The sequence below is a fragment of the Cynocephalus volans genome, chromosome 16, assembly GCF_027409185.1.
Source record: "Cynocephalus volans isolate mCynVol1 chromosome 16, mCynVol1.pri, whole genome shotgun sequence".
NCBI lineage: Eukaryota > Metazoa > Chordata > Mammalia > Dermoptera > Cynocephalidae > Cynocephalus > Cynocephalus volans.
Genome location: NC_084475.1, coordinates 14,881,176 through 14,945,491, shown reverse-complemented (window position 1 = coordinate 14,945,491; position 64,316 = coordinate 14,881,176). Strand labels below are relative to the sequence as shown.

Sequence of the window (64,316 nt, the reverse complement as noted above, 5' to 3'; positions counted from 1 at the left end):
GTGCATTTGTTGGTGTGGACACACACACACACACGCACACACACGTGTGCACACACACCCCAGACCTCCCCTCCTTGCTTCCCCAACACCACGCTCTCTGGTGTTCCTCCTGCCTTTTTGTCTTTTCTAGTTCTTTCTTCCACCTGCTCCTCAAATGCTGGGGTCCCATATTGGACCTTTCCCACTCTTTCTGCCCTTCTCTGCCTCTCTCCATGGCATTAGTGACTGCATTTCTGTCTGGTGTCTCCCAGATCCAGGTCTCCAGACCTCTTCATCAACACTAGTCCAGACTTTGAGTGGCTCTCCTGACACTCCCCTTCAGATGTTGCAAACACCCTCTCAAACCTACCCTATCAGGAATGAGGTCCTCAGCCCCCATTTGCTCCTCCCCAAGGATTCCACTGGCACCTCTATGTGCCCACCTGATCACCTAGGACTTAATGACCAGCTCTTGACTGATTCCTATGAAACAGAGTGACAAATGTGTGTATAACTACCATGACCATGGCACCAACTTTCATTTATCTCTCTCAAGAGACATTTGTTGATGGCCAGCCGAAAAAAAAAAAAAAAAAAAAAAAAGACATTCGTTGAGTGCTTTTTTTGTGTGTGTGAGACTCAGGGAGGCTTTTGTGTTGTGTTCCAAGAAGACATCCATCAGAGTTGGCAAATCAACATATCGCTGCCCAGCAGGAAGACCGTGCTTTTCCTCCATGGAGTTCTGGTGTCTAACAGTCTCCACTCTCCTCTAAACTCATGAGTCAGTAGTTTGAAAGGGAAGCAAATTTGCAAGAATGATGGGACAATGTCCAAGAGATAGTGTTAAGTGGAAAAAGCAATTGCAGAAAAATATGTATAGTTTTTTTTTTTCTTTTTTTTTTAGTGTGATTATATTTCTACAAGTACTTAAGAACAAAACCTGGAGAAAATATACACCAGACTGTTCATGGTATTTTTGTTCTGGGTTGTTAGGTTAATGGGGAATTTTCACTTTCTCACACATTTTTGCAAAGTTTGAAATGTTTGTGCCATGCACTTTTTTGGTAACAGGAAAAACGATGAGTAAAACAAGCCAAAACAAGATGCACAGGATTCAAGGAGTCTTCACCAAATGTCCACATAAGACTCTAAACTCGTATCTGAGATAATCGGTGTTGATTATGTCACTTGCCTTCCTTGCTAATTTGTAAACTCCATAAAATCAGGACCCTGATTGCCTTAGATACTTCTGTAGCCCCAGAATTCAGAGAAAGTGATGTGCTAGGCCAGGGATCAGCAAACTATAAAAGATAGTAAATATTTTAGGCTTCGGAGTTCAAGATGCATAATCAAAGATATGTAGGTATTTACATGACAAGAGAAAACCAATTTCCACACATTTTTGATTAATGAAACTTAGAATATTATAATGGAGAATTTTTTTTTGGTAGTACAGGTCTATTCATGAGAAGAATGAAATTCTTTGGGTGGGGGGGATAACATTTTGCTTAATTGAGGTTCAAAGATAGTGTTCTATACCATCAGAACTAGTTGCAACTGTCTGATTTTTTTTTTAACCATTTAAAAATGTAAAAGCTATTTTATGCCCACATCCCATATGAGGCAGCAGATCAGGCTGGGCTCACAGGTACAGTTCGCTGGTCCCTCTGCTAGGCAACCAGTACATCTTTAGTTAAATGAATGAAAGGCGGAAGAAAGGAAGGTAAATTCTCCCTATCTGGGTATATCTGTCGATGGACACACCTCTTGAGTGTTAGATGAGCAACTTTTTGGAGTTAAGAGGCAGTAATAACAACCTGCATAACATTGGGGGAGGGACAAAGCACATCTGGAGATAAATTAGCTTTGGAGAAGGAACCTCTCTGTTGGTCACTCCATGTGGGTGAATTGCTGTGAATGACAGCATGAAACACACACGTTCCTGGCAGAGCTCCACTTACAGAGGGGCCTGAAGGAGTTCACTTTCTCTCAGGAGCAGGTTAAACACTGTCCCTCTTTCTACAGCTGGCTGTTCCTGGGTCTGCAGTCAGGGTGCTGTTCCGAGGATGTGCCGGGGTGGTAAGGGTGAGCTGGGCAGGCCAACAGTTAGAACAACAGCCCTGTGACCACTCCTCCCCACCCCACCCCTTCCCTTGGGTGACAGATCAGTAAGGCTAGGGCAGGAAAAGGTGATCAAACCATCCTTGGGCTCCTGCATTCCCACTCAAGGCCTATTTCACATAGGACCTGCCTGAAACTCAGGTCGCACTCCAGATCCCAGAGAAAATTAAAGCCCCAGAGCCAATCTCTTTTGGGTATGGAACTGCAGTTACCTTCAGAGGATCAGATGAGTCATAGGGAAGTGATTCCCCACTGCTCTTGGTTCTCTGAGACCAGGGGAGGGTGGGAGGAATATTTCCATTTCAGGGAGGCCCTAGGTCTGGCTCACTTCTGAGCCTGGCATGGCCAGCTGCACAGGGTGCTCTGCCTCTCGCTGAGGTGCTCCCAAAGGATGCAGAAGCTCTCACGTCAGCAAGCTCCTTGAAATGCAGTTAATTTTGAGAGCGTGGCTGCCACCTAGAAGAGTCAATAGGAGCACAGCAAGGGCCAGCTGCAGAGCTGCTGGAGGCCTGCAGCCTGGCATGACTCCTCTGGGAGAGGCGGCCGCTGTGTGACCACCCCCAACCCCAGTGCACGGCCCACAGGCGCCCAGCGGTGGGGGCCAGGGCTTGGACTCTGGCTCTGCCACTTGCTCCAAACAGGTCCTCTGTGCCTCTGTTGACTTATTTGCAAAAACAAATGACCTCGCAGGGTTATTGTGAGGTTTAATTAAAAATTAATATAATTACTTGGGACAGTCGCTGAGCATAGTGTGAATATTCACTAAATGCTACTTACTAGCAGCATTAAGAGCAGTGACCTTTAGGGGGAACTTTGGAGAAAGACTAGGGCTAATTAAGGTCTGTCCTTGGTTCTGTAAGAGCAGCAACGGTCCCCATGACATTCATTCATAGCCCCATCTTTCTTTTTTCTTTTTTGGTGGCTGGCTGGTGTAGGGATCCAAACCCTTGACCTTGGTGTTACAACACCTCACTCTAACCACCTGAGCCAATGACCCCATCTTTATTTTAGCCATGACCCCATCTTTCAATCCTCCCACTGAAATCGTTCTTGGAATCTGTTTTCAGCCCTCCCACCGCACACCCCTGCTAGAAGGAAATGTTCAACACCCGCGTCATTCCCTGCGGCCGAGGAAGTTAGAGACTGACTGCACATTTTTTAGTACAAGTGGTTTATTTCTCTTCCAGGTGAGGGTGTATGCGTATCAAGCAGAGGTATGCCCACCTGGTTCCTTCAGAAATCCCCCCCAGGAGTTTTAGTTTAGCTTACATGCATTAAAAACAAGTCTTTGTGTTACGATGATGAAACGTTATGAAGCAACACGCTGACATAGCAGAGTCCCCATCAAAGGTGTGTTCATAGTGTACGGTACGTACAGGTTACTGTAGGTGAGACACGGTGAGTCCCTGCTGCCCTGTGGCCCCATTCTGTTGTGGAGGCCTGGCTGGGAGCTGAGAACCACTCTGCTGTCAGTATTTTGATGACAAGGTGGCTCTTCCAAAACAAAGACAGAGAGCCCTTGTCCCAAGCCAGGTCGCCCCACACCCCTGTGTGGTGTGCAAAGCCGTGGAAGCTTCAGTGTTGTGCATTCTGCGTTTGCAGGAGGTTGGAAGCACCAAAGACCCTAACCCTGGATCCTCGGGGGGGCAGGATAGTGGGTCATTATTTCCTCCTGGCCAACGAGCTCCTTCTTGCTTAGTAAGTCAGGGGCCTGGGACACTGGGGTGGGGACAGGTGGCGTGAGAGATAGGGAAGAGGCCTGTCCTCACATCAGGACACAAGTGTAACACTTTGTTAAAACCTTTTATGACAGATTTGCCTGAAGACAAAGGGAGGGGACAGTTGACTTGGGCACTCAACTATTCCCCTAGAACAAGGGACCGTTCTCTGTTCCCTCTCAGCTTCTGTTCTTACCTCCCTCCCTCAGTGGGATGAATCCAGATCCCCATCAAGCAGCAGCTGGGGACAGGGTGGCTCACTGATCTTTATTTTATTTAAAAAATCCGTTCCTCCCCCTCTCCTCCAGATCCATAAAGAACTGGCCAGTGCCAGTGAAATCTGAGGAACAGTGTAGTGGTATAAAAACCAGGGGTACGGAAAGAGCCCCAAATCTACTGTAAAAACTGGATGTGCTATGAGTTTCAATTCTTTGGATAATCGAAATGTGTACAACTAGAAAAAGAGTTAAAGTCGCTTTCCAAGCATCTGTTCATACCTGAGACCGTCCCTAGCTGCAGCTGACAAACTTGCAGCACTGGTGCTGGAATGGAGGTGGCAGCTCTCACCCACATTCCCACCTCGGGGCACCAGGCTTTGGTCCCCCAGCCCTGGTGCCATCAGCCTCCTGCTGTGGAGCTCTCTGAACACCTCCCCTCTGTCTGGGCCTGGGAACGCTGATTTGGACTGTTCAGGTCTCATCAGGGACATCACCTCCTTAAAAGCATCTCCTGATCAGCCCTTGCTACTATTACCTGCAGGGAATTGGAGGGGAGAGGTGACTCAGAGAGTGGTCACCCAGGCTTTTGGCCATGTTAACAAGAGGCACAGTCCTGGTAGTGGGACCCGAGAGAACCTATAGGACGGTGTAGGGGTGAGCCGAACCAGGCATCCAGTTTGAGGATGGCTCCCGGGGGCATTTCTGGTGTAGAGAGCAGGGCAGAAAGGGGCAGAGGCTGGCCCAGACTGGGGGTCTTCTGTCCACCTGGGGCTTTGGTTGGGAGTCTCAGCCACTCTTCCTCTGCAGCAGCAAGAGCCTGCCAGTGTCCCAGATGCCTTTGGTTTCTACTAAAGAATGCAGCTCGTATTTGCATTAATTAAAAACCAAAATGGAACAAGGAGGTAAGAACCCCTGAAAGTCTGTTAGGCTGGAAACTCACTCCCATACTGCCTCAGGTGCTCATCCGCCACGGTCAGGTAGGTGGCCCGCATGCTGGGAGAGTACTGTGGGGAGAGGGGAGGGGACAGTCAGAGCAGGGCAAACCAGACATCGTACAAGCAAACGTTCCGGGAACTTCTCAGTGAGTGAGAACCAGGCCAGCCACAGTAGCCAGGTACCAAGTTTTAATCACAAGGCATTGCAGGGGCTGGGTGATACCGAGCAGCTTGGACAGGCTTCGAGTCTCTTGATGCCTCCAGCTTGCATCCCTCAGGACATCTGGCACCCAGCCTCAAATGGGAAATGCACACAGAGACCAGCCATTCAACTGCCACATCCAGCGCATGCCACCAGCACCCAGCCCGTCACTTCACATCAGGGACAGCGACAGGGTGCACCAGTGCACGTACGACCAGCAAGCAACAATTGGGCTGAGGGGCAGGCCCACGGACTCAGACAGCCTGGTCCATCCCACCTGTGCATCTTACTCACCCTGTGGCCTTGGCTGAGGTTCTCCAACCTCTCCTAGCCTCAGTTTCCCCACCTGCGAAATGGATCTAAGAGCACTAAGCTCTTACCTTGAAAGGATGAAATGATATAAAGTGGGCAAGACTCCTAACAGCGTTTCTCAAACTTGGCTGCACATCGGAAACACCTGGGGAGCTTAAAAAAAATCCTGATGCCCAGGCCACACTCACTGGTGTACTTTTTTTATTGAGGTAAAATGCACATAATGTAAAATTAAGCATTTTAAAGTGCTACTAGTGTTTTTTAGAGCTCTTCAGGCAATTACAACATGCAGCCAAGGTGGAGAGACAGCGACCTAGCACCAAGTAAGTTTGCTCCACAGATCTCAGTAACTCCTCCTCAAAGCACAGACAGGGCTTCTCACACATCCTGTGCCCGCAAACCACCTCCGGATCTTGTCCAGAGGTCCTGAGATTCTGCATTTCTTTTCTTTTCTTTTGGAGGCTGGCAGGTACTGGAATCTGAACCTTTGACTTTGGTGCTATAATACCATGCTCTAACCAACTGAGTAACCGGCCAGCCCAGATTCTGCATTTCTAACAAGCTGCCAGATGCTGCTGGTCTGCTGACTGTGAGTAGCAAAGCCAGCAAGAGTTGGAGCTCCTAAAGAAAAAAATCTGGACTGTCTCCTGGCCCCAGGGAAGTTTCAGGCATCCAGGCCATTCACATCAGAGAGAGAAGTGAATGCTTCCACCTCGGGTCGGGTGGGAGAGGAAGGGAGCATGAGACCCTTAAACCCTATGGGTTTCAACCAGGGGTGGTTTTGCCTCCCAGGCAAAACAATGTCTGGAGACATTCTGGTTGTCACACTGGGGGTGAGCGGTGGGATGTGACTGGCATCTAGTGGGTAGAGGCCAGGAATGCTGCTTGAGAGCCTACAGTGCACAGTCCTGCAACACAGGATTCTGCCCGTCAACAGCGCCGAGATCGGGGACACCTGCCTCTCAGCCCTGGTTCTCCACATGCGGTTTCCAGACCAGCAAGCGGCAGCTGCTTTACCAGGGAACAGGTCAGAAACGCAGATCCCAGGGCCCCACCCTAGACTTTCTGAACCAGAAACAGGGTTGGCCCAGCAGTTTTAACAAGTCTGTTAGGTGATTCTGAAGCACACACAAGAACGAGGCTCTCCTCCTTAAAGCAGTATTTCCCAAACTTGCTGCATGATAAGTCTGTTAAACTTAGAACCTCTCAGGTTCCTTCCCTGGGAGATTGTCTTTCCGTGAATCTGGAGAGAATTGTCAGTGCTGGTATTTTTAAACAGTTGCTCCCGGTCACTTTTGTTCATCAAGTCTAGGAAACAGGGCTGGCCGGTTAGCTCAGGGTCCAGGGTCTGATCCCTGTACCAGCCAGCCACCAAAACCACAAAACAAAACAAAGTCTAGGAAACAGTGCCTGGAAGGATAGGAGGGATTTCGTGAAGGCAGAGCTGGGGGAAGACACATTTCCAGCCAAGTGAACAGGCTGTACATTCCAGATCCCCTTGCTTGATATCAAGTGATATCCTGACAGTCCCAGAGAGGGAGCTCAGCAGAGGGAGGGAGTCACCCACACCTCACACTGAGTGCTGATGAGTGTTTAGAGCAGGCACCAGCAGGGTGGGGAGCAGCCAGCCAGGTTGTCTTTATTGGGGCAAAGGCCAAAAGCCTCCGTGCTGTGGTTTCTTTGCTCAAGAGCATCAACAGATGTCTCTTCATGCCCTTTGCCTGGGCAGGGGGCAGGGGGCAGGGGGACTTCCCTGGGGCAGGATGAGCTGGGCAGGCGAGGCAGTCAACTTGCTAAAGTAATGAGGGTTTCTGGGCAGGTCTTAATTCTAGGGAGGGAGGTTTACTCTGTCCTTGAGCCTTGCAAATAAGGTCAGCTCTTGATTATCTCTGCTAATGGCAGGGGGAGCGGCCTGATTTCAAAACAGAAGGTAATCTGAAGTCATTTTTATGCAGCATCACAATGCACTGAGTAATTCTTTTTTCCCAGCCCCAAATTTCCCCTAATTATGTTTTGCTTAGATTAACATTAAAGTCAATCTGCATTCCTGGGGCCACCGCAGCTGGGGGAGGAAGAGGGATCTCAGGAGGCTCCTGGTTAGTGAGAGAAGCCAGGGTGGGATTTAAAAGGTGCTAACTCTGAATACTGGCTTCAACTAGCCCGCTCTCCCTCCCCGAGGATCCCAGGAAGAAAGAACAAAATTAGGCTGGGTCTTGGGCTGTTTGTAAAGGTGCTTAAAAGAACAGCAGGTGAGGTGCTCTTGGCAAAAACACCAAGGTGGGGTCATAGGAGGGAGAGACTTTCTAGTGGGTAGAGGCCAGGGATGCTGCTACCATCCTGTGACACACAGGACAGCCCCTGTAACCTATGGACATCTGGGGCTGGACTGCTTTTTGTTATGGGGGCCATCCTGTGCATCATAGGGTGTTTAGCAGCGCCCCTGGCCTCTACCCATTAGATACCACTAGACCACCCCCAAGGTGTGTCCAAAAATGTCTCCAGGCATTGCTCAATTTCCCCTGGGAGCAAAACTACCCCTGGGTGAGGTCCACCGGTCTAATGTGTGCCTCGAATGCTACCTATTCCATAGAACTTTCTCCAGTCCCCCAGCATGGAAGTTCCTTCTGGTCCCAAAGCACCTGATGGCACTTTTTACAGGCAGCTTTCTCGAGCACCCTCTCCACTAAATTAGATGCTTCTTGAAGACAGGAACTAGGTCCCGGTTTCTCTTTCCCTGGGCCCAGCACTATGATTCTCATCGAGAGCTCCGTGTTTGGGAAGCTGCCTCCCTGGACACCTGTGGGTGTACGTGGCTTCCTTGGTTCTCACTGGTTCCAGGTATGTGGGTCTCCAGTGCTTCTATTTCACCCTTGGACGTCCCCTTCCAATCTATTTGGATGGGGCAGGTGGAATGCCCCGTCTAGCTGAGTGAAGGCAGACACCTGGCTCAAGAACTTGTCTGCCCACCCCTCTCACAGACTTCTACCCTTGTCTTTGACTTCCCTTGCCCTTTCTTATAAATGCCACACTTCTGTAGAGAAGCTGGGGTGACAGCGTTAGTGACGATGTAAAAAAAAATAACCGGCTCACTGTCTTATAGCACTTACTGTGTGCGGCACATATATGCTTTTACAACAGTCAATACCTCTGATGCTCAGACCACCTATGAGGTATGTGCTACTTTTACCGTCCCTGTCCTATAGATGGGGAAATGGAGGCATCCACAGGCAAAGTGCTTGTCCAAGGTCACAGGAGCCATGACCAGTGAGCTGGGATCTGAAACTGGGCATATGGCATTGAAGTCTGTGTCCATGAACCTCCATGATCACTGTCTCCATTTGGAACTCTTTGTCTCAGCCAATATTCCTGTGAACTTCAGATACTTCTCGGAATAAGCCAGGATGGACTTTTCTTTTTCTCTTGCCCACCCCTCCTACCTTGGGCTCCTGCCCTGATGCTGCCCCTCAGATGCCCTGCCTGGAGGTGGGGGTGGGGACGCAGGAGGCACAGACCCCACTCGGGTACACTCCTAGGGACGTTGGGAGGTGACTGGGGCTGGGAAGGCTGTGTCTGGTCTCAGACCTCCCAGACATGCCCCCGTAGCCCACCAACCTTCAATCCAGGCCAAGGGTTAAGAGTAAACACACATCTAAAAAGAAAAAAACTCCCTTGATTTTCCATGGTGCAAAAAGGGAAAGAGACCTTTCTCTCTTCTTGGAGCCTTTTCTTTAGAAAACTTATTGTAAATTATTTCTCTGTCCTTTTAAGGGCTAAATAAGGATCTTCTAGTCTTACAGTGTAGGGACAGGTTCTTAAGGGTCTAGGAACTTTCTCTCCCAGATATGTAACATCAGGGAAGGTAGCATCCACCCCCTTCTCAGTGACAGTTCAACTTAGGCACCTGGCTAAGTCCCTGATTGGCGTGGGAATATGAAAAGTTTTGTTTTCCTCTGGATAAAGGCAATTAGCTAACAGGGATGGCCACCCCAATTACCCACCAGCAGACTTAGGATGGACGAGTGTGACAAACTCTGCCACACCTGCTATCAGGTCCTCTTGCTTGAGGATAGGCACGTGGGGGGTACCTGCCTGGCTGTATGGAAGGGGAAGGTTTTTCTGTCTTTGCGATCTCTTCGGCCCGTGGTACACATGGCAGTCTGGTTTGATGCTTAATTAATAACAACAGTTCCATTCTTTTCTACCTTTGTGGAGAGCATTCACTGGGGTGGCAGGAGGTTTTATCTTTAACTACTTCCTCAACAAGGGCCAGAGAAGTGACTTTGCCACAAAAGCCAGGATTACCGTGGGCGGAGGGGAGCCTCTTCCGATGAGTGGCACGTTCTCGTAGCGCGGGTTCCCACCAAAGAGCATGGCTTGGTTCCTGCAGGTGAGAGGACAGCTCAGGAGGTGACGGGCTCAGGGGGTGTGCGCAGATTTCTACAGGTGGGCCCTGTGGGTGTGCTATGGGAGTGGGGGTGGGGAGCGGGGTGGAAATGGACCACAGATGGAGTTAAGGGAGTGTGGGCAGGAAGATAACTGGAAGAGCAACCCAGGAGGTCTGGGGACAAGCAGCAGATGGGACACCAGGAGCAGCGCAGCTTCTCAGGCCTGGGATTGCCCGTGGACTGCGGCAAAAGGCCGCTGCCTGCCATCTGTAGTGGGTCCTTCCACCAGCACACGGGTGTGAAGGATGATGGGGTGCTTCCCGGGGGCCTTCCTGCCAGGCATCCTGGGGCTGTTGTGGGGACCGCAGTTGGCCTCTGATGCCTTCCCTCTGCCACCTGGCTCTGTGGACCCAAACGTGCTATCCACAAACCCAGCTCCCCTCTAGGGCCAGGAGGGGCCGTGCTGCCCCAGCTGGGAGTGCTGGGGGAACCCGGGGAGCCCCGCCGTACATGTACTCGGAGACGGGGGCGTTGGAGATGGTCTGGGCGGGGGGCTGCAGACTGGTCTGACTGCCCAGGCCACTGCTGTAGCTGCAGAAGCTATGAAGCTGCCCCCTCGGGGGGTTGTGTGCCGCAATGCGTCGGGCTTGGGGGTTAAAGGGGTCATCATCGTCAATGTCGTCATAGTCTCTGTCCCTAGAACGACACATAGAATTCAGCCAGCTGTGAGGATGAGGGAGTCTTGAGGCAGCTGCGGCCTGTTCTGCTTTGCAATCCTTCCTCCCAGGCCTCTCAGATTCCTCTAAAACACAATCCTTAGCTCCATCTCACACAGATCACTCTGCCCCACTCCCAACTTCATGTCCACCTCCTCCAGGAAGTCCACCGTGCTGACCGCATGCACACGGATCCTCCCTACCCTGCTTCTTCTTGTCTAACCTGCTCCGGAGCTGCTGAAACACCATCTCATCCCTGTCTATCTTCTCGATGAGACTGTAGGTTCCCCAAAACAGGGATACCATCTACCCTTCTTGGTACTCCCTAGGGCACCCCTCCCAGCACCCAAAACTCTCCTCAGCATTCCAAGTTGCAAAGTCCTGTGGTGGAAGAGAGGAGAAGCAAGAGATGCCATGTCACTACCCTCGGTCCCAGCTCCTGCTCTGGGCCCCCCAGAATCTCCTCTTGGGGGTCAGTCTGGACTCCTGGGGAAGTTTCTGTAGAAAGCCAGCCAGCCTGTTGGGGCTGTTGCCCTGCTCGATCACAGAGCAGAGCCTCTCTGGGCTGCAGGCGGCTCCCTCCTCCCCGGGTGGCCCACCTGGCGGTGAAATGCTTCCCGGCCCGCAGCCCCATGCAGATCAAGGTGGAGAAGGCCAGCGCGGCCAGGAGGGAGAAGAGGCCGAGGTAGAGCAAACCCTCGAGGCCGTCGTAGCAGATGCCAGCAAGGGCGTCCAGGTAGTCCTGGGGTGGGGGAGGAACACACGGTTGGAGAGGGAATGAAGGGCAAAGCCCGGGATCCTAGCTCTTCTCTGGAAGCCTCTCTCCCCCCAACCTGGACTGGGGATCTCCTGGTCACTCCCCAGTACAGCCATTAAGGGTCCATACTCTGGAGCCCAGCACAACGGGGCTGCTTGGGTTCACCCTATAAACCTCTGCTGGGCACCTACTGTGTGCCGGGCACTGGAGGGCTCTGAGCCAGACAGACAAGGCTGTAGGGTGGGGGGAGCCAGAGACAGGTGGCATTGAAGCTGAGAACAGGATGGTAAGGAAGGGTGTGCCTGAGCAGACAAGGCAAAGGGGACAAGCTTGGCATGTTCAGGAAAGAAGAAAAATGGCCAGCAGGGGAGGAGTTTGGATTTTACCAAAGTGACTGGAAAACTTTGCAGTGTGTGGGGATGTGATCCAATTCATTTTAAAAATCGATGGCTCTGGCTGCTGTGTGTAAGGGGACGAGAAAACATGGGAAAAGGCCACTGTCCCCCAGGGAAGCAGATGGTGCTTGGACCATGGTGGAAGCCGTGGAGAGACAGAGAAGTGGAGGATTCAGGATCCATTTGAGGGACCGGTTGCCAGGACTTGCTGAGGGACTAGGCATGGAGTGGGAGGGAGAGAGGGGACACGGCGGCCCCCACGTTCTTAGCGCTGAAGCCAGACGACCAGGATCCAAACCCAAGTCCTTGACTTGCCAGCTCTGGACACTTCAGTGAGCTACTTCATACATATATCCACATGTGAGGGTACTTTAAAAGTTCATGGAGGGCTGGCCGGTTAGCTCAGTTGGTTAGACCACAGCCTTCTAACAGCAAGGTCATGGGTTCAGATCCCCGTACCAGCCAGCTGCCAAAAATAGAATAAAATAAAAGTTCATGGAAAAATAGAATTGAAAGATAATACAAATCTTTCCATGAACTTTTTGAAGTGCTCATGAACACATACATACACAAGTATATGTATACATATTTAGACTGGCCTGTTAGCTCAGTTGGTTAAAGCTGGTGCTAATCACACCAAGGTCCAGGGTTCAATCCCTGTATACACCAGCCGCCAAAAACAAAACAAAGAACCCACAACAACAAAAAAAACATCTAGGGCCGAGCCCATGGCACACTCGGGAGAGTGCAGCGCTGGGAGCGCAGCGACGCTCCCACCGCGGGTTCGGATCCTATATAGGAATGGCCGGTGCACTCACCGGCTGAGTGCCAGTCACAGAAAAGACAAAAAAAATTAAAAAAAAAAAAAAAAAAAAAAACCATCTATATCTGTCTGTCTATTATCCATCCATCGACCCACAGACACAGTTTCCTTATCTATAAAATGACATATTGGATATAAAGTGTACAGAACAGGGTCGAGCACAAAACTGAGTACTCAGTAAATGGCAGCCATGATCATTATTATGACTATTTGCTCTAAATCAGTATGGGATGTAGAAGCTGTTGACATACACTGGCTCACTGCTTGGGGTTGGGGGGCTCCTCGCATACTCCCAGTGTGCTCCCTGCATTGTTGTGTCTGATATTCCAAATTCCTGGAAAGATGACCCCGGCAATGAGGTTTGGACATCCACTTGCGACCCAGGGGAGATAGATGGGTTGACCAGATGGCTAGGAGTCTGGGCCATGGGGAACAGACTCCTTCATATTAGTCAGGGTTCCCCAAGGTTTTAGAGCTAACCTGATCCAACCCTCCTATCCCTGATCTCTGGTACTTTTTACTGGGTCTCCCTGCCTCGGCCACTGGAGAGAATCAAAAAGCCAGGCACCTTCTTCCCCTTCCCACCGTCCAGTGTCAGCTCCATTTCCAGGCCTGAATCACTCTCCCAGGCCTCTGCTAGCTTCTGTCTGGGAAAATGTGTCCTGCCAGAGTGTCCCACACCCTCTGCACCCCCTGGGGCCACCCCAGCACCTTGTGCAGCCCTCGGCAATCCAGCATGGCCGTCAGCTGGTGAAGGTTGGATTCGGAGGAGTTCAACAGGAGCTGGATTCTAATCAGATCTTTCTGAAGCAGGAAGAGAGAAAGCAGAGATAAAACCACAAATAGCAGCTCGTGCAAAGAGGCTTTTAGAGCCAAAGGAAGGGGCCATGCCACCGGGGGAGGGATGCAGAGAGTGAGCAGCAAGCTCTCCAAGCCTGGGCCTGGGGCTCAGGCAGGGGCTGGCCGGGGAAGGGGTGTTAGGGTTTATCTGGGGCTCCCTGCATCAGCACGAATGCTGCAGGAGCCACCGCCTTACCTCTGCTGTAGGGAAGAGGGCCACGGCAAACTGCAGCAACCCGGCGACCTGGATCTGCATGGTGGTCAGTGAGCGCTGGAAGGTGGTCAGCGCCTGGGCCAGGGGAGATCACAGCACCACATGAGGCTCGGTTTCCCAGGAGCCCCAGGGCTACGGAGGGACCTGTTCTCCTGCAGCCCCCGCTCCCCCCACCCTGGTCCTTCCTGCTTGCAGCAAGTCTCCCCCATCCTTCTGGCTTCTTGAGTGTCACACAGTTCTTTTGCTGCCTGCTATTCAGATGTGGTCCTCTGACCAGCAGCATAGGCCTTGCCCGGAGCTCATGAGAAATGCACAGTCTTGGGCCCCACCCAGACCTCCTGCACAGCACCTTTAGGTTAACCAGCTCCCTGGTGAGGTGCACACGTGTTAATATGTGGGAAATGCCAATCTAGAACATACTGATGAGAGCACAGCCCCCTTCAGAGAACTGGCTAATCAGAGGACCACAGTGCAGCAAGGACCATTCAGCCACCTCCACTTTCCTGGTCAGGGGTGAGGCTTGGGGTCAAGAGGGAGCGGGCTGATGGGGGGCTGTGGGCAGGGTGAGGGTGGGTCTGGGCGGGCCATACCTGCTGGAAGGGGCTGCTTACACTCTGACTGCAATACAGGTAGTAGCGGGTCACCTCTGCAAGGCAACAGCATTTATGTCAGGCGCCTTGCAAATGACCAGACCCTACACCATCCTTAGAGGCCAAGCCAGGCCTTCCTCCCCATCCCCGAACTCCCAAAGGAGGCAGTTTATAGGAAATGGCCCAGAGGTCATACTGAACCTGAAGTCTGGGGGCGGGTGGGGTTGGGTGACTACTGGGCTCAAAAAGGTAAGCAGAGGCACAATCTGGCTAGCCACGTGGGCTCTGACAGCAGAGGCCTGAGAGTGCAGTACCTGTGCTGATCTGGCCCTGTGTGATATTCAGGATGAAGGTGTCGGGAGCCATGCAGAAGTCACTGGTGCCCTGAGTCAGGGAGAGATGGGAGGAGGTGGAGGAAAGTCAGACACTAGTGCCCTGGGAGGAGCCCAGCTCCCACTGCCCCAGCCACCCGGCCGCTCCAGCTCATTCCTGGGTGGCAGAGAACAGATGGGAGTCAGCCTCCTGGCTTTGAATCCTGGCTCTGCCACCTTAGACAAGTTTCTTATTCTTTCTGTGCCTCAGTGGCCTCATCTGCAACACGAGATAGTACAGTGTTCAGAAAGGTGGCTGTGGCAGAGATGCCTCTTCTGTGACAGGTCCTCAGGGGGCCAGTGGCCTGGGCCGAGGGCAGCTGCAGGGGATGTGTTGGGGAGTTCTCTGCACCATGGCCCATTTGCTCATCTCCACTTTATTTTTTGTCTTGCTATTATCTACATGCTCTGACGGTCAATTTGTGAAGGCCCCCTGGACTCCCTTTCTAAAGAAGGAGGTTAGTTCTGAGTCCATCTTTGAGCCTTTGGGGGCAGGTCTTCAACCAGCTGAGATGGGCACTGGAAGGCCATGGATCCAGGCTCCGCCGCTGATGAGCTGGGGGACCTGGACCCACAGCATGGCCTGGCTAGATGACCACTAAGACCCACGCAGCTGAGTGGGAGCAGGTACAGGCCCTGGGAGAGGTGGCAGCCTGTGAGCCAGGCCCCACCCAGATCTGGCCGGGGGGCATGGGAGCATGGGCCAAGGGGGGGGTCCACCTTTCAGAGCAGCCAATGTAAGCTCTGGTCCTCCAGGCTGTTCCCAGGGGCACCCTCCTGATGGCCCAGCTCTGCCAGTGGCCCTGTCCTCCTCCAGGACCTGCTGCCTCAGGGTCCACACTCAAGCAGCACTCGTTCACTCATTGAGTCAGCAGATATTTATTGAGAGCTTCCCAGGCACTGTGCGTGGCTCTAGGCACAGGACACAGTGGTGAGCTGCCTCATGGCACTTATGGTCTGGAAAATGTGTGCGTGAGGGAGGCTGGGGAATCACCTGCCTCTCTGGGTACAGAGTGTCATCCCCAGATCCCTGTGTGTGCACGCACGCACACACGCACGAACACACATGCACGCACGCACGCACTGCCCCACGTGCTCAGGACCCTGGGAGAAGTGCTTTATACACAAACCAATAACATACATAGTCAATCAGCCCGGCTTCTTATCATTGGTCAAAGCTGCAGTGCCAGCAGGCCCGGTGGCTGGGATGGCAGCAGGCCCGAGTGGGGGATGAGGAAGCCTTGGGAAAAATAAACAGCAAGGCCACCATCTTGGTCTGAGTCACCCCCAAAAAGTTTGGGATCCAAGGAGGGAGGGGGCAGGAGGCCCATCAGAGGCTCCACCAGTGATGTGACCCTTCCTCCTCCCCTCCCAGGCCTGCTCTTTAGATCCCACAGCCACCCACCAGCCCACATCTCCTGGGACAGGTGCTTTAGGATGGTTTGGGGTGTGGGACTCAGTGAGGAGTCAACTCTCCCATTAAGGAAGACAAACGCCCGTATATGCGTGCATGTGTATGTGCGTGTGTGCACGCGTGTGTGCACAGGCACGTATGCATGTATGGGCCTGTGCGTGCCTGCGTGTGCATTATTCATGCGATGGTGAAGGAGATGGAGGGAGGGGAGAGGAGAGGAAGGAAGGGGGGCACTGAGCACAGCTGGGGCAGGTGGGAGAAGCTGCCCAGTGCCCAGCCCAGGTGATGGCTGAGCCTGCAGGCAGTGCCTGAGCACAGAGGTGCCGGTCTGCTGGGGCCATGGCTGTGACCTCACCTGGTGATAATAAATGTGTGGGAAGCCAGTCACAGCTGCTGTTTATTGAACATTTACCATGTGCCTCCCATGCATCAACCAACTCATCTTTTCCTATCCACAAGCTTTTGTGGCTAGTACTGTTAATCTCCCCATTTTACGCATGAGGAAACTGAGGCATGGAAAACTTCAGTAACTTTCCTGGGGTTCCACTCCTGGGAAGGGGTGAAAGGGGGATGAGGACCCAGGCAGGGGGCTCCACAGGCCATGCTGCCACCTTCTGCCCCAGAGCTGGATTCACCCAGAACGCTCTGTCCGCCATCCTCCGTGGCCAAAGCCACAGGGAAGTGAGGGAGGGAGGTGAGGGGAGGAGCTGGCTCTCTCCACACAGGCCTCAGAGAGCACAAAAGCCCTGCACCACAGCCCTGTGACAGCTACCTCCCTGCCCCCCCGCCGCTGCCCTCCGGCTCCTCTCCTCAGTCACCCCACTTCCTATTACAATGCAGCAGCAGCAGCTGCAGCCCTTATCAAAGGCCCATTCAGCCCCACCTCACATTCGGACTGTCTCACAAGGGCCTGACTAAAGGAATTAGGGAAATGGCATTTCTCCCCATCTCCCTCGCATTCCAGGGCATCCAGCTGGGAGATTAAATCGCCACTGGTTTCACTGAACACTGAAGCCTGGGGAGAGGGAGAAGCCCGGTGGCAGGGAGCCGGCTCCTGAAGGGCGGCTCACGGTGACAAGCTGGAAACTGCCGCTGCTTCAGATTCAGAAGGCAGAGGCTGCCTGGGCAGCAGGAGCGGCCCGGACAGCCTCCCTGTGCTTGTGCCTGCCGCGGGGGAAGAGGCGGCCAGCTGGGCAGCTGTGCATGTCACACTGCCAACCACTCCCTCCCCTGTGCCATTCCCTGCCCTCCCTGCCCTTTTATGTGCCAGTCCTTGGTACTCGGCCACTGCATGGGGGGGGGAGGGGGCAGGGGTAAGGACAGGAGATAGCCCACCTCCTCTTCCTTCTAGACAAGGCTCTGCCAAAAGCTGCCAAGCCAAGCAGCAGCAGGGTCCCCTCATTCTGTGGGCATCATGGAAGCAAAATGCCCAAGTCTGGAGCTGCCGGCCAACCCCCAAGTCACTGGGAAGGTGTGAGTTTGGGTAGAGGGCTTCCAGTACAAGCCCCATCCTTTCACCCCCAGGTTGCTAGGGCAGGACAGATGCAGATCACAGGGCTAGTTTGTGGCCCTGGCACTGGCCAGAGGATCCTTGACATCCCTTGGTAAATTGTGCACTCTGTCTCACACACACACTCGCACAGCATGCAACTCCGCTGCATCGATTCACACCATGTTGCAATGATCTGTCCACAAGTCTTGCTTCTGCTGGCTGAGACTTCGTCAACAGCAAACATCACGTCCTCCTGGTTTTTGCATTCCTAGGCACCAGGCACCTTGGGTGTCACCCAGCAGAAAATGTCAGCTGAAAGAATGAGCAGACTTACGCACATGGCTTAACTCTGCCGTTACGTCTATTAAAGACCAAATATACTGATATATACAAGGGAAGAACCCCCCACCATTTTATTTTTTAAACATTTTTGAGGCACCCATCCAGAAGCATGCACCATGTGTGTTTTGGACTATGTGTGCAAGTCCGAGGGCAATGGGATGGAAGGTGAGCTAAATGCCACATTCCACATTCCCATTGCTGGGGAAGCTGCCAACAGAGTTGCTTCTGGAGCTGGAGGTTCAGACTTCTGCCCATTCCCAGCAGACCTGGTTAGTGCTTCACACCCAGAGAGAAGCCACCTGCTCACCCATGCATCCCTTACGTGCACTGGTGTCTTATCTTGGCTCTGTCCCTTCCTTTCTCTGGGTGAGGAAGCTAGTCCAGATGATCTAAGTCTCTTCCATTCTGAGATTTTGGAATTCCAGTTTAGGGACTGTGCCTGGAAGCTGGCCCTACATGGGGACTCTGGACAGGACACATCCCCAGGCAGACTGTCCTGGCCGGACCCCCGCCCCCACCCCCCACCACTATCAACTCACCACTGCCGCAGCTGTGTTGGCAGCCAGGGAAGCCCAGCTGAGGAGCAGGGTCAGCAGCCCACAGCACAGCATCCTAGGAGAGAGGCAGATGCCAGTGGGATCCCAGGCAGAAGCGGCCAGCCCCTGTGATGGCTGTCACCGCACCAACCTCAGCACCCTTCCTCCTGGCCATCACCCTGCCCTTCCTGGCCCCTAGACTCTTACACTGGTTCTGAAGGCAGCCCTAGCCCCTGTGCTGACATCTGTCCGGCCAATTGCTGGGAGTGGGCTATGGAGCCCAATGTCTGGACACGGGCCCTGGGCTAAAGACACGTTCTGTGGGAGTGCCAGCAGAGGAGAGGGTGCTGGCTGGAGACGGCCAGAGGCTCTGATGCTCGGCTCCACAGAGTCAGGCCCAGGGACGGAGGGAACGCATGGAGCCCCATGCTTGCTTGGTGACCAAGACAGTGGCTGCTGTCTCCCCCCAGCTGGGTGCTGAGGAGGGGGCAGAATGTGGCTTCAGGCAGCCTGGCTGTTGTCCTCCCACCCCCTCTGGGCCTGCCAGCCCTTCGTTCCTCTCTGACAGTGGCACCTGGCCCAGCTCTTTGTTCCAGGTCCATGGGTGGGGCTACTCACGAGGCCAGGAGACACTTGGAGCGCTTGGCCAGTCCCAGGCAGGCGGCGAGACAGATGACCAGGTCCAGGATGAAAAGCAGGAGGTAAGAGAGCCACCTGGGCAGAGGAGGAGGGTGGTCAGGGGCAGCAGGACAGAACGCCCCCTGCTGCCTGTACAGCAGCCCTAAGCCCGCTGAACGTCACTTCCTTATGACAAGCTGGCCAGAGCCAGCAAGGAACTGTGTGCATGGCCTGGAGGGCTCTTCAAGGGCTCCAGGGCTGCACCCCACTTCTGCCTGGACAAAGCCGTCACCCTCTCACTCCCTGCCTCGACCTCCTGGCTGAGTGTCTCAACCAGCACTGTGCACTAGAACCTTCCGCTGTGATGAAAATGTTCTAAATCTGTGCTGTCCTCTCTATCTGCCACTACTCACACGTGGCTACTGAGAACGTGAAATGCGGCTTGAGCAACCAAGGAAATGAATTTTTTTTTTTAAAAGATGACCGGTAAGGGGATCTCAGCCCTTGGCTTGGTGTTGTCAGCACCACGCTCAGCCAGTGAGCAAACCGGCCATCCCTATATAGGATCCGAACCCATGGCCTTGGTGTTATCAGTACCGCACTCTACCGAGTGAGCCACGGGCCAGCCTAGGAAATGAATTTTTAACTTACATGTTAATGAACTTAAATTTAAATAGCACACGTGGGTAGTGGCTCCCACACTGGACAGGGCAGCTCTGAAGCGTCTCTCTGCAGCCTCCCAGCTTCCCTTTGCTTCTAGAAAGAACTGTCAGACAGCGTCAGACCAGGCAAGGCCTGACATTTATAGCCACAGAGCTAAAACCCCCATACACTACCCACTTCTTTGACAGACGTTCACCCTGGCCTCCCCAGTGCCTCCCATCTTGCCCCCTGGCAGCGTGGGGTCTACGACTCAGGGTGTTTAGGTTCAATTCAACCAACATTCGTGTCAGGCCCTAAGGTGGGAATGAACATAGGTGGGAATGTTCCCGACCATCAGGGAACCCAGAGTCAGGATATCCCAGGGCACCTTAAACCTCCAGGCCTCCCAGCCCCTCACTGCTCTGGCCTTTTTGCCCCCCAGGGCTGAGCTGATGGGGAAAGGCAGTCACACACCAGCTCGGAGACACTGGCAAGCCACCTCACCCCTCTGAGCCTCAGTTTCCATATCTGTAAGGAAGATGGAACCTCTCCTCTCAAGGCTGGGGTGAGGAGTGACTGCTTGCTAAATACAAAGGCCAGACAGCAGGTGTTTCCAAGTCCCTCCTCTCCTGCTTCTCCAGAGCCCGGGCTAAAGGACCCAAGCATCTTGAGCCCCAGGGTACTGAGAATATCCTTAGCACCCTTGTTCCCTTCTCTTCCAAACAGGACCCCAAGGTGGCCCTCACACTGTAGCACCAGCCTGGCCTAGCAGCCACTGCCATTTGCCCTGCCCTGGGGACTACCCTGAGCAACTGGGAGGGGTGGGGTGGCCAGAAGAGGGAGCAGACAGAGATGGGAGGCTTCTCTCAGTTCCCAAAGAGTTTCCTCTTTTGATCACTGTTTCTCTTGATGCAAGAGCCAAATAAATTCATTGATGACTCCTCTCCAGCAATGGTTTTCTGCTTCACTATGCCATAAAGAGGGAAAGAGAGTTTGGAGTGTGGGCAGGGAGTGGCCTGGAACTGGCAGAAAGTGACAAAGAGGTTCTGAGGGGGAGGGAGCCAGCTGGAGGCCCCCCGCTGCCAAGTGAGGCTCTTTCTACCTTTGTGAATTGAGGCTAATGCCAAAAGAAGGGGCCTAATCAAAATCCTCGACCCTGCATAGAGTGGGGGGCAGCCAGGACTGAGCCCCCTGGGAACTCTGCCTCTCTCCAGGAATGGAGTAGAGGGCTTTGGGGAAAGAGCTGAGCCCACTGTCCACTTAGAATCACAGCTGGAAGGAACCTTGGGAACCATCTAGTGTTAGGATCCCATTCTACAGATTGTAGAACTGAGGCCCATGGGGGGAGACCCAGACTTGACACATTGAGCCTTCCTACAAGGGACACAGCCAGCCACAGGCACCTCTCACAACACTGGGTTCATGTTTCAAACCTAATGATTTCATGCTACCTTCCCCTACTCTTCCCATCAGCAGGAAATCCAATTAGGGCCGCTTCTAACTGCTCTCCACGGTGGTGGCTCAATGTGTTTTCTATGCTTCCACGCCTCACGTTTTAAAGTGTTCCTGGAAACAGCATCTCGAAGCAGATGTGTTTTCCCAGAGGAGCCCACAAGACCGGGGATGTGTTTCTAACCAAGAACTTGGCTCTCGCCTGCTGGCTCCGCTCCCCGCCTGACTCCCACGACTCCTCCCATATCCGGCCTCTGTAGCCCTGACCCGTGTACACGCTTTATCCCCTGGACCACAAGCTTTTCGAAAAGAGTAATCTCTCTGCTTAGTATCTCCTCCAATGCTTCGCCAGGCCTTGTGTAAAAGTGCTTGCAAAGATGGGGACTCTCCAGAGACCTGGTCCCCCGAGGTTGCAGAGCTCCCTGGACAAAGTCTTCCGTCTAAAGCAGCTCAGGTGAGGGAAAGCAGAGGGGAGACGAAGGGACAGAACATCGTCAGTTTCCAGGAGCCACAGGTGCCAACCTTGGACTACACCTTTCTATCTCGACCTGAACAAGGGGTGTGGAGTTGGGGGTGGGGGGGGTCATAGGGGACCCCTTCAGTCACCCACATTGAAAGAGCTGCTGTGCAGTTGTCAGGACCCCACCTATTTTTAATGAAATCACCTTAACAATAAGCCCTTTTTGATATGTAAATTCTGACTTACTGAATCATTGTCATTACCCAAATACCCGCAGGAGGCCCTTAAATGCACATGGCTGTCCACTAGGTGCACTCGGACAGAAGAGCGAGGTCACATGGACACCTACTCTGTACATTCCACCCTGCCCTGACTGACACAAAGATTTCAAAGGCTCGAGCAATGATGGCCCACAGGCCACAGGACTGATAGATACCACTGTTCTGGGCCACAGGAGGTCACAGCCAGTCCCTAGAGTTGGCAGTTTCTTTCTGTCCTTCGGGAGGAAGGCACTTTTGCCCATGAGCATCCATCTGGTGAGAAGTGGGACTAAGGTCCCTTTCAATCCTTGACATCGTGGAAATGAAGGGGGCTGGGCAGTGCCATTTGGGGAGCAAGGGGCTTCAGGACCCCCCTCCTCAAGGCCCTGTCATCTCCTGCCCTCGGGAAGGGAAGAGCCCTGGAGGGGGAGGTTTCTGGAGCGTTTTCTCTGGACTCAGTCTAGCAGTGACCTCCTGGGGTGGGGCTCTATGGCACAAAGAGAGACGAATCCAGAAAGCCAGGGTAAATTGTGCAAATGTTGCATAAGGGCTCTGATCTTTGTCAATGGCTTGAAGAGCAGCCAAAAAATTGGCGAGGGATGGGTCCCAAGAGCTTCTTGGTCACAACTCATTTATCCACCCTACCTTGTGCCTGCTCCGATCTAGGCACTGGCCCTGAGCATACAAGGACCTGCAGTTCACGAGTGCATGTTGCCTTTCGGCTGGGAGTCACCCCAAGTCCCAGACTGTTGCCTCCTTGAATGGCTCTCCCCAGACCTTTGCTAGACCCAGCACCTACAGAGAGGGCAGTGGTCCCTGTCAGCTGACCTGGGTCCAGGGCCTTCACTCGGGATGGGGTGTGGGGGACGGGGAGGCAGAGGAGATGTAAGAGAACACCCAAAGGCCAGATGACGTAGGTATGAGCTGGGTGGTCAAAGTGGGGGCCGAACTCAGGTTCGTTGTAAGTGAGGCTGGGGGCATCGCTGGGCAGGCCGACGCAGCCCCGCTGCCCCTCACCTGTAGTACTCCACGTAGCCAGTCTGGTTGGACAGCTCGGTCAGCTCCGTGGTGACCTCCCTCCACGTGGGTAGTCCTGAGAGCTGGACAAGGATGTTGCCCGCCATTTGCTGCACAAACTTCAGGGTCTGAATATAATCGCCCCGGGCAGCAAAGATCTCGCTGAGCCGGGCAAGGTGCTGCTCTAGGTCCACTTTCATCTTCTGGGTGGTTCCAGAAACCTAGGGAAGGGCAAAGATGGGAGAAGGCCAGGGAGGTAAAGCTCTGGATTCTCACTCTGGAGGAGGACATCTCTGCAAGTAGTAGAAGACGGCCTGCTCAGCCTGGAAGGAACACACCACTCTGCCCTGGAGGAAGGACCAGAGACAGAGGCCCCCGTTACCCACCCAGTCCTCATGTCCCTCAAACCAGGAGCAGGCCCTGATCTGGCCTTAACCAGGACTTGGGCTCCAAGATCCAGTGCCTTGGTATAAAAAGAGACCCCCAGGAGCTGGCCAGTTAGCTCAGTTGGTTAGAGTGTGGTGTTATAACACCAAGGTCAAGGGTTCGGATGCCCAGTCTGGCCAGCTGCCAAAAAATAAAAATAAAAAGAGAACCAGATGGAAAAACAAACAAAATAATCAATTCTTCTTCCTTGAAGACTCTCTTAAAACTTTAAATACTTTGGATCTTGAATTCTCTTTTAGAGAAATAAAATGTTTGAATTGAAGAGCTCCTATGTTGCTACCTGACCTTTGATTTCCACAACAGGATTTCCAAATGTCCTATGAGAGTAAGGTTTTGTTGTAGAGCTAGCAACAGCTCACAGTGTCCTGAACGCTGAATGCAGGCAGAACAATCGGACTTTGAAGAAAAACAAAGACAGACCCGATCCTGTCTCTGAAGAGCCTGGACATGAGACAGGAGGAGGAAATCAGTGCCTTCTCTGTGTGCTTATGTCCTCCCCTCGTCATGTATCCTGCCAGGTGGGTGGACAGGCTCCTGTCCCTTGGCTAGACTTTAAGGGCCTAGAGTTGAACCGACCCTGAAGGAAGCATCTATCTATGCAAAGGTAGAAAAGAAAGGACGATGGAAGTGACTTCCCACTGGCTTTTGAACAAGAAGCACAGGTGGGGCTGGCCCTGGAAAGTGCTTTCAAACAGCCCAGACCTGAGTGCCCGCAGGGCGCAGGGACACAGCAACCCCAAGCATGCTGCTCCTAAGCCTGCTCTGAGCCTGCTTGTTGGCAGCTGGGGGGTGGGGAAGAAAGGCTTTGTTGTTCTGAAACTGTCACGCTAAACTGAGACGCACACTGGCTGGGAGGGGGCAGTGTGTGCTAATCCCCGTCCGTCTGGCAGCCTTCAGCTCCCACAGGTCTGCAAGATAAAAACGACAAGGGGCAGAAACTTCCCACGGGAGAGCTCGGCAGAAGCCGGGGAGATAACACTGCCCGTGGCAAGCTCTGGGTCACTGTGTTACAGGGAAGTGCCATCCACCGCGTGGCCTTTAACATTGGCTACGCTGGGGGTTCCTGGTTCCAGAAAAGAGAATGGCTTTCTTTGTTTCGTTTGGTTTTATTTTTTCAGTGTCAGCAGCTTGTTCCGTTTTCTGGCTTGTGCCTGGTTCTTATGAGCTGGTGGACTAAGAGATAGCAGACTACAGAGCTGCTCTGTATCTTACAGATTTGGCAGCTTGTAGCTTCACACAGGGAAAAAAAAAAACCCAAAACCACGTTAAAGCACATTCAGTAACTATATATCACCCTAATAAACTTCACCATTCAATTTAATAAAATATACAAATGCTTTGTAACCACTGATACAAACGGCTCTGTTATTAAATGATAACATTATAAGCGAACCCAATAAGATGAGATATTTTTATATTCCTGTATCATATGAAACAAATTTCAGAGCAAAGCGCTGTTAAAAACTATCTGTACACTTTTTCCCGGAGACCACTTTTTTCTCCTTGCACGGCTCTACATTTTTAACTTCTCTATTTCTTAAATTCCTCATTAAAAAGAAAAACCAGAAGACAATAAACATCTGTCGGGCTCTCTTTTTCCTCCTGATGTCTTCTCATAGGACACAAAACAAAATTAGAAAACATAAAAATCACAGCATTGACCTACTTACAGCTCCCAGCTTCCTTACACCACCCCAGTCCATAGAGGTTTGTCCACAGCACTCCCCCTAGGGCGACAGAGCGGGGTCGCCCCAGAGGTGGAATCGGGCTCTCTCCCATAGAGAAGAGAAGCTCTGAGAAAGAAAGGCTGGGCAGGGTTAGGGACGAGCCCAAAGGTGGTGGGAACTGTTGTCCCACAGGATGGAGCAGCAGTTCTCAACGTGTGGTCCCTGGACCAGCAGCAGCAGCAGCATGAAAAATGCTAATTCTCAGCCCTGCCCCAGATCTACTGAACCAGAAACTCAGACACTCACTTGGGGCGGGGCTGGGGGTAGGGGGTGACCTGTAATCCTGTTCAATAAGCACTCCAGGTGATTCCATTGCAAGCTCAAATCTGAATACCTATGGCTGGAAGGAAGCTCCCCAACATCATGAGGTTGTCTGGAAGGGCAGGGGGGTCAGGAGCTGAAGATGAAGGTCAGGGGTGAGAAGGAGCCCAGGGTTAAGAGCGGAAGGCCTGGGTTCTGGTTCTGGCTCTGAAATGAACTTCTTTTCAACCCTGGGGCAGCAATGCGACCTCCCTGTGCCTCAGTTTCTTCATCTAAGGGCTGCCCCCCAGCCCACTACTGGTTCAAATGAGAGATGCTGGAGGAGCCAGGCTGGCCTCTAGAACCCTCGAGACAAACACGAGTCAGCAGAGCTCACAGGCACTGGAGGGCCCAAGGCCTTACTTTATTAAAAAAAAAAAAATTACTATTATTATTATTATTATTTTAAAAGATGACTTGTAAGGGGATCTTAACCCTTGACTTGGTGTTGTCAGCACCACACTCTCCCAAGTGAGCCACAGGCCGGCCCTCCAAATTATTTTTTAAAATTCAGGAATATTTTATATTTTCAAAATATTTAGGAATTCTTTAATAAGAAAAATTAAGGCAATGGGATTATTTATCAGGTTCTAAAAGTACCCATGAATTAAATCACTCACATCCCCCACTTAAAAAAAAAAACAAAGCAAAACAAATCAAAACCTGAAATCACGTTGCTGATAAGCTTTTCTTACAGTAGGGATAAGACCACTACATTGCAGTACAAAAGCCTGAAATTCTGAGCATGAAAGTAATTTATTTATTAGACATCTGGTTTATTCAAGCATTACATCTGCTGAAGATAGATTTAACAGCTCCTGCTTCACTTCAAATTTCCTGGTGGGAAATTTGATGTTGGTAACCTGAAGAGGACAGGAGAAACCTCATGTCTACTCAACCTGGCAAGTATCTTTAGTGATGCAACTTTCAGAAACATTGTCAGGCACAAGAACTAACACTTCCTGCATGAGAGTCTCTGATAATCTAAGAAAAGAATACCATCACATATAATCTTACAAATAGGAAGAAAAATACACGCATTTTTACAAGGCCTTACTTTAAAGCTGAGACGCTGAGGGTCAAGTGTGACTGGTCCTCTGGGTGAGTAGCTGGAGCCCTGGCCCTGGGTGGCTGGATGGGGGCACTAAATCCACAGAAAGAACCCACTAGCCTTTGCCCACCTGGCACTCCCAAATAACTCCTTTCTGATCTCCCAAATCAGAGTGTGTGGCTGATTCAGAACCTTGCTAGGTCTGCCAGAGTCCTGAGCCACTGCCTCCACCCACCAAGGCATAGGCTTCCCGGGGGGCTCTGGTCCAGAACAGGAATTCAGAGGAGGGCCCACCCCAGTGCATGCTGGGTGCAGCCCAGAAGTCCTCTTGTTTGCCACTGGCTGCTTGACCTGGGCTCCAGCAAGGCCCAGGTCAAAGTCACCTGACCTGTCCATGAGTCCCCCTACCCTGACTCTGCCACCCACAGCCTCCCCCCAACTTCCTGGTGATTGTAGTCCTTGTTGCAATGGCACTCGTGATCACGGTCAACCCAAATGGAGCATAGTTTAGAGTCTACCAGGCACTTTCACTGACATTTGGACTTCACCCCTTGGATGTGGGGAGCCGCCTAAGACCTGCTGCCCCTCCTGCAGCCTTTGTGACTGGGAGTGTCGAGTGCCCACCCTGAGGCCCAGCCCAGCCTTCTGGGCCCTGCAAGGGCTCAGAGTGCTGCCTCTCTACCCAGAGAAAGCAGGTGCTCCTGGGCCACCCTAGAGGAGGAGGAGCTGGAACTGACAGGACAGAGGCAGTTCCCAGCTGGCTGGACCATCAGGAAGCCCTGGAGCTCCTGTCCTCACTTTTCAGTAACAGTGGACAGGATGAAGTGCTGCTTTCCAGGGACACAGAGCCCTTCCATTTGGGAACACGGGGCAGGGGTTAGAGAGTGGGACTTGCTGTGAAATGCCCAGCCTGGCCCTAGACCATTCTCAGGCCTCTGGGAGGAAGAACCTAGCTCCTTTCCCTGCATAACTCTCCTCCTGGGGGGGAAGGACTTGAAGAACTCAAGTTTTCCCAGCTGCGCAGTTCTGGGAGTTTCTCTCAGCCAGTGAAGGTCATGGCCCTGGGGCTTCTCTGGGCAGGGACTCTCCTTTCAGGGCTGGGTTTCTCCCCCAGCAATTGTGGAGCTGGTGGGAGGAGGCAGCGTGATACCAAGGAGCAGCAGACAGAGCCTAGAGCCAGTAGCCAGGGAGCCCCTTCCTGACCAGGGCCTAAGGCGAGGATGGGGTGCCCAGAGGGTGAGGTCCCCAGGGCCAGGTTACTCCCATGCCTCCATGAGCTGACCAAGCTGTGTCCTGTCCCTCAGCTCCTTCATCCCGACAGCCCACCCTCCCCCGCGCAGGGCTGCTCCAGCCCAGCACCAGACACCTGGGGCATCAGCTCTGTCTCCCAGGGATGGGTCCCAGTGGACATGAGGGGTGGACAGATGAGCTCTGTGGGAGAGCCGTGACCCTCAGCTCTGGGAAGGGCTGTCTCTGGAGGGCAGAGGCTAACTCCCCCAATTGTCTTGGGCACAGGCGAGCAGCACAGCTGTCTCTTTAACCTCCCCCCCCTCCACGCCCAGGAGCCCATTGAGGGATTAAAGCCTCAGAGGAGCTTAAGGAAGCAGGAGGGGGCAAATGAGGTCAAATCCTCTTCTAGAAGATGTCAGGGCAATGTCCAAATTCTCCAGTTGGGGCTGGATTTTGAGGTGGGGGCTGCTTGACCCAAATGGACCTTTTGCTAGGGCCATCACCCCTCTGCCAAAGGCCTGGCCCACAGAGGATCATAGACGGGCCGATGTCCAAGGAATAGTTTCTGTCACTCAGGCCAGAGGCTCAGCGGAGTCGCTCTTGCCTTCCCCTAAAGTCCATCATCTCTGGCCAGCCCAGCACAGTCCTTCACTGTGAGCCCCCAGCTGGAGTCACACCCCATAAGCCAAAGACCTGAGGACACCAGGTTTCAGGTGGCATGTCACCACTCCACAGGCTTCTCACTTGTTTCTGAAGAGTCGTTTCCCCTTGCTATCTACTGGACCCCACAGTACTTTGTACGCAGCACTTAATGTGAACATAAAGAATGCAGTGGGGCTGACTTTCCATGTTCAAGGTCTCCTGCAATGGGAAAGTGTTCAGCTCTCCTGTAAATGAATGGGATTTGATCCCACGGCCGCTGCACCCCTCCTGTGGCCTTCGCCCCCACCCCTCCTGGTGCAGGCCAGAAGGGGAGTCCGGTGCTCCAGCATCACACCTGTGTGTGTGGCTGAGCAGGCTGGGATCTGACCACATGACCTCACGGGCTGTGTCCGCACCGGGCCAGCTGGCCACAAGCCTTACCAGTGCATCGATCCCAGAGAAGGTGTGGTTCGCATTGTCCAGAGAGTAGATCAGCTGGTAGACCCCATCGTTGGTCTCGCTGTTTCCATAAAAACCAACGCCCACTGCAGCACTGCAATGAAGACCCCAAACAAAGGTTAGAGATGAGACCCAGAGAATACTCGTGTTTATTTTTAAAAACAAATTTTATTTTTTAGAGCAGTTTTAGGTTCCCAACAAAACTAAGTGGAAAGCACAGAGAACGCCCATATACCCCTTGCCCCCACACATGCAGAACCTGCTCCACGGTCAGAACCCCGCCGCAGAGAGGTGCCCGTCACAAGCGATGAACCTTGATGGGCACATCATTATCACCCAAGTCCATACTGTACATGATGGGTCACTCTTGGTGCTGTACATTCTAAGGGTTTGGACAAATGCATAACGACACGTGTGCACCGTTACAGTACCATACAGAGTAGTTTCGCTGTCCTAAACATCCTCTGAGCCCCACCTAGTCACCCTTCCCCCGAGCCCCAGCCCCAGCCCCTGATCTTTTTACTGTCTCCATAAATTTGTCTTTTCCAGAATGTCATAGAGTTGGAATCACACAGTATGCAGCCTTTTCAGACTGGCTTCTTTCACTTAGTAATAGGCACTTTGGGTTCCTGCACGTCTTTTCATGATTCCATAGCACGTTTCTTCTCAGTGCTGTTGCTGTTCTGCAGATACAACCCTGTCTAACTGGTCGAAGTCATTCTTAGACTTGGTGGTTTCTGAGTGAGGCACTCATGTGCAGGCTGTCCATCCAGCCCTGAGCACAGAGGGGCTGATGCCGGGGGTGATGCTGTCGGATCCTCCCCTCCCCTCCCCCCACCGACCTGACCTTGTGCCCTGGTGTCCCCTCCCCTCCCTTCTCCCCACTGACCTTGGGCTCCAAAAACAACCCCTGACTTCACAGGAACTGCTGTTAAGCCCAGTCTTTCCTCCCTCCTATAGTACTGTATTGATTTTTGTTTGGTTTTAACCCAAAGCAGAACATTAAATCTATCCCTGTGAAATTTCATCTAGTTGGTTTTAGTCCAACATTCCAGCCTGAACAAATCATTTCAAAGCTTGACTCTATCTAGCATATTCTATCTGACCTATAGCACTTGGATCATGTGAAGATTTATGAAGCAGCCTCTTGAGTTTTCATCCAAAACACCGATGCTGGGGGGAGGGAGGGCAAGATGAATGCACATGTGCTTACACTTAATGCTCACTCTTTTGTCCTTAAACTGGGCAGGACCTAGGACGGAATCCCCTAGAAGACAGTTATAGAAACCTCCTTCCACGGTGCCCTCGACCTCTAGTTCAATGTTTTTCAGGATGCAGTTCACGGACCATCTGGAGTGCCTGTCAAAGTACAGATAAGAGGCCCCCACCCTGGGCCCATTGAATCTGTGTGGTCTGGGAATGTGCATTTTAAAAGGAGGTTCCCACATGCTTGTGCATGAGACACACACACACACACACACACACACACACACACACACACACACACACACACACACACACACGCACGCACGTGCACATGCACACCACTTTGCAATCCACTGTGTGAGTCAGTACAGTTGGATTCCACCAGAGTTGTATAACCCGCTTTGAATCCACTTCGCCACACATCATGCCATCCGTTTTTCTCCACGGTATCCACAGAGATACCGTGAGGAGCTTTAGCGACTGCTCAGCTGAACTAGTCACACACTAAATGTACTGTATTTCCATGATCCTCCAGGGAGTAACTTTATTTAAGAAGAAGCAAAATGATTTCATGATGCTCTGAAAAACACCTTTTGTTTGCTCCTTGTGTTTCTAATTTCCTAGCTATCTGAGTCATGATCTAGTGTTTTCTGGGGATTCAACACGAAGACGTTTTTCTATCCTTTTAATTCTCTCTTTCCCTGTTTTTGAAAATGGAGACATTCTAGATTTTCCCCCCTTCTGCTAGTCTGTGGATTTATCAGAGATGGCCCAGGAGTGACTGTGAAATTGGGGGACCAGAAATCACGCTGGCATTTAATGAGGGTCTCTTGGTCCCTCCCGGTGTCATCAGTCCTGGCTGGGCCATGTACGAGACCATTCCGCTTGAGGGAAACAGCAGAATGAATGAGTTGGTGGCTCTGTCTTCTTTCTGGGAGGTCACACCACTATCACTCCCAAATATACGATCACTGTCCCTGCAAAGTAGAGGAGCACTAGGATCTCTCCTCTCAGTCCTTTCGCCTCTTCAGGAGCCTCGTTTGTATTTTCTTCTCTGTATTTAACCTCCTTTCTCACCGGGCCTCGTTAGCAGAGTTCAGCGTGTCTCTCCCACCTTAATCCCGCCGACCCTCACCTCGCATCCCTTCTGCTCCTGCTTTCTCGACCCCTTTCCCTCTCTCTCCCCATCTCATGCCAGTCTGGCCTCTGCTCCTGCATCCCAGTGAGCACAACTCCAGCGAAGGTGACCGATGACCTCCATGCCACTAAACCAAGGGCATTCTCCAACCTCCCTCCTGCTAGCAGTGGAAAGTATGGCTGTCCCTTCCCGACACATGCCGCCCTTGGCTCCTGTGCCCTTGTGGCTTTCCTCCCCTGCTCTAGCCCCGCTGTTCTGGTCTCCTGCGCTGCCCCCCTTTGCTCCCAGCTGTTAAATGCTGCACGTTCTACAGGCCCCGGCCCTCTTCTCTTCTCACTGCTTGCTCTTGCTGTGGCAGATGTCCCCTGCACATGGCTGCCACACCATCCACCCTCACAAACCCAGAATTTACGACCCAGTGTTGTGTCTCTGTCAGCGTCCTCAAAGTTGCTGCTTGGATATTTCCAAAGCACCTTAAACTCCACCACCCCCGATGTCCCCTGAGCCATGGCACTTCATCCCCCATCTAGGTGCCGAAGCCAGTGACTGGGGTCAACCTTCAGTGGCTCCTTCTCCATCACCCCCATCTCCCAACTCATCCAGCACTTGTCCTTTTGTCCTCTGCCCATGCCCCACTGCCAGCCCCTCGCTCTCCGCCCTGGCCACCCTGACAGCCGGCACTTCACTCCTGCCCCCTCTAAGCCACCCGTCCCACAGTCGTTATGACAATCACAGCCCTGGACTGGTCCTGACCATTTGCCCTTTGGTCTGTCCCTCCCCTGTGCCTTGCTCTGCTCTCCATCACAGGGATGACCCTCACACTGAACTTCTCGGGGTCCCCTTCCAATTGGCTTTTGGTGGCTTTTGCCAATGGAGGCACTAGCAGGAGACTGGAGGTGGGCAGAGAAGCCAGGGCACTTTCCTCCTCCCCCTGCGGCAGTTGCTGGGTTTGCTGTGTGGCTCCAAGTCACACTAGAACATGGCCTCCCTCTCCTGTCCCTCTGGCCTGCAGGCGGTAGTGGCTCCTGCTCTTGCTAATCTTGGAGTCGCTCCCTGTCCCCATCTAACCTCTGAGCTCTTCTGTCACCTGGAGATCACTTCTTCACATTCACGTCCCTCTGTTCTAGACACTGCAGTGGTTCTGGCTTCTGGTTAGACCTGACATATCTGGTCACTGTATTGTAAGGTAACCTGTTTGGTACCCCCCTCCTTACAGTGGCTCCCATTGCTCTTAAAATAAAGACCCCGATCCTATAAGTTCCTGTGTGGTTTGGATCCCATCTGTCCCTCGTGGATCTTCTCATGCTGTCATGTCGTGCTCTCTGCCTTCCACTGCTGCTTACTGCTGACCACACCCGGCGGCTGATCACCCCCCAGCCTCCTCCTTTGCTCTCTCTACTCCAGACACATTGGCTTCTTTCAGCTCCGTGGTCTCTCTGCCACAGGGCCTTTGCACACGCTCCTCTTCCTTTGCCTGTAAGCGTCTCCTCCTACAAAGCCCCACCTTTACCCAGTTAACCGCTTCTCACCCTATGGGTCCTGGTGCCCTTGACTCTCAGGGATGCCCAACTTGGGTGGGTCATCCAATTTTATGCCCATTCATTTCCTCTAGAGCACTTTCCTTAGTTTGTAATTATTTAACTCAAACAATTATACAATTCTCTCCCTCTCCCAACAGCTATGAGACCAACAAGGCAGAATTGGTGCCTGTTTTTCTTAGCATGGGCGCCCTTCTTGCCTGGCACAAATAGGTGTGGATGCTGTGGAACGAATCCTGGCCACATACTCCTGCTGCTTTGAGTTCTCTTGGAACTGCAGGTAATTATTACTTATTGGAATTGACCCCCCAAAGCCATTCTTACTGTTCCAAGGTATTTTTCTGTTGTTTGTTGTGTGTGTTTCAATCTGAATTTACAGCAGTTCACACAAGCCAGGGATTCCTGTGTAGCCAGCATCACTGGTCTCTTGGGTGGCCCTCCAAATCCTACCTCTCACTGTCCACCCTGGAGCTGCTGTGTACTCTCAGCAAGAGGAGTTTTAATACCACGGTTACTTGTCAGGAGCTCTTTCTCTCTACTAGTAGTATACTCGTCTCTGAACTCCTGACCTGGGCTAGACTCTTTCCTTTACGTCTATAAGTTAAGCCCCGGCCGCATGTCTCACCAGCCCTGGGTCCCTCTCACGTGCTCAGTGCTTGGTCACCTGCTTTAGGGTCTTGCCTATCTGTTGGCTTACACGAGCCTTACACTGTGGGCAGGATGGGATCACAAACGTGCTAACAGAGAAGAAAAACCTGGCAGCAAGGTGAGCCACCCAGGAGGAGAACCCAGGTCCTCACTCACAGGCTCACTGGGTCCTCTCTGGCTCCGTCATGCTGCTGAGGTAGTGAAGGACTCTGCCCTGGAGAGTGACCATACACCAGGTATGTCTCAAGGTGGACCCAAGGCTTTTGGAAAAGCCTCTGTAGATACAAAAACAAGAAAAATACAACTCCTGCAAACAGCCAGCACGAATGTGGATGTTGCCCAGGGTGGAGTGGGCCGGGCAGGGTGAGCTCCTGTGCAGAGTTAGAAATCCTTGCTTCCTCATCCAAAGCTAAGAACTGGCTAATGGAACTAAAAGCTATTGATCTCGTGAGAAGACCGAATTGATTGGGGCTGGAGTCAGGCTAACTTCTGACCTCGCAGATCCAGGGTGGCAGCTGGGAGGGGACAGGAATGCAGACAGCAGACATGCCCACTGTCCAGGAATGCTGTCTGATGAACTCATGGAGCTCTCTGAGTAGCTGGACAAACCCACACTGGGGCAGGGGATGGGGGCCACTAGGGAGACCCTTCTGGAGACCCCTACCACCACTCCAGGCTTCTGATTCCTGATGCTTGGCAAGAAAGGGGACACCATTGATTTTGGGGACAAGCTTTTCCATCAAGGTAGCTGGAGCTTGGTCAGGAGAACTTGTCCAAGACAGCCGATGAGCCTCTTGGGGCTTGTCAAGGGGAAGAGGGAAGGGTGTCATGGTCACGGGCTAACCATGAGCAGACACGGATGGCTCAGGCCCCAGCAAGTGAGCTTTCCACTCTGCTGTGTCTCTGAGGCTGTCCTGCCCCTGCCCCCTTACAGACTGAGCTGTACACCTGGGCCCAGAGCAGAGGAACACTCACCAGCAGACGAGGCCGGCCACCACGGCCGTCCAGGTGATGCAGCAGGAGCCGTGCTGCTTAGTCTGCGCCGCACCTCCCGGCCTGCAGCAGCACGCGCATGCCAGGTAAGCCGCAAGGAGGACGAGGTTCAGGCCCAGGCAGATGGCAGCCACGAGCCCCAGGAACAGCAGTGACTGCAAGAGGGGAGAGGCCTGCTGTCAGCACCTCCTCCCCCACTAGGAGGTTCTAGAAGTGCCCACCCTTGGCCCCCAATGCCCCACCCTGGGCTGGGGTGTAGGAACAGGGGCTGAGCTGTCTGTCTGTCATCCGTCCTTCCTTCCCTCCTCCTATGATTCAAGCTCCTACTCTGTAAACAAAGAGTGCCTGGCACTTAGACACTAGGGTGGAGGTGACAGAGCTTAGAAGATGTGAGAATAAGACGATAGGCCTGGTGGTCAGCAAAGGTGGGGGGTAGGGGAGCTGCTCAAGGTGGGTCCCAGGCTTCTGGCCTCCACACCCGATGAGGACATGGACAAGGACCTGCTGAGGAGCAGCTCTCAGCCACTCAAGAGACAAGGTGGGGATTGTCAACCGGCAGCAAGGGCTGTGGGCGATGGGCTGCGTGGCCGAGGGAGACAGACGAGAGGAACATCCACGTGGGCCGGAGCACCCAGAGGCTCCTGGGGGAGATGTGGCTTGGGCAGGACGCCTCGGGAGCTGAGTGGGACTGAGACAGGGCCAGGAAGGGACAGCCTGGCATATCTGCTGCCTCCTCTATGCACAGGGCCCCATCACCCCAGTCCGGTCATCATCCTGTCCCCAGAAGTGGAGAGTCCATCCAGAGCAATGACAAGACAGCTCCACGCTAGGGGATGGAGGGTGGAAGCAGTGGAGGTGGGGAGAGTCAGGATCTTCAGGCTGCGGAGTCCCTTCACTGCATCCTGAAGGGGACAGCTGGTCCCAGGTGCCAATGGCAGCAGCAAAGCCAGAGTTGTGAAGGGGGTGGGAGGTGCCTTCTCAGGGCCACCTAGCACCTCAGGTCCTGCAAAGGGAGCTGCTGCTGGTTGGGGGCCAGGGAGCCCCCCCGCTGCCCTCCAATCTCTTGATTCCACCAGATGGACACCAGATGGCACTGAGATTGGTGGCTGTCAGCCAGGGCTGGACCTGGCTCTAAGTCAGGCTCGCAAGCTGACAGTCCCCCTGCTTCCCACGTGCCCCCAAGCAGTTCCCAGTCTAGAATCCCCAGCGCCCCTGTATGTGCTGTTGGGTGGGAGGTTGTTTCAGGAAACCTGTATGCTGGTGGCGGCAATCAGCAGGGTGGGGGAGACCCCAGGACTCTAAGGTCTAGGGGCAGACAAGACTTGTGCAGGGGTGTGCACACACAAGGAGACAAGCCCGACAAACAGAGGCTGGGGATTTGCAGTCCAAGGTGTTGTGGCCATTTTCCAGGGGGCATAGCACAGTAGTGGGGACACTTGCTAGCATCCACCCTGTGCCTTCCCTGTGCATACTCAGCTGCCCAGCCCTATGAGGACTTGGGCAGGCCCTCAGACCCCTGATTTGTCTTAGGGACAAATGGCTGAAGTGGAGGGGACAGATAGAGGAAAGCAGGAGAGAGATGGCTCATTTGGGAATGGGGCAGATAGATTTGACTTGAAATGAGGGGCTTGTGGGTAGGTCAGCTGGTTAGAGCTTGGTGCTTATAACACCAAGGTCCGGGATTCACTCCCTGTACCTGCCAGCTGCCAAAAACAAACAAAAAAAGGGACTTCCACTCCATGTAGGATAAACATGTCACAGGTACTGCCAGGAACTTGCCCCCCTCTCTGCTCGGCTGTGTGGATGATAAACCTTCCTCTAGGGCCCAGCAGATGTAAGCACATCGCCCCTCCTGAAGTCTGCACAGTGTGGCAGGGGCTGGGGCTTCCCCTGCCTGGACCGCTCAGCACAGCCTGTCCCCTGAATTGACCTCAGGAGGCCCCTGTTTGGTGTGACAATGGGAAGACGCTGCCCACTTTCCCACACCCAGTCCACGCCCCTCACTGGAGGGCCCGGTAGCCCCAGGCCAAGGCAGAGGAGACCAAGATGGACCGAGCTTTAGAGCCTCACTGCTCACCACCCTGCGACCTGGGGCACTGACATCCTCTGTGATGAAAAGAAATGTGAAGTCACGAAGGCTGATGTCCTGGCAAGGTGAAGTCTCCGCTCAAGGCTAAAAAGCCCAAAAAGGGGAAGCCCCACTGCAGCCGAAACCCTGTCCTCGTCAGAGGAATTGGCAGATATTCCTGATCTGCTGTGTATTCCAGAAAGGCCATGTACACGAAGAAACAGTGAATAAATCCAGGATTGAAAAAAGGAAGGAGAAGGTTCTTGCCACTGTCATGAAACCAGTTGGTGGTGACAAGAATGGTGGTACCTGGGTGGTTAAACTTAGCAAAATGCCTAGATATTTTATTATCCTACTGAAGATGTTCCTTGAAAGCTGCTGAGCCACAGTAAAACCCCTTCGGTCAGCCCGTGAGCAGACGGCGAGCTGGCAGCTCTCCTGGGACTGTCCTGATCCCCCTCACTGGGCACCACAGAGGCAAGAGGCTGGTTACTTGAAGCAGCTGAGCAGTGGCTTGCTACTCATGGCCGGACCTCTGGTCCTCAATGGAGTTCCTCTGCGTAGAACACACCAGAAATTTGTCATCACCACCTCTACAAAAATTGATATCGGAAATAAAAATCCCAAAACATCTCACTGATGCAGACTTTAAGAAGCAGCAGCTGCAGGAAACCAGACACCAGGAAGGTGAGATCTTCAACACACAAAATGAGAAGTACGAGATTACAGAGCAGCGCAAGGTCGATCAGAAAGCCGTGGGCTCATAAATTTTATGAAAAATCAAAGCTATTCCTCAGTTCTGGGGCTCCCTGAGATCTGTGTTTGCCCTGATGAATGAAACTTATTCTCACAAATTTCTTCTAAATTTCTTACCAAGAACCAAATTAAATAACTGATATGTTCCAAAAAGAAAAGAAAGGAAAAGAAAAAGAAGAAAAGAAAAGAAAAGAAAAGCAGAATCTCAAGCCCCACCCTAGATCTAGCAAATCAGAACTCCATCTAGAGATGATCCCAGGCGATTTATATCCCATTAAAGTCTGGGAAGCACTGGATTAGTGTCAACAGAAGTTCTCAAACTTTTTTCCAGTAGCTTAACTTTTTCTTCAAACTAACTCGCTTAAGAGAACCTCAACATTCAGAGCCCCGACACTCAGCCTCCTGTGAACAAGCAGTGGAGGGAAACACCACCCTTTGTCCTGGCCACCTCGCTGCAGGCCCCTGAGGCCCCTAAAACCTGGGGAACCCTTAACAATTTGCAAACTACTATGTGACATGCATACCATGAGCCAGCAATTCCACATTACAGGAGGGCTTATATCCCACAGAAGATGCACACGAGTGTTCACAGCAGCTCCATATAGCAGTAATAGCCAAACACTGGAAACAACCCATACATCCTCCAGCAAGAAAACAGATATGTAAAATGTGTCACAGTCATAAAATGGAATACTATGCAGTCGTGAAAAGGAAACTGCAGCTACACACAGAGGTAATATTGAGGGAAACAAGCCAGACACGAAACAGCAGAGACTGTATGGTTTAATCTATGTGACATGCAAAGTCCACCTCTGGAAGGGCACTAACTGTGAGGGAGCAGGAGGGAAACTCCTGGTGGGTCAGGAGTACATGTTGATCTGATGGTGTCACACACACACAGAAATTCATTGAGCTGCACACTTAAGGTTGTACACTTTCCTATAAATTATTCCTAATAAAGAAAAATGTAATTGAATCTCAGATAAATCTCCTGTGTAGATTGGAGACCAGCTAATACCCGGACCTCCCACTAGCTCCCTTTATTTCTGGCTTGCCTCCTGGACAGCCCCACCCTCAGTCTATCCCCAAACAGGAAACCCCACTGAATCTACCCTGTATCCCCACCCAGCAAGGAAGGATCCTCCAGGAAGTGGCCAAGACATGGATTGGTGCCATTTCAAATTTTCCAAAACCATCCCCACCCCAAGTCCCTGCAGCTGGCTCCCCTATTGCATACTCTCACAAGCCTCCTCAGCCTCCCGACCTCCTGCGAGTCCAGTCCCCCTCGGCAGCCCGGGGCTATGCAGGCTGGACAGCTGGCCTCAATCAGGTTACTGATAATGCAGTCCAGCCTCTGGGAAGGCAATGCTGGGAAACCCAGACCTGGAGGCCTTTTGTTAAGAACCTGGGTGCTGGGAGGACAAGGACTCGACCAGGAAGCTGGAGGTGTTGCTTAGGGATGTCGTAGGACAGGGGCAGATGGGGTGGAGGGAGAAAGAAGTGAGAGAAAAGAGGAAGGGAGAAGAGAGGAAGGAGGGACAGGGGGAAGGGGGGTGAGGAGGGAGCAGAGAAGCAGACCCGAACCAGCCACGGCCAACTTGGTGTCACCTGCTGCTCTCTAACAGGCAATTATTTTCCTGCTCCTAATTAACGCTGCAAGTCCCCAGGTGCATGGGAGGGGCCGGGGGAGGCGACGGAAGGGGGAGCCCAGAGATCTGCTCACGTGCCCTCCTGCTCTGATGGACAGAGCTCAGTAAGGACAATTTCCCACAGCGCCCCGTGCCTCCTGCAGTGCCCTGCGGCTGCCGCCACCTCTCCTTCCCACCCCAACACCATGACCACAGCCCCCACATCGGTGCTCAAACTCTGTCTCTTCCCTCATCAAAGGAACTTCGATTCGTCCTGGTTTGTCACTGTGCAGTGAGAAAACCAGGGTGGGGAGCACCAAGCCAGGACCCAAGCTGACGCAGCAATGACCGCTGCAGGGGGACACGAGAGCTTCTGCACTGGAGGGGGGAGGGGCAGCAGCTCAGCCCCCAGGAGACTTTAGAGAGGTGAGGCCACAGCCCCACTGGGAAGGGTTAAGCCTCCCTCCCGCGGCTCGTCGTGACTGTCGGGTGACCATGACTCAGTGTTCAGCCTGGATGAATGGGGCCTCCTCATCCCAACCTTGGCTCCTGTTGGACCTCGCTGGGCTGGGTTCCATGCCTGGTCTTCAGACCCAGGCCCAAGGCAGGGGCAGGGAGTCCTGCAGTTCTCAGTCTAGCCCCCACTCTGTTCCCTCCCCTGGCCTGAGGACACATATCTGGGGCCTCTTTCGGGCGTCTATGAACTGACCCACCCAAAGAGAACACGTGGAGGGCTGGTCAGTTAGCTCAGTTGGTCAGAGCACAGCCTTGTAACCCCAAGGTCACAGGTTCGGATCCCTGTACCTTCCAGCCGCCCCCACCACCAAAAAAAAAACCAGACCAGAGAACATGTGGAAATACATGACAAATATAAAAAATTAAAAACATCCCCTCTACTGCCCACGACATCTTCCAAAAGAATGACTGGCCTACTGACCGAGGGCAAGGAAGGTGGAGCGGGGAGCACACACGTGGCTGCACATGCGACGGTAGCAACAACTGACACGGGCACAGTGCTTGGGAGCTCACTAAGACATTTCAAGAACATTAGCTCATCAGTGCCTGCTCTCCCCACGAGGGGGTTGGGTGAATAGTGAAGGTGACACCCATGCCTGGGGCAAGGGGTAAATTGAATTCAAGGAGACATAGCTGGATTGAGTGCCAGGTGCCCTTTCTGTTGTCCCCAGTACTGCCCAGTGGACACCTGGCCAGCTGAGGTCACTTCCTTCCCAAGCGGTGATTGGCAGTTTACCACGTGCCAGGCCCTGGCCACATGCTTTATACCCACTAACTCATGTGTCCATTTACTGTCTCTTTGAAGCTGTCAAAGGTGAGAAGACTCAGGCTGCGAGGTCTGGGCTGCTTCTCCCCCAGACACACAGCGACGCCTAGCAGCCTGGGGCTGGTGGCCCCCAGGGCCAGGGCTCCCTCCTCCACCACCCTGCCTGGTGCTTACCTCGCATGCCTCTGCTGACCCCAGGCCCACCTCCCTGTGAGGCTGGGATGCAGGCCAAGCAGACTCCGTGGCAACTCAGGCTTAAGCCCACTGAGGGCAGGGCAGGGGTGGAGGATTGACCATTACGGGGACTGGGTCTTCCACTGCTCCCAGACACCCCAGAAAGTGAGGGGGAGCACTAGTTCCTCAGGGAACTCTAGAACACATCTACCTGGGGTATTTCAGCTCACCAGGGTATCTGCTCTTCAGCTATCTCTGCTCTTCTAAGACCTCCACCCCTGTCTTCTAGATCCACGGACGACACAGATCAACCTCCTCTGAGCCCTGGAGGCCTGCACGTGCCTCTGTTTCCATCTTCACTTAGTCTTGGATACACACATGCACACAGACACCCACAAGCTGCACTGTGTTCATCAGCACATTGGGGCATGAACTGAAGCCTTCCTGCATGAGTTCTTTTTCTGTCTCCCCGATCAGTGTCTGTAGAAGAGATCTCTTTCCTCTCTGTCCCCTACAGGGATAGACGGTGCTAAGGCACTCTTTGCACTAAGCACGTTAAGTGGAACATCTCATTTAATACTTGCAGATGACAGGTGCTGGCTGGTTAGCTCAGTTGATTAGATCGCGATGGTGTAACACCAAGGTCAAGGCTCTAGATCCCCATACCCATCAGCTGCCAAAACCTCCCACCAAAAAAAAAAAAAAGAAGAATTTGCAGATGAGGGAAGTGAGGCTCAGCGAGGTTAAAACACCTGCCCATCGTCACCAGTGATAGAACTGGGGATCTAACCCAGACAGCTGGACGCAGAGCCCCCAGACTGCTTGGCTGCTGCCACAACACTGAGCCCAGAGACTGATCCCAGAGAAACCCTCAGCAACTGCTCTCCAAAGCTCTGCTGCCTTGGTTATCATGGTCACCCCATGCCTGGCATGGCACTTGGCCCCAATCAAGTTTGCTGAGGACTGCGATGACTGATAACAGAAGGCCCCCAGTCCATGGTGTTAGCTGACCAGTCACCTGACTCTGGTCATGACCGGTGCTCAGGAGAAAAGGGGATGTCCAGGAGGGAGCCGTGGTCAGACAACAAGGGAACTTACTAAAACAGGAGCCACCTCAAATAACAACACCCAGGGCCAGACTTCCCGTCCTGGCCCACCACACTCATCCTCCACTCAGTGCTCCTCCCCGCCCCCAGCAGGACAAGGAAGGGGGGCAGGGCACTGGTTGATGGGAAGAGGACACTCTCTGGAGCTATCTGATGCCCAGCACAAAGAACCCTGGGAGTGGCAGAGGCTGTGAGTGGGTCCCTCTGGCTCAGCTACCACCTGTCCAAGGGAGGGACGGGGCAGGCTCAGACCCTGCCAGCCACAGCTGCTGGCCACACAAGTGCTGTCTCTGGAGCCAGTGGGGTGATGGAGTGCCCTTACCATACCTACCCCCACCTAGGGTCTTTTTGACCCACCTAGGAATTTAGATTTCCTCCAGTGGAGAGGAGAAAACTATGGTTGGAGACCCAGAGTGCAGGATCTGGGGTGCAGGGTTTGGGACAGACACACACACCAACAACACAGCTGTCTCTGAAGTCATATCCGTCTCTTTTCATGCATTCATTGTGAGCGGAAGGTTCCCTGGAGCTATCCCCAGGCAGCCCCATTCTCAGGGAACACGGACTTCCATAGGCAGGGCTCTGGGAGAGGGAGGGGCAGACACAGACAAGGAGCAGGGAGCCAAGCAAGTGCATTGCCTCCTTGCTCCTGTGTTCCTAAACAGCAGGAAGGGTCCTGACTCTCCCTCCTTCTAGAAGGGCAGACACCATCTGCCTGGGTCTGGAGGCAGCAGGGACTCTAGGGGTTATTATTAGACACCTTGTCACTGTCTCCCGGGCTTGGGCAGTGCACACCCTGCTGGATCATGATCCCCTGGGCCCTGTAGGAGAAAGGTCTGGAGTGGGGAGAGGCAAACGGCTGACTCCCCAGCACAGCCTCCAGAGTCTTGCGTGGTCGACCTGTCCCACACCAGGAGAACCTGACCCTGAAGGCAGAGGCTGCAGGGGAACAAAGTCCTGAGATGGGTGCATAGCTCTCAACAAATAAGCCTGGTCCTGGGCTGCCCTGCCCCTGAGTCTTTGACCTAATGGAGGAAAGCGACTCAGCCCGACCACAGGGGCAGGAGCTAGCTTGACCAGACTTGAGGCAGGCTGGGATATTCTGCAGTTCTGTCTGGGTGGGGAAGTCTGGGGAGCCGTGGCCCCATCTATGTGGTGCAGAAACCCGCAGAGGGAAAGGCCAGCAGAACAGAGAGAAGGCAGAAAAGCAAGGATGAGGGGACTGGCTGGCCAAGAAGCCAAGACACCAGAAATTCAGGGCCTAGAATGGGGGAGGTGATGGGGGGCGACAGGGCAGTCCCGGACCATGCAGAGGACAAAGAGAAGAGGCTGTCAACCCGAGAGGTACTCAGGACGATGGTGTGAGATGGGCCACCTTCTTCCACTAAAACAACGCATGGACTGTGGGTTCTCTGCGCGCAGGAGGAAGTCGCCCACGCCGCCTCCCCCAGCCCTGCAGCCTTCCAGAAGGGGCCCAGGCAGAGCTCTCGGCAGGGGCTCCTACCCTGCAGGCGGGGGCTGCGTTGGAGGGGTGCTGCGGGGACGAACTGAGGCTCAGGTCAGTTTCTGCCTAAACTTCTCTCCGGCCACCCAGCTCCGGAAAGACAGCGCCGCGGTCTTGGAAGCTCAGAAGGAGGAAAAACTTCGGGGCGCCCGTCGGATCCCCACACAAATGTCCCCCGCCCCTCACCTCCCGCAGGCCGTCTCCGCGCCCTTCCTCTCCTTCCCAATGCCGGCTCAACTCCGATCTTTCCAGTTTTCACGGCCCCCCGAAGTTCCCAGACCGGAGGGACCGCGGGGAAAAGGGTCCTGGGGTAGGAGGGGAAGGGACGGGGAGAGAGGAGGGGGCTGTAGGGAGAAAGAGGGGGTGCGAGAAGCACGTGGGAGGGTGCGGGCTGTCGAGGGGTGGTGCTGGGCCTGGGGGCGCGCGTGGGCCGGCCTCGGGGTCTGCGGCTGGGGCGGCGCGGACTCACCTCTTGGTAACTCTCGTCGCGGGGGCGGAAAGTGCTGTCCACAGGCTGCAGGCGCAGGCCGAGGTGCGGGACGCTGTGCAGCCACACGACCCACCAGGGCGCGATGTACTCCACGCGCGCCGCCGGCATGGCTCGGCCCGAGCGTGGCCCGCCAGCTGCGGCCGCCGCTGCCGCCGCCACCAGGTCCAGAACGCGCGCCCGCCTCGTCCCGCCCCGCCCCGCCCCGGCCCCGCCTCCCCCTGGGTGCGCCCCGCCCCGCCCCGGCCCCGCCTCTCCCTGAGTGCGCGCCCGCCCCGCCCCCTCCGCCCCGGCCCCGCCTTTCCCTGGGTGCGCGCCCGCCCCGCCCCCGCCCCGAGCGTGCCCTGGGGCTGCGGGACAAGTCCCAGCCCAAGGAGTCAAGAGGGGGAAGGGAAGTGAAAAAGCCCCCAGAGCTCTCACACGTCTGTTTCGGTCTCTAGTTTCCCGGGCTCCTTATCAATCACTTATTATCAGATCATGGCTGCAGATTGTCAGTGAGGTGCAGCTGGCACTGAGGGCCGGAGAGGCGAGGCTGGCCGTCCCAAGGGCTCATTGGAGGGCGAGTAAACTGACGCACTGGGGACGGAAGGAGGCAGTATTCAGCCACTCATTCTAAATTCACCCCAATCATTTATTGAGCACCTACTGTGTGCACCATGTGGACTCGGAGAAGCGGTCCCCGCCCGCGGGAGCGCCCAGCCCGTCCGCCCCAACAACTAGCTGGTGTCGTCAGGAAGGCGGCGCCTGAGGAGAGAAGCTGCTTGATTCCTTCAGGCAGGCGGGACATGGAAGGCTTCCTGGAGGAAGGGACCTTCGAGCTGCGTAGAGGGAAGGGTAGGAGAGCGACGGGAGCGCCAGGAACGGCGGACGCCCATCCGGAGAGACGGAAGAGCATTCACCAGCACGTTCACTGAGGACCTACTAAGCGCCAAGCACTACTGCATCAGTGGACCAAAGCGCATGAAACCTCGCGCCCCCGTGCGCGCTGCTCGGCGGGCGAGGACCGCGGCACGCACGTGAAGGCGTCGAGCACGTGCCGGGCTGGAGCGCGCTCCGGAGGAAGCAGAGCAGGGCGGCTGCAGCCAGTCCCAGCCAGAAAAGGCCGCCCGTCCTGCAGTCGCACACAGCTCGGTCCGAGGGGTGCGTAGCGACGCGGGCAGAGACGTCGTGAGAAAGGCGACCCGGGAGGGAAGGAGGGATTGGGTAGAAACGTCCGCAGACACGCGTGGCTGCTGGAGGGGGCGGGCCACAGACACCCCATGCGCCATCAAAGACCTCGGGCCCAGAAAAGGGAAGCCTGTCCCGTCCCGTCCTGCCGTCGGGGCCTCTTCTCCTGGTCATCGCGATGTCACACGGTTCCCGGAGCCTGGCTGCCCAAAGCTGCTACGCGGAGGTGGCGCAGGAGGCTGGGGACCCCTTGTTCTTCCCGCGCAGGGGTTCCTTACGAACTCAACCAATTTTATTGAGCACCTTCTTGATCTAGGAGACACAGTGATGAATAAAACATAGAGGTTCCTGTCTGCATGGGGTCTAGAGTCTAGCAAGCGAGGTGAGGCCGACTTTTATTCCGCAAACCTAGTGGTTAATTACAAACTCCGTTCAGTTTGAAGAGTCCTGTGCTGGTAGGTGAGGGGTGGGGGACGTTTCCCTAAGAACGACTGTGAGATCGGAGCTGAAGGATGATGGGGCATTAACGGGGATGTCCTGGGGGTAGATTCTGAGCAGAAGGAATAGGACCCTGTGAGATCAGCGAGCATGGGGCGGTGAGAAGGGGAATCCAGCAAGTGCGGAAACCAGAGTTGGGGGAGGGACAGGAGGAGGAGGTTGGCGAGCTGCAGGACAGAGCACAGATGAGATCAGTGGCTGGTGGCCAGGGGCTGGCGCGGGGGGGGGGGGGGGGACTTTTCCGGGAGATGGAAATACTCACTCCATTGCAGTGGGGGTCACAGAACTGCAATACGTTTGTCAAAATTCATAGAACTGTGCACCCAAAAGGGTAAATTTCACTGTATGCAAATTGCACTTCAGAAAACCTCACTTTAAAATAAGTCCTTTATTTAAGGGGGAAAAAAAAAAAAAAAGGAAGAGGCTGGCGTTTAGGCCAATGCTAGCTCATACGTGACCCACAGGCCCTGGTGAAGGTTTTGGTCTCTGACGCAGCCATTGCCTGTTGCTGAGGAAAATGGCCCTGCAGCAATTTCGCAGGGTCCCCTTTACAGCCCATGCCCTCGGTGGGCACTACCTGAAAACCGGGTAGGATAATGCAGCCGCAGCCCGTCCTTTCCCCTGGAACCTCTGGGACGGGCACTGCCTGTGCTCTGCACACCACCCCCTCCCGCCCCTCCTCCAGCTCAGTGACACAGGCTGCTTATCCTTGCCAAAGCCTCTCGAACACCACTCAATGTCCAAACGACTGGAAAGTTATAAGGACTTGTCATCCTTCTAGGAAGAGATTAGAGCCACAACTGTGACCTGTATAGTGCCTTAAAGGGAGGGAAGGGTGGGCAAGACACTCCGGATGACAAGGATCTGCCTCCTGGGAAGCGGGTGGAGCCACCCGAAGACTGATTTTGAACCCGGTGCAGGGGAGGCCCCTGCGGAGCTGGGAAGGGTCATCAGAGAGGAGTGGGTGGAGCAGGGGGGAAGGCCTGCGCATGACACTTGAAGAGGGAGCTGCAAATGCTCTCCCTCAGGGCTCTGGCTGCAGCTGGGAATACCAAAACCTGCTGAGCCATCTGCATCCAGCAAGACCTTTCCAGCAGCTTCTCCAGGGGCCTGCTGACCCACACAGGTGAGCCAGTGAGGAACAGGAAGACCTCTCAGGGACTTAGCAGGGAGCCCTCCTTTCCACACCAGCCACTGTGGCCCACACCTCCCCTCTCAGCTGGTGTGCAGCCCTTAGGAGCTCCTGAAGCTGACAAGTCACAGCAGCCTAAGCAAGGCAGTGGCAGACCCTGGCTGTCACTTGAGAGCTTAAAAACATACCTACTTGAACAGAATCTCTGGGGTCAGTCCTGGCTACTGTAGTAAATTGTTTAAAAGTGTCTCAAATGACTAAGGCACAGTCAGGGTTGGGAAGTACTGTATGAAAGGGTGCCTTCTCTAGACAAGGCCAGACAAGTCCCTGCAGGGTTTGTCTCCTAGGAGCTGGGACAAGTCTCTGGACAATGTGCTGGGGACAAAGAAAGCCAAAGTGGTAAACTCACTCTTCCTTGGGAATATTTAATGTTTCCAGAATGGGGAAGTCTTAAAAGCTGCAGACAGTGCCACATGTGGGTCTGTCAACAATCACCAGCGCTATCCCCACCCCGTGTACCCACTGTCTCCTGAAGGAAAAACCAACAAAAACTCATGACCAGATTAAAATACTTCACACCTCTAAAATTCTAATAGAAATATTCAAAGACTGGTGCTTACCTGTTACAACCTATGTTGAAACATTTAACAGAATACCAAGCACACTGTAGCGCCATTTTAAAGCAGAAGGGGAAAAAAACCCAACTATTGCAGACTTACGAGTGGCTTTTATGATGTAAAACCACTTCTAGACAGTCACTGTTAACTGTTCATTTGTTGTAGTATGGCGCCACCTTGTGGTCTGTCTCGACGAGACCCCATTTCCATCTCCCCTCACTGAAATCTGCCAACTCTCAGATACAGCTCATCTAACCCTTACAGTAAACCAATGAGAACGGTATTACTATGGTTATTTTCCATCTGAGAAAGTAGAGGTGGAGTCATTTCTCAAAATCATGCAAGACAGCAAGCGGCAGAACCATTATAACCATTATATGATACCCGGTATGGCTGGTCTTTGCTGTACCTGCTGGGGTTTGGGCCTTCGCAGGCGTGAGCAGCATGCCCTATCATCCTCTCCACTCCTGCCATTGAACTGTTTCCATCCCCGTTTTCATGAGACCTGGGGTCAGATCTCTGGCAGGAACCCTGGAAATATCAACTACATTTTGCAGAGATTGGTCTTCCTTTCCAAGGTCTCTACTTTCCTGTCTCAGGATGTTCCTTATTACATCTATCTATTCATTAGTTTTTAAAGGCGTCTTGAGCCCCCACCTAAACTGTCCCTTCATCAGCATTGACCTAATTACACCCTGTTGTGTTCCTAAGCTTTAGTATGCAAGTGTCATAGTCTGAAAACAAAAAATCTTACATCTACCACTGCATCAAAGCAATATCTGAACAGAGTACAAATGACAGCCACAATGCCACCACTGCTGAACTCCCAGGATGGGATGGCTTTGCTTGCAGCTATATGCCAAGAGCTAATCAATGCCTCTCTTTATGTATCGTTTTCATTATAGGACAGCTCACTCTACCTAAATTTTTAAGTCTCAGGAGTGCAGACTAGCTTACTTCCACAAATACCTTGCCCTTCTAACCACTTTATTTCCATTGTGGCCTCCCTAAACCTATTTATTTTCAAACTTAGGCTAAGGATGGCTTTATTTATATGTTGAGATTATAACTCAAGATTAGAGATAAAAGGAGACAGCAACCAGGGCCCACGTCCCATTCCCACCAGAAGCCATTACCAAGCAGCGCTTCCCTTCCCATCCTCAAAGACGCACGACACTCAAGAATTTAAAAAATTTTAATACAGTTCAAATCAGTGTCAGGTTCATTTCAGCTCCTTCACTGCCAAACCTAAAGGGAGAGAGAGACAAAAGTCAGTTATCCAGAAGGTGCATTTTATCTTAGTTACTGCTGCGTGTCTTGATTTTGTACTTAAGCTAAAGTGCTCACAAGCCTCAGGAATTAAGCCCACCCGGGAACTTTTGGTTAGAATATTGTGTCTGATAAAATCATTCCCTCTCCTGTAAAAATGGGGATTACCAGTACTACCACCTACCTTATAGGGTTGTGGTGAGGGTCAAATGAGCTATAAACTTTCCTGTGGCCAAGGAAACTATTGCTGGAATTGAGTATAACCTGAGAATCACAACTATTCCTTGCACTACCAACAGTAAAAGTAGACACTTAGATAAAACACCATATTTCCTAAATCTGAGGATGATTCGAAACAAGATGGCAACACATCAACCTTCCCCATGGTCAGTCTCTGTCATCCCCCCAGGATTTCAGGATCACTCACCTGGGGGCAAGGACTGCTTCAGTTTCTCTGCCTTCTCTTTGTCTGTGATGACCAAGGTATAAAGATATCTGCTGCATCGAACTTTAAATTTCACATTATCTTTATTTTTCTTGATCTTGACAGCTATCAAAGAGACCAGAATTAGTAATTACACTGTATCGCAAGTGGCACTTATGTGGCTGCAACTAGTCAGCAATCACTGACAGAGCTCTGCCCCCACCTTCCTGTACAGTCTCTGCTGAAACAGTTCCCATATGAACTCAAAATTCAAAAATGGCATCAGAAATCTACATTTCCCTTCTATTAATACTCAAGAGCCTGGGGCTTATTTGATTTTGACTGACTTGTTTATATTTAAAACACAGGAGTTTGGTGCATTCAACACAACGTCATAGGACATTCTATACCGACCTTTTTTTTAAAAAAGGAATGTGCAGTAGATTGAATTGTGTCCCTCCAAAGTTGTTGCAGGCTTGGTTCCCACTATGAGTGTTAAGAGGGTGAGAAATTCTATTATGGTAAGTGAAAGATAGGGCCAGACAGAGGTGGTTAAGTTGATGGTTTAATACTGGTCAGGGGCATGGTTCTGAGGGCTTGAAAAAGAGCACATGACAAGTTCTCTCTCTGCTCTGCCATTTCTGCCATGTGAGACCCCTGTGTCACTGTTGCCACCACCACCAAGGCTTTCAGCAAGATGTGTTCCCTGGACTTTTGACTTCACAGCCTCTAAAACTGTAAGCAATAAATTTCGTTTTCTTTATAAATCACTCAGTTTCAGGTATTTATGTTATAATCAACAGGAATGTACTAACTCAGAATGGAAGTAGTTCATAAAGTAAGGAGACAGATTATTTGCTGGGATGAAGAACTTTTCAGCACTCCACTCCTAGGAACCCTCTGCATATGAGGTGACATCTGGGGTAATGCTACAGAGCTCTTCCTTCAGGATTCCCTTCCCCCAGACACAGCATGCTCTGAAGCTTTCCCAAAAATGGAACCCGTTTTCAGGGTTCTTTACTGCTGCCAGATTCTCTCTCAGGATCATAGCTCAGACAAGAAAGAGACCGGGGTGCACCTCAAATTCAACAGTGCAGGGTTTGAAATTTCGCGAACAGTCTGGTTATGTGCAAGTGTCACTGTATTCAGCTGCTGGAAGACACCTGCTTCCCTGGAATAGGTTAGCCATTTCATGTACCTGTCAAACCCCTTGTTCCAACTTCTTTAAAAACCACTCACAAAAAACCAAGACAACAACAACACTCACAGAACTCCCAAGAACTCACTGTTATAAAAGCAGGTGGCTGAGGTCTGAACACGGGCTCTAGTGCTTCCACCCAAGTACCTAACAGACGCACAAGCACACAGCACTTCACCTCTCAGAAGCAGCACAAGATTAACCTGTACACACAATCCTACAGCTCCATTTCTCCCAGTAATTGCTAAAGGGATGAGGGACATCACAGGCAGCAGATGCTCTGCAGCTTGGAGCCTGGCCAGGGCACCACTGGCTGCCTTGGTTCATGTTCTGAACAAATCCAGATATCTAGGGCTGGCCAGTTAACTCAGTTGGTTAGAGCAGTCTTATAATCCCATACTAGTCAGCTGCAAAAAAAAAAAAAAAAAAAAAAAAAAAAAATCCAGACATCTGGATATTCATTCAAACCACCCTATTTTAGTGTCTTAACATTCAGCATACTGCACTGCCCCAATAGCTGTTGCGCTCCCAAAAACTCAGCTCAACACCTCCTGTAAAGATATATCTCTTAAAATGTTTATTCAACATTCCCACACCTGCAGCAATTCCATTTCTGGGTATATACCCAAGAGAATTGAAAGCAACAACAGAATAACTGCACACCCATGTTCGCAGCACTATTCACAACCGCCAAAATGTAGAAGCAACCCAATGTCCAGTGACGGACAGATGGATACATAAAATGTGGTCTGTCCATACAATGGAATACTCAAGCCTTAAAAAAAAGGAAATTCTGACACATGCTACAACATGGATGAACCTTGAGGACATTACGTGAAGTGAAATAAGCCAGTCACAAGAGGTCAAATACTGTTAAGATTCTGCTTATAAGAACTACCTAGAGTCATCAAATGCATAGAACGGTGGTTGCCAGGGACTGGGGGCAGGAGGAATATGGAGTTTAACGGGTACGGGGGTTTCCGTTTGCGAAGATGGAGTACTGGGGACAGACGGTGGTGCTGGTTGCAGAGCAATGTGAAGGTACTCAATGCCACTGAACTGTACACTTAAAAATGGTTAAGATGGTAAATTTTGTTATGTATATTTTACCACAATTAAAAAAAGTTTGCTTTCAACAAATAATTACTAAACATTTTATGCCCAGGGGACTGCAACCCCCACCTTCATAAGCAACATCAGCTAACACTGGGCTCCCAAATGTAAATAGAATGCAAACGAATCCCAAGGATTTGGTATCATTTCTTTGACATGTTAAGGGATTTAATGGATCATTTGATTTGATCCTTGCACCAATCCTGTCAGACAGATACCCAGATACCATTAACCACCCCTTTTAAACAGAAGGAAAGGCTGGTGTCGTGTTTAACTTGCTGAGAATAACCTAGCGGTAGAGCTGGGATTTGAACAAGGAAGTTACCCCAAACTTTATGGTTTGAACTAAAAGTGACCCAGTAATCTCTCTTTACAGCATGACAGTACACAAAACACAAGTGCACCATCTACTACTGTCCCTACAACCATGGGGCATGGCAGATATCACCCCCACAACGGTCCCCAGTTCGTACAATACCAGAGGATCAAAGTCAACAGCCTGTCTTGGATAATGGGAACACACGTATGACCCACCCTGTCTCTCACCCCTCCCCAACTCCTTTAAAGGCTGGTTCAGAGCAGTGGAGGTTGGTTTCTTAGCCCACCTTAATACATCTGCCCAATGCTGTTACACTTTCACAAATTATCTAATTATCTTTATGATAAACCTGTGAGAGGGAAAGGAAGCTATGAGTACTTCATATAGCAGGAAAAAGATGACTGTGGGTTAAAGTGACACAACATATAAATCAACATCTACCTTGTGTGTATTAAGCACAAGCCCCCAAACCTGTTTCAACTATAACAAAGGGGTAACAGAACTATTTCTCAAGTTTGGTGTAAAAAATGAGTACATGGGGAGCAGAGGCTGGCACAAATTGAAAACTTGTTTTATTTTTGATTCATTACCTCCTTTCCCCTATCTATAAGCTAGAAAACGAATACAGACTGTCCCTACCTTACTATGGCTCGACTCAAGGTTTTTTGACTTCACAATACTGCGAAAGTGATATGCATTCACAGTAGAAACTGTACTTTGAATTGTGATGTTTCCCCGGGCTAGCACTGTGTGGTATGATATGCTCTCGTGATTCTGGGCAGTGTAGTTACCAGTTATTCATAGGACCACAAAGGTAAACCACTGATACTGTACAGTGTACTGCCTCCAATAAATTACACAAGATATTCACCACTTTATCATGAAATAGGCTCTGTGTTAGATGATTTTGGCCAACTGTAGGCTAATGCAAGTGCTCTGATCACGCTGAGGGCAGCCTGGGCTAAGCAACGATGTTCAGTAGGTTAGGTGTATCAAACGCATTTTCAACTTGGGATATTTTTAACCTACGATGGGACGTAACCCCATCTAAGAAGAGGAGCATCTGCACGCGAAGAAGTTAAATCACCTAGTAATGAAATGCATGGTGAGCAAGGACCGTACTCAGTCCACCACATGCCTAGAACTGAACACGCAGCACTAAATTCAGTGTTTATGGGACGCGCGTTTCCAGACTCACGCAGTAAGGGTTCCGTCCAGGGAGGGAAGCTACTGGATACACAACAGAATAAACATGAACTCATAGCGGTACTTAAGATGCTCGCAATCAGCTAAGAAGGATGGCCTAAGAACTCTTTCCACCTCACAGTGTCCGAACAGGCTTTTCTTATGGGGACCACGAAACACCCCCGCTCCCGGAGAGCCGGGCACAGGCTCACACGGCGCCTGTCACCTCGGGGAGGACGCTCCAGGGGCAGTACCAGCGCGGGCGCCGCTCCACGCAAACGCGGCCATTACCCCAACCCATCTAAAACGTGCGGCGCCACCACTTACACTTGGCATCCTTTCGCCTGGCTGTGAGCAGAAAGTCCTTGATTTCCTCAATTTTCCGAGGCTGCAATACACAGAAAACGGAGTATAAACCGCGGAGCCACCGAGTCCACCAGCCCCTCTCGGCCTCCGGACACTGCTGGGGAGGCCCTGCCGCCCTCGCCCCAGGCCCCGCGCGCCTCCCCGGGACGGTGCCAGGTGGGGGCCAGACTCACCATGGTTACGAGGCCCGCAGGAACTGGGCGCGGACTGCACCTGCGGGGAACAATCCTTGGTGTTAACCAAACGCGGGGGCGGGCCACGACCCCCGTTGCCCTCCGTCCCCCGAAATACCAGCCCCATCGCACTCCCCATCCTCCCACGCACCATCGATGCACGCCCGGGGGGTCCCCAGATTTTACCCTGCTGCGGATTGCCCCCGATTACCCCCAATTCCCCGCGTACCGCCCGAGAGATGATCACCGTAAGCAGCGAGAAGCGAGGGGACCGGAAAAGAACGGGACTTCCGTTTCCGGGCAGTTAAACCCTCCCAACGGAGGAAACTGGATATGGTGTCCGCAAAGGGTCAAGAATCATATAGGCGTTCGCCCTTCTAGTTTCAGCAGCCCTGCCACCTTCTGGTCTGGATTCATAGTGCAGCTTCACGAAGGTAACAGACCTCTGGGGTTGCCCACTCCCCTCTGCCTCCTCTCACCACCCCAACCCATCCCCTCTCCTGACTACCCCCTGTTCCACCCTGCCCTGCCTCCTCCACAACCCCCCAAACCCCAGCTTGACTTTTCTTGGTAGGAATCTGAATCTTCTGCTTTCACTAGACCTGTGCACTGGGCACCTACACAGAATTCTCCACTTAATAGAAGGGACCCTCCTATGAATCTTGCAGAACCTCTTAGTGGAGGGCTCCTTGCGTTTCCTTGTCTCCTGTGTGAGGGACACCTAATCTGTCGTGAGGAGGGCTCTCCTGATGGAACGTTCCCACTCGCTGCTTCCAATTCCTTTATGAATGGGTGTACCATAAAAGCAGGTTAATAAATGCTGCCAACAGCTGACATTTCACGAGCACTTACACCTGGGCTAAGCTCTTTACCCCTGTGGCCGCTGTGTAAGAGGAGGGGGCTCTGCTATTGCCAGTCTTACCGATGGGGAGAACACAGGCTCCCGGGGCACCTTGCCCAGCCCCAGCTGGGAGTGGTGAGGTCAGACCTTGAACGCCTGCTGGTCAGATTCCCCGGGCCAGGCTCCACCTCTTCTTTATGAGGCTTCAGGACATGCAGGCAGCTTTGGGAAGGGAGCATTTCCTTTGCTCTTTGGTTCCTTCCAGCCCCCACCCCACACCTGGTGTTATTTTCCTAAGTACATATGTGTACTCGGCTCTTCTATAACGTCTTTGAAGGTAGACTCCGGGAAACCTGTGGTTATTGATTGTACTTTTCTCCTCCACTTTTATTTTCAACCTCTCTACAGATGTCTTCATTTTATTATATTTGTTTCCTCCAAATTTAATAACCACATACAAAATGTAACTGCCTGTGCTTATTAGTGCAGAGCAGTTCTCCTGAAGGGAAAGAGCACTTGACCCTGAGCTTTACTCCGGCCTCACACCCGCTCCTTCTGTTAAACAAGCCTAGGTTGAGCACCTTCCGAGGAGTGCTGCTGATTCAGGGAAGAATAGACCAATAGTCCCTGCTGCAGAGAGATCACAAAATACTCTAATTGTACTACAGAGTCTTTTATTTTTATTTTATTTTATTTTTGGCGGCTGGCCAGTACAGGGATGGAACCCTGGACCTTGCTGTTATCAGCACCACGCTCTAACCAATGGAGCTAACTGGACGGCCCTAGAGACTCTTTTAAAGAAACCAAACTAAATTGCAACAATTATAAATGCATCTGGGTTTTAACAGGTTTTAAAGGTTAATTGGTAGAAGCTTAATTTTACATGTCTGAAGGTCGGGTTCCAATCTGAGAGTCATGGGTGCTTCCACCCTGACCTGAGAAGGACATTCCCAAATTTCTCAGCCTGATTTTGCCAGCCCTCCTGCATCTCAGGTGGATGCCTTTCTGATCTTTCCTCCCCCACTGCTCCTCCACAAGCAACTGCCCTTACAGCCAAACCAACTGGCCTCTGAATGAACTGGGCACTTTCTGACCTCCAGGCATTTGCTCCGCCACTCTGCTCTGATGCCAGGTCCCCCTCATCCTTCAAAGCTCAGCTCTCATCTCTCCTCCTCCAGGCAGGACCCTTCACCTCTCACTCCTGCCATTTGCCATGTAGTCAGCGATTCCTGAAAATCACCCCTTGATAGGCTGTGCAGCGGTGTTGAAAGTTTCATGTATTTGTACCGGCTTTTCTTTGAAGACAAGGACAGGGATCGTCATTTTCTTGATAACTCTCAGAATGCAGCAGTCATGTATATAGTAAACGCTCAGTGCTAACATTGCAGAGTTCTCAAGCTGGATGTGGCATCTGAGGTCACCCACTATATGAAGGGGTGGATGGATTGATGGAGGGGGGATGGAGGGATGGATGAAGGGAGGGATGGAAGGAGGGATTAATGTGCCCAAAGCACATTATATATGCCTGGCACATAGTAGGTGCTCAGAAAATATTTGTTGCATGAATGAGTGGTGCCTCTCTTCCCCACTGCAGGACCAAAAGTACAGGGACAGGGGACAGGAGGAGAGGCTGCACCTCCCTTTTGGCAGCAATTCCAGAGAGACAGATGTTCACTCTCTTGGGTTGTATAATTTAAGGGGACATAAACATGTAGTAACAAAACACGAAGGCACATTTGTTCAAGTACCAAAGGTCTTCTCCAGTTCCCCAAGGGGGACAAATAGCAAAATAAGCAGCAGCCACTGAAGAGCAAAACAAGGCGCCCAGAGGGGATTTGTCCCAGGATCCCTGGGAAGATGAGCCCTAATGTCCTGGTGTGACTGGGGACTGTTGGGAACAAGGGGTGAAGCTGCCTGCGTCTCTGCGAGTGGAGCCTGGGATGCTGCACCAGACACGAGCTTCCCTGGTGATCGGCACACACACGTGACCGGCACACACGTGATCGGCACACACACGTGATCGACACACACACACACACACGCAAGGTGTAACAATGAAAGCTGTGGATTTGGGAGCGGGGCCAGCATGGTCTAATTTGCCTGTTATGGTCACTCTAGAGTGTGAAGGGCGGGCTGGAATGTCCAAGACTGGGGGCTGTGGGATCGGTGAAGGCTATTGCCATGGTCCCAGGGGCCAGGGAGGAGGGTCACAGGGCAGAGACTGGAGATGGACAAAGGGCACATCTAGAGCTGCAGGACGCATCCCAGTCCTCTCCCTGCCATCCCTTCCATCAGCCTGCTGGGCTCGGGGCTGGCCTGGCAGAGTCTGCAGCAGGGCAGAGCAGGGCTTGGTAGTGCACACAGCCTCCTTTCCTCCTTCCAGCAAGCACTGCCCTGGCCACCCCTGAAGGCCAAACAGTTTAGATTTCTCAATTCTGTTTTCAGGAGCACTTAAGAAGAAAGATCAGGGTCAGAAACCCAGCACCCGCCCCTCACAGGTGGGCAGAGGGACAGTATCATACAGGGCATGGTCTGAAGGGGCTGGGAAGACTGGCCAGCCTCCAGGTTTTTCTCTCATTCAATTCATTCCATTCATTTGGTTAACGTTTAATGAATTCCTGCTTTGTTCCAGTCACAGGGCTGGGCCCCAGGAGTAACCAGAGGTGGTCCCTGCTGTGAACACTCTAGGCTGCTGGGGTCCGGTGACAAGGTGTGGACAACACCCAGAGGCTGGAGGGTCTAAGTCCTCCTGAGGGCATCACCGAAGGCTTCAAGGAGGAGGCGGCACAGAGTTCAGCCTCCGTTGGGGGTGAGCAGCTCTCCCCAGGAGAAGGGCTTCCGAGCAGGAGGAGGGAGGGGACTGACACATGCCCAGTGGCAGGAGAGGACGCGTGTTTCTGGGAAGAGCAGGAAGTTCAAGTGTGGCCGGATCAGAGGGAGCAGGGTCTGGGGTGGGGCGGGGAGGCTGGAGGGGGCGGTGGGCTGAGGTCTGAGCCCCCCTGAGTTCTCATCCCGGCCTGGCGAGTGCCCATTGTGGGTGTCGTCATGAACAGCCCGTTTCTGAGTTCCAGTCTCATCCCTTCACCCAATCGTTGTGGCCTCCTGAGCCCTGGTTTTCTTGTTTCTGAAGCTGTGTGTATGTGGGGGGAGGCGTGAGACCACCTCTCTCCCGCCTCACTGGGCTGCCCTGAGGCTCAAATGGGACAATGAGAAAAGCCGACATGAGCACCATCCTCGGCCTCCTCCCGGGCAGTCCCGGCCCAGGTGAAGTGCCCACCGATGCCCACACGGGGACGCTGAGGTTGTGGCCGAAGATGGAAAGTGAAGGAACCAACCCTCTGCTTTGAACCCTAAAATCTCAGGCGGAGAGTACTGTGTATCAATTGTAAGTAATATTTGCATGGTATTTCATGCCTGGTGGGCTGCTTTCATAGCCACCATCTCATTTAATCTCCAAGAGGCCCCCAAGAGGCCCATGCCTTTGGCTGCCTGCAGGTCTGGCCTTTAAGGCATCTTGGAAGGAAGGGAGCTCTTTGTTAAACCTTAAAGGTTTTCAGCAGAGGGAGAGTCTGTAGTTGCCCTTACTGAACTTGGTTGCCTGGGAAAAGGAGGGGAGGGAGGGAAAGAGGCAGGTGCAGGTAAAGGGGCTGGTGCTTTTTTGGGAACCTAAGATGGTGAGACTGAAAGGCCGCTGGTTACTTCCCGTTCCCCAGCCCCCAAAGAGTCCATGAGATCCTTAGGTTGCCCTGAAGGGCAGGCGGGCTTAACCTTCTCCCAGCTGCTGAGCTAAAAGCCACAAAGCATGGCTGGCCAGACTGGAGCAGGGTTTCTCCACCTCGGCATTATCGGGTGGGCTGTCCTGAACACTGTAGGATGTTTAGCAGCATCCCTGGCCTCTACCCAGTCCGTGCCAGACCCTCACAACTGTGATAAACAAAAATGTCTCTAGACATTGCCAAAAGTCTCCTGGGTGGTAAAATTTCTTCTGGCTGAGAACCACTGGACAAGAAGGACAGAAACCACGAGAATGTTCTTTATTATCATGGGTGTCTCTGTTCTGTGACTGGGGCTGGCCACTGTCTTCGCACCCAACAACGATTTCTCATATTTCTGCCTAGCGAAGGGTCTCAAAGCCTCCCTCTGGGAGACTCAAGGGGTTGCTGTCCTGTGTGCTGCCTCTGCTTGGGGCTCTGGGTAAGGTGGGTGTGGTCAGCTATAGTCCTCAGGGAGCACCATGGCCACCCCATTGGCCAGAAATCTTGTCCTCACTCAGGCCAGGCGAGGCAGCTGATGTCAGCCTGGAGTGTGGCTGGAACACCCTTTCCAGTGGGCAGTTGTGGGTGGTGGTGGGGGCTGGGCTGGGGTGGAGTTGAGGAGGGGAGGCAGGCACTGAGCCCACCCTGAGGATGCCTCTGCAGGAGCACATGCCCCCCTCCCCTCACGGAGCACGTCAAATAATTGGATGGATCCAACCCGTCTGTAGAGCAAGAGCTGCTCTATTGCCAGGCACCATGCTAGGCTGTTGTCCTGTTGTGACAATGTCCATCCAATGCACCTTTGTGTAGCTCCAGCTTTATACCAGGCTGTGGGCAGGGGTGAAGATACAGAAATAAGACCCTGTCCCTGTCTCTGTGCCCATCTCAGGGAACTCACAGATTAGTAGGGGAGGCAACAAGCATGCAGAGCCATGAGTGTGGGACGTGTGTGTCACTGTGGGACCAGATGGGGGCCATGGGGACTGATCCAGGCTGGGAATGGGGTTGGCCAGGGAAATCCTCCAGCAGTAAGTAGTAAGACTGATGCTGATTCACAAAGAAAAGCAGAACATTGCTTTGTCCTGAGAACCCCTACACCTCCACCCCACCTTCTATCACTTCTCCTCACCCCCTGGGGTTGGCTCTTTCCAGAGACCACAGGCTACACTGACAGAGCGAAGGGAACAGCCCATGCCCACCTGACAGGTGCTCCTGAGACAGGTGGGTTTGAGAGGATGGGGACAGAGCCAGGGCCTGGAGGCGAGGCTCAGACTGTGGGGAGCAGCCACGCCCCCCGCAGAACCCACGTTCCTCCAAGACTCAGGCAGGCAGGAGGTTCGTTAGGGCCACTTCTGCCTCGGTCCTTCCTTCTCCAATGATTTTGAGATTTCTGCACCATGGGAGCAGCACAGCTGCCGGCCAGCCTTCAGGGAGGAGGCCGCGGCAAGAGGATCAGATTGAATGGCATCAATCCAGGTGGTCTTCCTGGAGGAGGCATGGGATAGGGTGGGAGGAAAACTGCTCCTGGAGACAGGCACTCTTGGGCTCAAATTCAGTGTCCGGCTGGGAGATCTTGAATGCATCCCCCGAGATCTCCAAGCCTCCGTTTCTGTTGGGGGGTGGATATTAAGTCCGGCCAGTTGTGTGAAGCCTGCACAACGGTCTGTGGCTGTCCTGCTCATGAGAACCCAGAAGGCATGAAGAACAGAAAAGTGCTTAGTCCAGCAGCTGGCTCTGTGACTGCTAATTCAACGTGAGTCCGAGGCAAGAGTTGCCACAGGATTCGGAGGAAAAAGCCACGACCTGGAGGGGGAGGAGGGAGGCTGGAGCAGCGAGGCAGGCAGGCAGGTGGCCTCAGAGAGCCCGGCACACTCTCCTCCATCAGGGCAGAGTCGGTTTTGACAGATGACACCTCCTGCACTCCTCTGCTTCCCCACACTGGCCCCTTTCACTCCAAGAGCTGCTTCCATGGTGTCCCATCTGCTGCCATAAAAAGGACAGATTAGGTCATGTCCACCAACAGCGGGGAGAATAATACCAGGGCAGAGGAGAATCCATCTTGAGCGTAAGGGACAAGCACCCATCCTATACATCAACATGTGCCAGGGCGAGGGGGCGTTAGACTGAGGAAAAAAAAGGGCACCGTCCCTTTGAAGGGGGCCAGCCTATCTGCTTGTGTATATCTTGCATTATGCAGTGGGAGAGAGAAAATCAATAGAGCTGTCAGCGTTTAGTGCCTTCAGTACAGCAGACAGCCCCACCTCGGGAGCTCCAGATGGATGCTTCGAATTAAAAAAGAGGGCGGGGGAGAGGGGTTGAAGGGGGCTGGAGACGAACACCCTGGCAGGCCAGAGGGAAAGGAGGGACACGGCTGAGGATTTGGGGAAATTAAAGTTCATAAATCATGAGGCTTGGAGATCATCCTGGGCATGCATGACAGGACACCCCTGGTGCCAGCAGAAGTGTCTGATGGGTCGTGGGTCCCTCTGCCAGGCAGAGTTCTTTGGGGGAGGCTGGTGACCCGGTCAGTGGGCTGCTCTCTCCTGGGAGGGAGGGCAGGGTGTGGAGAGGCCTCTGGCCTCTTGCTGGTGTTAATGTCGAGGTGGACTGGGGTGTGGGGGGAGCAGGATGTTGGACAATGACCTCATAAGTTGGGGTGTGTGGGTGTGGGGGGTCCTTTGGGTAGGGGCAGGACCTCTTGGAGGAGGGGAGGGAGTGGTGCTTTGCTCCATGCTGGCCGCTCCCAGGAAGCTCTGGCCTCTGGAGGCCAGATCCGCGTCCCTGAGCCACAAACTCGGCCCCAGGAGCAGATCCCACTGAGAGCCCTGCAGCCTGTGCTCTGCCTGCCCGCCTCTCCTCTCTGTCTGTCTGTCCACTCCAGTCTGCTTCTTTCACGCTCCCTGAGTCTGTGTCCTGCCCGCTGGGTGCCTGCCCTTCCTGCACCTGAGACTCTTGCCTTCTCCAGGACTTGTCATTAGAGGTCCCAGGAGATGCTTTGCCCCCTCCTGTGTGGGGAGGCCTGAGGGGTCGTGGTCCTTTGCTGTGTGCTCCCCAGGGCTGGCCAGGTACAGAGAAAGCTGGTACAGAGGTGCCAGGAGAGATGTGTTCCAGGGGGTGAAGGGCTGGTTACTTTGCTTGTGCCCCCCCTCCAGGGCCTGTATGCCTGGGGTGGGGAGGGGTGGGCAACAGAGAAGAAAACCAGAATTGGCCACACACACCAGGGTGTGGAAGGCAAGAGATTCCTGGTTCCAGGAAAGGGTCTGCTTCCCCCAAGCACTGTCCCCTGCCCCTTGAGGTCCTGACAGGAGACAGAGGCACCACAAGATGAGGTGATTTGAGGACAGTTTTAATAAAGGGACTGTTGTTAAAGGTGTGAGTAGGTGCACGAGCCCAGGTAAGTGGCAGCAGGGATTCTGCTACCACCACTGGCCTGAGGGGCAAGGCAGGGGGTGTCACCAGACCAGAGACAGCCTGGGCTATGTGGAGGGGGCTGCCTGAGACCTTCACCCAGGGGATTCACTCAGCACCTCTTGGGGAAGGAAGGCTCCCTTTTCTCCCTCCCCGTCTTCCTCCCTTCAATTTCCTGCCAGGGTACCCCACTGGCGGAACCCCACAGCTTCCCTGTGGGCTTCCTTGGGCACAGAGCAGGGTGAAGTTGCAGACTTGGAGGGGTCAGTGGGAGGTATCCCGCCCACCCACTCCTCCACACGAGGGCAGGGAGCCCATCAAAGGCAGCCCTCTGGATGGCCTCATGAGAGACTGGGTCACTGTTTCTCTCCTTCTTGGTCCCAGGGCAGAGAAGTCCCCCTGGGCTCAGGCTGGCTCTCTGCTGTCTATGCATCATTCATGCATCCCGACATCCCTCAGGAGCCCTTCCTTTCCTTTTCCCCAAATCCAGGCCGTGCCTTCAGCTCAAGTGCCCATCAACTGGCAGAGATGTGCCCTGGCTGGCATGTCCAAGGCACAGGTGAGCCCACAGGCATGTCTCCTGCGCACAGCCACACACCCGCCCACGCATCCAGAGAAACAGATAGGCCCAAGGTTGCTTCTCTGTGTTACATTGCCCAGGACAAGTTCTACCAATTAAACCGGTGACCGCCTTTCCAAAAGCAATTACTGGAGAGCTGCAATGCCTCCCAAGGTGAGGAGATTAAAGAGACGGCTCAGGGCGCACGCCTAGAAGCAGGGACTGGAGGGTCTGTGGGCTGCATAAATAAGAGGCACCGCATGTGCGTGCAGGTACCTGCCTCTAAGCAGGGAGCCCTTAACGGAGTCCATGGAGAGGGCCAGAGCTGGGGGAAGGAAGGCCCCAGGAGTGCAGCCATGGGGGTCAGTAGCCTCCCAGTTTAGGTGGGCTCTGGGTCACTATTCCCACGTCCTTCTAGCCTCTCCCTCTTTTCTTCTCTTGTGTGTGTGAGCAGGAAAACACAATGTGTGTGAGCAAATTAGAAGCAAGCCGCTAGTGGTGGCCGTGGTAAGAAGCCCTTGCTGTGGCCACCTCCCTGAAAGCTGGCTAGCAGCCATGCTGCTCCCATGGTGCAGAAATCTCAAAATCATTGGAGAAGGAAGGACCGAGGCAGAAGTGGCCCTAGCGAGCCTCCTGCCTGCCTGAGTCTTGGAGGAACGTGGGTTCTGCAGGGGGTGTGGCTGCTCCCCACAGTCTGGGCCTCCAGGCCCTGGCTCTGTCCCCACCCTCTCAACCTCACCTGTCTCAGGAGAACCTGGCATGAGCATGGGTTGTTCCCTTCGCTCTGTCAGTGTAGCCTGTGGTCTCTGGAAAGAGCCAGCCCCAGGGGATGAGGAGAAGTGATAGAAGGTGGGGTGGCGGTGGAGGGGTGGGTCGCACGCTGGCTGGGCATGCCCCTGCTCCTGTTCAGTTCCTTCCTACCTTCCTGTTCAGAATCTCCCTCTCAGCCCTTGCCTGACAGGCTGATCTGCTATTAATGGAGCAAGACAGATGCAGTTGGCTTGTTAATTACAGCAGATGAAGTCTTCAGCCCAGGCTCCCGGGGAGGGCAGGGAGGAGTAGCCCAGTCGGTTGTCAACATGGCCTTACTCTTGGATTTAATGCTCTAAGAACAAGGGCTGGGTGGCATTGGAAGAGGGTCAATGTGTATGGCTAGAAGAGTCACAGTAGACCTGGGGAGGAAGCCTGCTGGGAGAGCAGCAAGGGATCCTGTGCCATGGTTTCAGGATAGAACAAAGGATGAAAGCTGCCACTCTGTTGAGTGCCAACTACATGTCAGGTGCCACACCAGCTGCTACAAAAAGATCACCTCACAACAGCCCTAAGTCAGGCAAGATCACAATCCCCATTTTTGCAGATGAGGCCTCTGAAGCACAGAGAGGTTAAGTGACTTGTCCAAGGTCACACAGCTATTAACTGGAAGATATGGGTGCCTCATCACCTGAGAGTGGAGTGTTACCTTATTGAATTCCTCCAGGCCTTTTGCCTCCTTCTCCAGGGACCAGCTGGGCACATGTTGCTGAGCAAATCTGTTAAAGTGATTCATTTATTCTGAAAATATTTATTAAGCACCATCTCTGTGCTAGGACTGGGTACCTAGAGAAGAGCACACACATTCTCTGTCCTTATGGAGCTTGCCCTACAACCTGGGAGAGGGGCTGGTTCCTCAGCTCTGCTCACTGTCCTTCTCAGGCCCTGCCCTACTGCTCCTGCTGGAGGCAGTGACCCCACCCCATTACCAAGTGGCCCTGTCCCCTGACTGTGTGACCCCCCCCATGGCCTCAGATTATGGTTGGGGCATAAGATCCCTGCACTGTAGGAGCACCGAAGGGGGATTGGACTCCTTCCTGGGGCCTCACCATGTGGAGAAGAGGGACAGGGGACATTCCAGGGAAAGGGAAGAGAACTTGGCAAAGGGGACAGCAGCAAAGATGGGCAGACACACAAGCCCATGACATGCTTGGGACCTGCAGACAGGAGTGGTACTGATCAAAAAAAGAAAAAAAGAAAAGAAAAGAAGAGAAAAAGCCTTAAATTGTAGCATTTGCTAATTCCTGTGGTGTAAATACTCCCATCATGGCTGATTTCAAGCTCTCAATGTAATGTCAATTGTCTTGCAAAACTTTTGATTAAGAGGGCCAGCCCATGGCTCACTTGGGAGAGTGTGGTGCTGATAACACCAAGGCCATGGATTCGGAACCCTATATAGGGATGGCCGATTAGCTCACTTGGGAGAGCGTGGTGCTGACAACACCATGTCAGGGGTTAAGATCCCCTTACTGGTCATCTTTAAAAAAAAAAAAAACTTTTGAGTAAGTAACAAGCAGCTCTCAGGAGCTGGTAAGAGCCATTTCAGCATGCCGCAGCATTGGGTCACCTGCCATTGCCCACATGCAAGGCGTGTGGGGAGGATAGGAGAAGAAGCTGGAGAGGTGGGCTGAGAGATGACTGGAAGGTTTTGAGTGTCACATTCAGAAGTTTGAACTTTAAAGTGGCAAAAGTGTAGGCCCTGACTGGGTGACTCTGGGTATGTATGTGTGTCAGCAGCTCTACTGCTGTCTGCTGTCTACTTGTGCCCAACTGCCCCTTAAGGTGGTCCCCTGAGTAACCCCAGGAGTCTGCTTGGGCCTGGTAGTAGACCTGGAGAGGGGTTCACAGTGTCAGGTGCATTATTTGCTAATAAAAGAGGAGAAGAAGCGTTGTAGCTCACCCCCAGCCAGCTGCACCTTGGGGCCATCCCTCATCTTAATGAGCTCATCCACATCTCATTTGCTAATGAGGAATTTAATGGTCACAGACTGACAAGCGAGACGGAGAGGGAAATGGGAAGGTCGTTACAAAAATGAAGTGCGTAGCTAAATGCCACCCCACCTGCCCACCCCTGCATGCCGGCCCAGAATAGGTGAGAGGCGACAGACAGGAACTGGCTTGAACTCACCTCGAAACGGGGCTCCTGGCGGGGCCTATGCATCAGCACCATGGACAGGGGACAGCCTTTCTCTTCTACATTCCCATAGTCTGGAATGTCCTTTCCTCTCCTTTTGCTCCCAGCTAGTTTGGTTTTCCAAGACCTGTCTGATGGGACGTCACCTCCCCCTG

General features: G+C 53.0%; 2 protein-coding genes and 1 pseudogene across 3 annotated transcripts; 1 reads left to right on the top strand and 2 right to left on the bottom strand.

Moving 5' to 3' along the window:
- Positions 1–4,000: 4,000 nt before the first annotated feature.
- Positions 4,001–43,304, bottom strand: TTYH2 (tweety family member 2). 2 transcript variants are annotated; one of them, XM_063081168.1, is made up of 15 exons: positions 41,201–41,262; positions 38,446–38,452; positions 34,171–34,343; positions 28,648–28,759; positions 22,810–23,030; positions 18,979–19,074; positions 18,364–18,436; positions 14,520–14,589; positions 14,206–14,261; positions 13,598–13,690; positions 13,273–13,365; positions 11,186–11,328; positions 10,381–10,566; positions 9,788–9,866; positions 4,001–5,040 (listed from the first exon to the last, which is right to left on the bottom strand). In XM_063081168.1, exons 1-15 carry the CDS (start codon positions 41,260–41,262, stop codon positions 4,960–4,962), a joined length of 1,545 nt encoding a protein of 514 aa, XP_062937238.1. In that variant the 3' UTR covers positions 4,001–4,959. The 2 variants fall into 2 exon arrangements, with proteins under 2 accessions (XP_062937238.1, XP_062937237.1); XM_063081167.1 differs by lacking the exons at positions 38,446–38,452; positions 41,201–41,262 and adding an exon at positions 43,176–43,304.
- On the top strand, positions 35,941–37,152 carry LOC134365031 (large ribosomal subunit protein eL6-like; annotated as a pseudogene).
- Positions 43,305–47,784: 4,480 nt separating the features above from the next.
- Positions 47,785–52,969, bottom strand: RPL38 (ribosomal protein L38). Its single transcript, XM_063081255.1, has 5 exons — positions 52,884–52,969; positions 52,655–52,694; positions 52,443–52,503; positions 48,304–48,426; positions 47,785–47,855 (listed from the first exon to the last, which is right to left on the bottom strand). The coding sequence occupies exons 2-5, from the start codon at positions 52,655–52,657 to the stop codon at positions 47,830–47,832; spliced, it is 213 nt and encodes a 70-aa protein (XP_062937325.1). The 5' UTR covers positions 52,658–52,694; positions 52,884–52,969; the 3' UTR covers positions 47,785–47,829.
- Between the last annotated feature and the right edge of the window lie 11,347 nt (positions 52,970–64,316).

Bases quoted from the DNA above. Each gene is read 5' to 3' on its own strand.
- TTYH2 (XM_063081167.1), bottom strand. From the start codon at position 43,304: ATGCCGGCGGCGCGCGTGGAGTACATCGCGCCCTGGTGGGTCGTGTGG. The intron at 34,344-43,175 runs GTGAGTCCGCGC...CCCCTCTTGCAG, and splicing joins GCGACGAGAGTTACCAAGAG to TCACTGCTGTTCCTGGGGCT. The intron at 10,567-11,185 runs GTGGGCCACCCG...GTGTCGTTCTAG, and splicing joins GGGAAGCATTTCACCGCCAG to GGACAGAGACTATGACGACA.
- RPL38 (XM_063081255.1), bottom strand. The intron at 48,427-52,442 runs GTAAGTGGTGGC...TCTCTTTGATAG, and splicing joins CAGGCGAAAGGATGCCAAGT to CTGTCAAGATCAAGAAAAAT. The intron at 47,856-48,303 runs GTGAGTGATCCT...CTCTCCCTTTAG, and splicing joins GAAGCAGTCCTTGCCCCCAG to GTTTGGCAGTGAAGGAGCTG.